This window comes from Nansenia antarctica, assembly GCF_963989245.1.
Source record: "Nansenia antarctica genome assembly, chromosome: 6".
NCBI classification, from domain to species: Eukaryota; Metazoa; Chordata; class Actinopteri; order Argentiniformes; family Microstomatidae; genus Nansenia; species Nansenia antarctica.
Window position 1 is genome coordinate 43,133,243 of NC_137676.1, and position 70,000 is coordinate 43,203,242.

General features: G+C 42.4%; 2 protein-coding genes across 4 annotated transcripts; one reads left to right on the forward strand and one right to left on the reverse strand.

The window, feature by feature from the left end:
- Window positions 1–5,081: 5,081 nt before the first annotated feature.
- Window positions 5,082–39,502, forward strand: ptpn11b (protein tyrosine phosphatase non-receptor type 11b). Of its 3 annotated transcripts, XM_080535002.1 has the most exons (16): window positions 5,082–5,205; window positions 19,348–19,470; window positions 24,451–24,645; window positions 25,914–26,106; window positions 26,480–26,599; window positions 26,766–26,879; window positions 27,603–27,699; window positions 28,055–28,134; window positions 28,354–28,509; window positions 28,962–29,093; window positions 33,207–33,361; window positions 33,582–33,649; window positions 33,829–33,980; window positions 34,297–34,397; window positions 34,699–34,823; window positions 35,307–39,502. In XM_080535002.1, exons 1-15 carry the CDS (start codon window positions 5,192–5,194, stop codon window positions 34,784–34,786), a joined length of 1,788 nt encoding a protein of 595 aa, XP_080391128.1. In that variant the 5' UTR covers window positions 5,082–5,191; the 3' UTR covers window positions 34,787–34,823; window positions 35,307–39,502. The 3 variants fall into 3 exon arrangements, with proteins under 3 accessions (XP_080391128.1, XP_080391126.1, XP_080391127.1); XM_080535000.1 differs by lacking the exon at window positions 5,082–5,205 and having other exon boundaries at window positions 19,292–19,470; XM_080535001.1 differs by lacking the exon at window positions 5,082–5,205 and having other exon boundaries at window positions 19,292–19,470; window positions 26,483–26,599.
- Window positions 39,503–40,282: 780 nt separating this feature from the next.
- Window positions 40,283–40,981, reverse strand: rnf223 (ring finger protein 223; the record flags this gene model as incomplete). Its single annotated transcript, XM_080534512.1, has 1 exon — window positions 40,283–40,981. One exon carries the CDS (start codon window positions 40,979–40,981, stop codon window positions 40,283–40,285), a length of 699 nt encoding a protein of 232 aa, XP_080390638.1.
- Window positions 40,982–70,000: the final 29,019 nt, after the last annotated feature.

Sequence of the window (70,000 nt, forward strand, 5' to 3'; positions counted from 1 at the left end):
ATTGAACCCTGAAACTTTCAGTCCTGGAATGTTCAGTCATCATTGAAATTCTTCTAACTTCAAAACTTGAAGTCCATTTCAAATTTGTATGAAAACTAGGCGATATCCTTGCATTGAATGAGAATTATCTCTTGCTGTTGAAAAAGGGATAATGTGAAAATATGTGACATTTGAACTTTGAACAGCAGCAAATTGAAAAAGAAAATATTATAGCAAATGCAAGTAGATGTAATCATGCATGGGTTTGTCAAGATGAATTCTGTAACATTCGAAAAACTGATGCAATGCAAAAGTTTTCTTCTGCTGAACTACAGTAGCCTAAGCTGCAATGACTGACTTAAAAACACTTTGTTTTGATATATAGGATACTTGGCAATATTATAAAACAGTACATGCTTGTTCGTGGTTGAGTATCAATGGTATTGTAATCATTTTGTTTAAGTTCTTTATTATTTTCCCTCCTAAAACAAAACACCACCATTTTGTACAGCCCTGCCATTTTTAAGTGTAAATTTAGCAATGTGTAACTGTGGAGGTTATGTTTTTAGTACTATACACTGGAACCAAGTCTGAATTGTCTATTCACTACACATATAATGATGCTTATGTCAATGGGGAGGGATTGGGGAGGGGAAGAACATTTAAGGATATGGCTTGGCTATAATCGAGTGTAACCCGAGACCAGGAATCCTTTTTTGTGTGTGTACATGAGATATACCAGTACTGCACACCATGCAGCCAATGAACAGTTTCAAATGACCACGGTTTCCATGTTGTCATTTGACTGTTGAATTGGAATGATGAAAAGGGCATCTCTGTGTGCTTAGATAAGCACTCTGAAGATATATTCCATGGGCTCGACAGTAAAACAGACACAATCTATTGTTGGGGTGAAAGCTGTCTATGAATTGCCTTAAAACAGGTCTCCGCACACCGGTGGCAGAGTTGTCATCCATACTGTTCTGTGCTCTTACTTTAACCAGTATATTAGCCTCATCCCCATAAATGTAAATTAATACATAATAATGATAATTATATTAATAATGCTCATACAAAATCCCAGATGGGGCCTCAAAAACGACTCCTCTCTGGCTTTTTACAGATATGCTATTTACTGTTTTGAATCTATTTTCTGTTCCTTATTTATGTCTTCATGTGGATTATCCGCCTGGCCTCTGTAAACTACTGTTTGATTGAAAACCTCCTGAAAGGGGCAGTGCACCGAGTAAGTGTGGCATGACCTGACCATTACTAACTTTATTACCTTTGTCTTGTGTTCCTACCACCATGAAATAAAGTGTCAAAGAAATAGACCTGACTCTGTCACCTGTCTCGGTAGAATTCATCACCTCTCTTACAAACTCACAAAGGCCTTTGTGGAATGGGACTAAGGACTATTTTTTCAAAAGCAAGGCATAACAACATAACACCAACCAATATAAGTAATAGGCCTACATAATGTATCCGTGCTCACTGTATGCCGATAACCACATCTACTTCATTCAAGCATATTAACATATTAGACTTTTCTCACGATACTTTGATATAGGTATTCCTGGACAGTTGAGGAACTGTAATGCCCTTATTGAACTGTGGTTTGAAACCAAAGTGGAATTACCTGTGCATATACTGTATCTACAGTAATTGGCAAGCACATGCCATTAAGAAGAGCTTGCCAATGCTCATTCCAACATACTTACAGGCTCTAATAAAAAACATGTACATACTGTATTCTCCCTGGTTCAAAGACCCCTAATATTAAGTGTGAATCAATGTGTGTTAAAAAAGAGGGGTTTATCGACAGGCTGACAGCGTACTGCTGTGCTTATGATTCTGTGTTAAATTTTAATGAGCTTTGCAAGAAGCACCAGCATGAAAAGCCCCCAGCCAGATAGCCAGCTTTAAGCATATTTCAAGATGTGTTATTTTTAAACACGGCAGGGAATACAGTTAATACAAAGGTCAAGCTGGATTTATGAATTATGCAACAATGCCAGGCCTTCTCCAAATGAAATGTCATCAGATCTCCCGAGCAGAGGGTTGCCAGTAGAAGACTTGAGAAAGGCCCCATCTCATCATCAATGAGCTTTTCTCATGACAACTTCAAAATACAAAACTCAGTCAAATGTGAAATAATGATGAAATGATCCAAGCATTGGATGAGAGAACCCTTTTCTCTGGGGTCTTTATGCCCCTAGTCGTAATAAAGGCTCTTTTTCTGTCCATAACAAGGCCTCAGCTGTCCTGCTATATCAGACTCAATGTGAGTCCTCTTTGTTTCTCTTCCTGGGAGTTTTATTTTGGACCACAGAACTCGCTAGTCTCCGGGCTGAAAGGGCATAGGTCAGTTTGGAACCAATCACCTCAGGGGAGAGAGGACAGAAGCAGCATCATGTCTCTGTGTTTTACTCTAGCTCTAGGGTGCTGATGTGTGCTACTGAACTCAGTATGCAGAGTTGCCCTTCATCCTATGGGCTCTCCTTTTAGAGGTTGTGTCCCAGTTGTCTCTCATGCACTAGTTATAATTTGCATACCGTGTCTCCCTTACTCTCATGACCACTGATTTGACTTTACGTGACCTTGAAAGAAATAAGAGGCCATTTATTCAGTCCTATTATGTTATGGACAGCTGTATCAGATGTAAGAAATGGTAGAATCTGGCAATATTGTCGCCGTCAATAATAATAGCACTAGTTTGCTGTGCGACTTGAAAAACAAGATACTTGTTTCATTGCAGGAATTTTATTTTGAAACAGTGTGGACTGTTATTATCAGCCTCAGCAGCATCATTAGACTACTCACCACACTGGGTTGGTACACCAATGTAGGCAGCAAAAAAGTAAAAAGTGAACATACTTTTAGATGTTAGAAGCAATGTGAGAAACTAAGCTTTGTCCTGGCTTGTAGTTACTGTGGCTGCAGTGTCAGGTTTTATCTCTAGCACCTGTTAAGTTAGCTACTGCGGCCACCACAGCGAAATTCAGTTTGAAGTTCCAGACAACAACATCATCCCTAATAATAATATAACCACTCTGACAATAGCTGTTATGTTTCTGCATGTGTGCACAATTGGAAGAAGCAGCCGCCAGAGACAGAAAGGGGGAATATCTGTGAGTCCATTCCCATAGACCACCCTGACCAGTAACAACATGTTTGTATACACACCACCGACTATCGGGTAGGACTCTCCATTTTAGAAAGCGCTTTTCGGGACCATTCCCTGATACCGATTAAACATAGTCATACAACCATTAGGAAGCTTTTTAGAAAGTTTGATTGTTACATATTTCACCTTTAAGATCTATTTTTTTTATCCTTTTTTCTAAATAGTCACTGGAATTGTGAATTTAAAAGTAGTTTAAAAATGTTGTATCTTCCTTGGGAGGCATGCCTCCACACCCCCCAAGCAAAATGTGTGCCTCATGTCCAGCTGACTCCAACACCCTTGCCTGCCACACACGCACACACACACACACACACACACACGCACGCACACACACACACACACACACACACACACACACACACACTTGTACAATTTTCACACTCTTTTACCTCTCATTCTCATTCCCCATCACACCTACTCTGTCAATAGTCAATAGCAGGCATCCATACAAATACCTATGTGTAGGAAATAGCTTGGCATATTTATGAGGGAGAGGAGGCAGCTTCAGAGTACTTTCCTTAGTGTACAGTAGTCCACTCATTTCAACAATACATCCTCATATCCACATATAATCCTGTAATTCTTCATGATGTACTAGAATGAACTGTTCTTAATGGCTCACAATCGTTGACTACACAAGCTACTCTCAAATGATCTATTTTGCCTTTTATCTAAAAAGAAAAAGAACATTAACATCGTTCACCTTTGAATCCCATGGAACATTATGAATATACCTCCCACTGAGTTGAGTTACTGACACAATAAGAGCGTTTGTCTTTGCACTGCAGCAGTCGAACAGGTCAAACTGTATCAGTGCAAACCAAATCCATAGATGAAAGCCTGTGGCCTCAGACAATTGCATAACCCCCCCCCCCCCCCCCAGCAGATTAACCTCCGCTGATAAGCACAGGCTGGTGACGTCAATGCAGCCATGGAAGCGCTCAAATGCGTCTCTCTCTCCCGCTCTCCCTCTCATTGAGCTTTCGCTCTGTTTACTGTCTCTTACTGACTCTTTCTCTCGCCATCTCTGCTTCCCTCTGCCTCTCTTTTACTTTATTGGTATTTTATCCTTTCCTTAAATTCCCTCTTTTTCTCTCTTGCTCTTTCTTTCTTGCTCTCTCTCTCTCTCTCTCTCTCTCTCTCTCTCTCTCTCTCTCTCTCTCTCTCTCTCTCTCTCTCTCTCTCTCTCTCTCTCTCTCTCTCTACCATTCTGTCTCTCTCTGTCACTGCATTTCCCCCTCACCTCTCAACCTATGATGTGATAAAAGATGTACATAGATCTATCAGTATCTTCCTATGCTAGACAACAGCAGAGCAAACATTGCAATTTAATTATTGCATTGTTGCTAGAAATAACACTTAGCAAAATATGCGAGTTGAGAGCTGGGAGTATTTAAATAAGAATTGCCATCACATTGATTTGCAGCATAGTAGCCTATAACACGTTTCACTTGAGTGTAGTAGCCCTGATAACTATTATACTGTATATCATATTATGCGCACGCACACACACACACACACACACACACACACACACACACACACACACACACACACACACGCACACGCACGCACGCACGCACGCACACACACACACACACACACACACACACACACACACACACGCACACACGCACGCACACACACACACACACACACACACACACACACACACACACACACACACACACACACACACACACACACACACACGCACACACACAGAGGGAGCTGGATATTCTGAATATAATTACAACAAATATACAGAGACATAGGCTACATAGCTACTGATGAATAACATGAAGTGAGCCACAGCGGCCCGTGGTAGAATGCATATCCCTTTGGAGGCGGGCTATCCGGCGATGATGAGATGTCTCTGGAGTGAAACATTGTTCAACAAACGCCCTCCCTCCCTCCCGAGTGCACGCTCCAACAGCGACACGGCGAAGGCGCAGGGGAAGGCTGGCTCACTTTATTTGACTTTCCCTTCTCATTCGAGGACACTTGACAGCCTTCTAGACTGCTATGACGTCTCGCAGGTGAGTCGGAGTTGATTGAAAACGATGTCATTAACCTGAAACAGACGATACTTTCGCCCTCGTAACGAGCGTTTTTAGAAAAGCCGTCTGCCTCTTTTCAGGACGTGCGGCGCTTAGAGTTGTTGGACTTACGATCAGAAGGGCTCCGTGCCTCGGTTCCTCTTCTGCACTTTAAAAAGAAGCACGAAGCCCATGATTGTAATTGTTTCTTAGCAGGTTTTTTCGCTTTATCGGCAACCATCTGTATGTACGCTGAGGAAGCCTGATGTGTCCGTTTTGTCGCTGAATTCATTTGCAAGGAAACTAATGTCATTACATTTGTATATACTTTTTTTCCCACGATAAGATCATTTGTCTACCCGGCAAAACAACTTGTTGTCGTTTGTCAACTGAAAAATGCGACAATTAAGCTATTTTATGTGGGGAGGGGAAACATTTTGCGCGGTTTCTCTCTCTCCCTCTCTGCAAGTGAATGAGAGGTATCGAGGCGCACGGTTTGGCATATCATGTGTATCCATTTGTGTTCTTTATTGAAGCATTTGTTATCTTGGAGGTGTAAATAGGTGTGCAACCAGAAGTTTTGGGGAGTACATTTTGGGGAGTATATTGATCAATTCACTGCATTTTTTAAACAGTAGGCCTATCGGCTTATTCTATGATTTATACTCTGACTTGATGACATTGATAAATTCAAGAACAATTCAATCAATATCACAGTCAGCGTGTTTAAAAACTCCCAAGTCCATTTAATGATTTGTAGACCTACACCTGACCAGTAATGGAGTATGTTGGACGGTTATTTGAAGGCAGGATTATGCAGAAGGATCTCGTTGTTGACACAGGTGGCTGTTGATACACTGTACTTCTGTAGAGTGGTGTTGGTCAGACTTGCTTGATATTCATTAAATATTAGCTGGGTCATTTTTTAAATACGGTGCCATTTGGACTTCATAACTTGTGAAAAATAAATGGTTGATTTATCTATATTTTAATGTTCTATTATATAAAGGACATATCTAGCTTGCTGAAAAACATAGTGGTCGAGCTCAGGCACCTAACTTGTATTTTATTTAGAATACCCTCTGTAGTTGAATAGGGCGAGTGTCTCCAGAACAGAGTGGACACATAACAGGGTGGACACTAACAGGGTGGACATTTTGAGTTAAAGTTAGCCTTTAGCCTGCCTGTGTTAGCATAATGCCTAGAATGACCATGAATACTTGATGAGGAATCTAATTTGCACTAAATACTTCAATTTAATTTGATTGATCTCCTCAATATTTAGGCATAACAGGGTGGACACGTTATGGTCAACCACATTAAACTCACTGGATAAAAACATAAAAATGGTAAAAGAGGTAGAAAATCACACAGCTTACAACATTTGAAATCTCCTCCACTGATGTGATGTCACCTCATGAGAGTGATGTGATTGAGAAATATGGTTTTCTTTTAAAAGGGACATTAACACAGCATAACAGGGTGGACAGTGATCGGAGGGACAAGCATACAACCTTAATTTTTGGTACAAAATAAAAAATTATTGGATAAAAACTATATTTGATTTCAATAGATATTGATCAGGAAAATGAAATAATAATAACATATTTGGAAATGTATATGTTTTTAATAGTTATTTTTGGGATTGAAGTTGAATGAACAACACTGGGGACATCCCAAATCCCATGCAAAATCCCATTTACATCTTTAACCAAAGCTTTTAAAATGTAGAAAACAACAACTTAGAAGCCCATATCATTGTATTCATAATAAATAACAATTGACTATACATGAAAAACCTAATGGATTTGTCCAAATTTAGACAAAATACAACATGATTTGTACTGGGGACGGAAAAGGCACCGTATAAAAAAATGACCCAGCTGCACAGAATACTGTGAAGAATGTATTAAAATGTATGACAGCTCAACCTACAGTATAAGCAACCTTTCATCAAATACATTCACAACTTCCAATAGGCCCCCAATTCAATCAATAACAGATAGCTAAAGTGTTCCCATGACATTGTTTTTATTACATCAATCCACACATTCATTTTTGCCATAGAAGAATAATCATTTCTATTTTGTTTATCCTGGAAACCATATCTGTGATCTTTTGGAGGGGGGAATTGGGGCCTTTGACTTGACTGTTTTGTGACAATATTCCCACAAATGTACCACAACAGTCAATAGCCTGACACAAAACAAACACCTGAATTTGCTTGATCATTTCTTTCCATATCTGTGCAGGATAGTAATAACATAACTTTGGTTAACTAAATCCATTAGGATACATAGACAAATATATAGTAGCTAGTGCTTTACCCTTATACACCATTTGTTGTATGCAATCATATCCACCAAACCAGAAGATGAATTAGTAGATTTTAGATTGAAAGAAATGAATTCTAATCAAATGCAACGAAGACCAATGTTATTAACTGCCATTGGAATCAAGCTACATTTATGATACCTACAATATGTTATGTGAAACTCTCCTTATACTGTATTTGTACTGTATAGGCTACTGCATTTATATCAGATTTTTAAATCTTTGCAGGTGTGGTATAAGGTCAAGTTCGGCAGCTGTGGAGGTCAGTGTGCTTGTGTAAATGAATAAACACAAAATCCAACACACAATCCAATTCAAAAGACATTATCTAATCTAGAATGCATTTGGAACAAACATTTATAGCTTGAATAATGTAGTCAAGCATTTGACCTTTTGAAGCATAAAGTGCAATGATTATAAAGAACGAGGCATCTCTATTTTGGTTTGATATAGATGAAGGTATACAGAAGGACACTTTGACATTGGTTTACTAAAAAGTGTTGACTTGAGCAATCATTTCCAGTGTTCCGCAGAATCTGTCGACAGAGTTGTTTATGATTTAAAGAATATTGACTCAAAATACACCCTGTCAGCAATCTACAGGTTTATAGTTTACATACTGTAGACACCCCTGTATGGGCACACTGAACAACACCACCATATCAAAGTTCACTTTCTCAAAAACTGGATGACTGCTTTACTGTATGTGTGTCTAAGAGGTAGAGATGTGAGAAAAAGGAATGGTTGTTGGATAACGATAGTTTAGTTTTGCAATGCAATAATTATCAGAAAACAGAAAAGCATTTATTTATGCTCTCTCAGAAAGAAGTGTTGTAATTCATCCATGTCAGTTGGCAAAAAATATAGCTTTCCACCAGTAATACTGCCTAACGGTTTAGCCTTTGTGCATCAAAGCAACTTGTGAAATAGACATTTTGGCTTGTGGGAACTAGGTGGATATCTATTATAAAGCCGTTTGATCAGAACAAGCATTTGTCGCGAGGCGTTCAAAGCCATGATGTCACGGTTAAATCACCTGTGATGATATTCATGCGCCACAGTAGATTAGTTTATCACGTTTACCCATGACAATGTTTGTAGTTTTGGGAATTATATTTCTCAGTGCAGGGCAGAAACCACCACACAATCTATAACAAATTAAATACTTTTCGATTATGAAAACGATTATGTTTTCTTGTCACAATCTTTTATTCATTGTGTAACAGTTAACGGTATAAAAGCAACAATAAAATAATACAGATTGGGCATTATTGCTTAAATCTGTCCTTAAATGTAATGTTCTAAGCTTTGTGTCAAGTTTTCATAATGGACAATTGATAATTTCATTAACAGCTAGTGATAGGATATGAATATTGTGATCATAATGATTTATTTTTTCAGACAGGGCACAGCAGGGTCCCCAGATCAGCTAGCCTTAAGGGCAACTGACATTAAAGTTATCTATTGAAAGCAATCAAGGCCACATTCTTTCAGGCAGAGAGCAACTGAGCTAGTTGGTGGGGCCGCCCTGTCTAAGTACCCTAATGGCTGAGGAAACACTATTAGTATAGTTGCAGTTGGTTTGTGAGTGTTTGTTTCCATCCTGTGTCACTGGCACAGTCATGTATTCTGTCTGTGGTGCACTACTTCCTGCTCCTGAGACTCACACGAGAACTGACACATCCAGCACAACAATAGCCTGGGTGCCATCTTGCTACTGATATTATAATTTGGCACTCCAACCAATTTGAGTCACAGTGTTGTTGTTGTTGTTGTTGTTGTTGTTGTTTTTACAAAAGTTTGGCTGTTAGTGTGTTCACATGAATCACAAGGGCAGGTAAACTATCAGTGGTAGTGAATAGGTTCATGTCACTCTAGCAGGCATTACCGTATGGTATGTCATTGTACTGATCCATCGAGGCCACATACTTTGTTAGAAAGTGTTCCACCGTTGGAAAGCTCCTCTGGTCCTTTTGTTTATGGAACAAGTCCTGTCTTTCAACTAGCCGGTTGAAAGCAGTTAGTCATTTTGGGTCGATAAGAAGTCAGGAAAACAACAGCCAATGTGGAGAAATAAGATAGCCCTCCTGAAATTTCCAGGAATTCACAAGAAAGGTGTTATGGCCAAAGTTGAGCTGTACTATAATTACCACCAATGCAATCAAATGCTTTCATCTTCCTCCCTGCTGTGTTTGATTCAGGCTTTTCTAAAAACCTGTTTGACAAATACAGCACTCTGAAAACTAGCACTTTGACAGTTTGTATGTGATGGAAATATAGCCCCCCCCCCTCCCCTACACACACACACACACACACACACACACACACACACACACACACACACACACACACACACACACACACACACACACACCAACCATCTAGTTTATTCTGAATGTGACTTGAAGTAAGACAAATGTTTTTGTTATTAAGATATGATTCATGAGGTGTTGCTATTCAAAGCCTTGGAGTTTCCACCAGGTGCATGTAGACAAATAGAAAAAGGTTTAGATCAGAGAAAAAATATGTTTGTGACGGGCTAATGACTAAAGCCAGGCACTGCGATTTCATCCAAGAATACTGTAGGCCACGAACCAGATTCTCACGACAAAATGTACATAGCGGTTGTAAACACGGATCATCTGTGGTGAACTTAACGCCTTTACTTGCATGGTGTGAGTTGGTGAATGACAAGAAGAGAGGACATTCATGGTGTCGTGGCTCCTTTCGACTTGTGTAGTGTGAGAGGTGCTATAGGGCGACACAAGAAAGTAAACTAATGGGAACCTGGGATGCTGTAATGGCAATGGCAACACGCACATTGCGTTTGGGACCATATTAAAAAATTGGCGTATGAGATACTCTCATCGGTTGGAATAACCAACCATCAGTTTTTCAAGTACCTGCTGTGGTGTATTCTTTGTCCTCTGTATAACATGGCATAGATGTAGGCACTGTGGAGCTGCTATTTGCTTATTATGGTTATTATGGTTCAGGCATTGAGGATTTTTAGCAATGTAAAGAATCTGTGTTGTTGCTGGCCTTTGACATTAAAGGTTCAGTTTGTGATATTTGAGGTGGTGGATTGGCTCTCAAAATTATGAGACTGTATGATAGGCTAATTAGTTTACAATAAACCATCAATGGCGCAAAGACTCAGGACCCCACTCTTCTCCTTCACTGCTCAGTTTAACCTGTGTTAGCCCCATGTAACCAGAGTAGCGGCTCTCTTTTGACACTGTACATACCCTGTGCTAGCTTGCTCATGCAAGTTATGTGGCTTGTCCATTAAACTAGAAAAGCACGATTTTTGCCATTTTGTTATATCAGTTGCCACAATCAGGAAGAAAAGCTAGTCATCCTCTAGAAATAGAGGGACTTGTCCATAATATTTTGCACATTATACCATAAGCCTATGTGCAAACCGAAAATGCTAGCCGCTACACTAGCTGGCTAGTGCTACAAAGTGATGTGGAAAATCCAGTCACTGAGGGTGGGTTTCCACAGCATGTAAATACCCCAGGATCATCAACTGTTCTAAAAATACCCGCAACATTACCAAAATCCACACCCCAGGGCTGGTCTGTGATCCGATATAGCCCTAACAGGGGCTTTCATGCTGCGTTGGGGGCACTAAGTATATCACCTTTTTGTCACTGGGCCTAGCCAGGGCTTTAAATAGCCAGGCTGTATTGAACTTGAGACATTATGTAAGAGGATCGAGTCGGCGTGCTGGATGCACGTGGGGCCTCTGTTTCCCCTGTCCAAGTTAGCGAGTGCTGCCTAAGTGCTGCGCTGCGCTGAGCTCTGTCTTTGTTTTCTCTATCTCTGTCTCCTCTTTCCTTCTGGTTATTCTCTCTCTCTCTCTCTCTCTCTCTCTGTCTGTCTCTCTCTGTCTGTCTCTCTCTCTCTCTCTCTCTCTCTCTCTGTCTCTCTCTCTCTCTCTCTCTCTCTGTCTGTCTGTGTTAGCTACATGTTCTATTCTCCCCCCTCCCTCTCTAGCCAGCCAGCCCTGATACGGGGAAGTGAAGTCCCTGGTAGTTGTCAAAGGGAAGCCTATTCTTGGAAAGCCCCGAGTCACTCCTCCAGTCATGTTCTGGGAGAATATAGAGAGATGAGGGTGATATTTGTAGCCTTAAGGACACCACAGAGAGGGCACTTGAAGTCGTTCTATATAGTAGCTCTGTTGAAGTCATACAGTTGTCTAAATGTATTTGTGTTAATAATATTTTGGAGAGCAAATCTGAAAATAAATGTTCCCATTTTGGTGGTGCCTGTTTCCAAAAGCGATTTCTCAATGAGAGATGGGGCAAGTGTGGACATTAACAGTTAATCATTCAAGTCTGCTCACTGAAAGAGAGAAAGGGCAAACACACTTGCTCAGACTTACATAATAACAAGCTCAGTCGTGCAGTAATTCTGCTACAAAATGTCATTATTTTTCCTTTGAAATTCTGGATAGAACTGCTCCCATTGTTCAGACTATAATACATTGATCTATTGTATGAATCTATCGTGAATGATACAGTAGGCTGTTGAGGAGCCTGCAGACCTGAGGACCTTGAGGGTGAACTTGTTAACCATTAGAGTCCTCTTGGCCGACTGAATAGGACCCCTGGGAGTGGATAAGGCTTAACTAGGGGCTTACAGGGGAAACTCTTGAGAAGCTGGCCTCATGGTTTCATGTCTGGGCACAGGCTACAAGTGGCTTTCTTGGGAAAGTTGTCCAGTTTCCTAAGTGTGGCCTAATAGTGATTATTGTAGACGGACTATCTACTTCATGTTTTGTATACTGTAAGTTATGTCAAAAGGGAATATCAAATCAAATCAAATATTTTTGCTCTCAAAATGATTGATTTGGTCCATTTCCTCCTGGTTGAGTATAGGGTTGAGTATAGTGTCTTAAAATGCAGTTGCAGCACTCGCATGATTGTTATTCAGCCTAATCTTAAGTAATCATACGGTAATATTGTGGTGCACTAACAAACTGAAGGTCAGCCTAATGATAGGGCTTTGGTGAATCTAAATGGTCACTCAGAGCATGTGTTATTGCATGGCATAGCTGACTAGATCTAGATCATTTAGATATGAAGAATCCCTTTCGCTCTCCGTTTCATTTGATCTTTCAGAATAAAACAGAGTTTGCAAAGATAAGAGCGACTGTACCATCATGCTGAATTAGCTGGATTGGTCATTTAACTATAGCCAGCTATATAGATAACTGTATCCAGCATTGGTATTACCTCACAACTAGTAGCAACAGATGTTGCATAAAACAAGCTACCAGTAACCACACCCTGACATGAATTGGAATAGCCCTAAAAGAGCAAACAACAAACTAAATCAAGCACACCTCAAATACTCTCAAGTATTTCTCAGTGTATTCGATCCATATCTAATGGGCTTCTCCTTGGAATTGAATTGGCCACCGCTGCCAGTCAGTGTGCTAGACAAGCCACTCTCCATTCCAGGCATGGAAGAAAAGAGTTGCACAGCAGCAGGAGTCTTGTGTTGGCGTGGCGATGCTACGTCAGGTTGGTCTCTTCCAGAGGGGATGGTCTGATAGCTGCTGCTCAGAGGCTGATAGGCACGCCTGGCTGGCTCACACTATCAGGACAGAGTTTGTGCTCATCCAAATCCCAGATTAAACACCCCCGCCTTTCTCGCTCCAACCTGGCCCCAGCAGCAAGCAGCACTACTACAAGTCCCTGCCCTCCCCCTCCTCCCTCTCTCCCTCCCCCTCCTCTCCTTCCTCCTTCCCTCCTTGCCTTGTGTAACTGTGCCGGGGAGCCGGATTACTAAACTCTGAGGCAACTGAACCAAGGGGGGCCCTGACAAGCTCCGACCAGAATGGTGAGGTAGGACAAAAGAAATCTCCATTCAACGTCCTTGTAATTATTGGCATATCTTAATCCCAACCCATATGCATTTCATATATGAATCCAATGATTATATTATAGTTGCTGTTTGAAAAGTGCATACTACTGTTGTTAGTATGATCTTTGGACTTAATAAGCATGTTGTAGAGAACATTTATGTTGGGATATCCTGTGGGATTGACCCAGCTGAATGGCTGAGTGTTTGGGGATAGACCTCAGCAGTGTGGTGACCCAGGTCAGGATTAGTGCAGTAATTGGTGAGCGTGCTCTTTGTTCAACTGGGCGTCAGGGGTTGAAGATAGGGGGGGGGGAGCCTGCAGACTAGAGCCCGAAACTGAAAGTACGAGTGACTGCTCTCCCTTGCCCTTTGACCTGCAATGCAGCAAAGCTATTAAGCTTGGGTTAGAGTTGACCGTTTAGTGAGATTCCATTTACACAGAAGAAGAACACATATGAACATGTATTGTGCTCTCCATTCATAAAAAGAGTGGTATGATGTATTTCGAAAGGTTGACCGAAGGTTTTGTTGTTTTTATAGGGTCACAGATGTTGTCTGATTGCTGCTTGACCAGATTCAGAGACAGCCGTTGTTTCAATCTAAATTAACATGAGTGACAGCAGCACTGATTTAGTGGGGATTAGCAACGTATGGCATTATTTTCCTCTGATACATGTTATACCATGTCACAGTCAAAAAAATATTAAAAACACACACCCATAACTAATCTGTCATCTAGTCAACACAATAAAACCCACCAGGGATTAATCACTTGCAATGTGTCATTAGAACACTGTTACAATAAGTAATACTGTTTGTTATCTTGTTCTTCTTCCACATGCATGCAATATAGGTTTACTTTCTGCACTGTTTAGACACTTATTGTAGGAGAATTAAAAAAATGTGTTGAATGTTACAGCAAATTCAGTTACTGTATGAACAGGACCATGGTACTATAGCTTATATTCCTGCCTTCATGGCTGGACTGCTTTATGGAATAGAATGACATATATAAGAAATCATGAAAGAAACATGTGGCTATATCAGACTGTGAATGTATTGTGTGCTCTTCAGAGTGCATTCAGTTTAAGCATGGATTAACACCAAACACACAGATCTACTGTAAGAATGGTCCACCTTGATTGACGCAGCTAACAGCTTTTGATGGCTTTTTTATGTTCTATCGTCATACAGTGCATACTGATATTCTGTTGTAGTTTTATGTTCTATCGTCATACTCTACATACTGATATTCTGTTGTAGTTTTATGTTCTATCGTCATACAGTGCATACTGATATTCTGTTGTAGTTTTATGTTCTATCGTCATACAGTGCATACTGATATTCTGTTGTAGTTTTATGTTCTATCGTCATACAGTGCATACTGATATTCTGTTGTAGTTTTATGTTCTATCGTCATACAGTGCATACTGATATTCTGTTGTAGTTTTATGTTCTATCGTCATACAGTGCATACTGATATTCTGTTGTAGTTGTTTCCCCTGAGGTAATAGTATGCTGTTTATGCGCTCACGAAAATGTTTTACGGTTTTCGTTTGAACCTTGACAGACATGTTAAAATTCCACACAGAGAATGGGATCCATACTAAATGCCTGGTATAGACAGGACATTGTGCTTAAACGTAAACAACGGTTAAGTATAAAAAACAGAAAAGTAGACATATTACGTTGACAGTCAGTGTGCAATATCTTTTAAAGTAAGATATTGTTGTCATCATCCTAAAGTAATGACACATGCAATCCTACAGGTACTGTAATTAGTCAATGAGTTTGTGTCAGGTGGTTAATTCAGTGACCTTTTCTCTACAGTCTGTCAGACACACAAAAAAAATCTTTCTGCAAACAATCCTTTCATTGCTGTGTATCCCACATCCACTCCATTGTTAATACGAGGCTGGTCCTTTGATGAGGCTTGTAAATTCCCCCCCTCCCTCCTCCCTCCTCTGCCATGTATTTGTGTCTAATCCCTTGGTGAATGCCAGTTGTAATCGGTTACGATTTGTTTGAAAAGTTCTCTCTGTAATCTGCCTCCCGGGGCGGAATGAAAAAGCGTGGTGCCCAGGGTGGATAAGGGGGTCAGGTGCAATCTGGGCCAGTGGCGGTCCCCAGATGTCAGCCTGGCTCTCATATGGCTTTGCCCCAACCCCCACTGACCGGCTCCACTATGTCACTGTTCTCACGTGAATCTGCTTTGTGAATGACAAGCTTCAGCTGTCTGATTCATGGGATCTAAGACTCATCATCATCATCATCATCATAGAAAAAGCCTGTGATGACAACAACTGCTGTTGTTCAGACTGCGGACTCTGCTTACTCATTTGACATTTTAGGGACTATCAAAGGGTCCACATGAATTCAATAAGACTAACTTGGATTTTGGGGTAAATTACAAAGAGTAAATGATGATTTTGAATTCAATGTATGAAATCAGCCGATTTTGATAGGGCTTTTGGCCTTATTTTATGAGGACAGCACAACATTTCTCTAAAAGCCTTAAACTAAGTGATCTATTTCGGTCTCTGGGCATGTTTTTTTTTTTTCCTAAATATGAAAATACCTAAACATTTACAACTGTGAGCGAGGTAGGATATCATTCCCTCCAGGATTTCACAATGTTTTTGTCGATATCTGCAGCCAAACATTTAGCAAATGTTTTTTTTAAATAGTAATTTCACTTAAAGCAATAAAAAGTAATCAGTCTATTCTAATAAGATTGATGAATTTCTCTAGTGATTGAGCACTACGCATGGAATACTAAACAACTTGAACTTGCTCCCACTGTCGTCTAAAACATTGGGAAATATTATATTTTTGTAGACAAATTAGATCCATGTTTGTCTGCCTGTCAGTCATCCTCCATCAGCTTCACATGTGAATACGCTGACAGGTGACAACTTTGTTGATGTACTGTATATCATTGTTGATGTGTGGTTTTATTGTACCAGATAATGCGCTAACAATGCGGTAATTGGTAAAAATTACAAGCCCTTTTTTGATTTTACCCTTTTATACAGTAAAAGTGCTGTTATTGGTTAAAATAGGCAAGGTAGGCGCGATTGGATGGTGTAGCTCACTAAGGCGCATGTCACGTAATCGCAGGGTCTCTTGTTTGAATCCGGCAATCAACATATCCTGCATGTCTCTCTCTCTCACCCTTCCTTCCTGTAAATTTCTACTGTCTCTATCTTAATAAAGCAGAAATGCCCTAAAAAGCAAGGTATGGTGGATTTTGTATTGCGTTATGCAATCTCAAAATCCCCAAATCCTGGAGATCCTGGGATATGATCTGGCAGATCATAATATAATTATTTTTGTACCCTTTATTGTGATGTTCACTGAGTTTATGGCTGTTAATAATCCTTTGTGAAGTCTGGGGGAAGGAAAGGGATGATTTTGCTATGAGAAATGCATGTGTCCTGCTGTGACTCACCTATTCTGAGTCAACAAGAAGATTTTCCTATTCTAGTTGAATCACTGACATTTACATTTACATTTCATGCCAGATATGGTGTATCATAACTAAAAGAATTCACCACAGTGGACTTTTCAGTCAGTTTCCGGGACATAGATTAAGCCTAGTCCTAAACTAAAAGGCATCTTCAATGGGAAATTCCATAAAGTGTCATTTTACATATTAGGGTTACTAAATTATTAATGGAACAGGTGTATTATGCAAACAGTTGGAAAAAAAGGAATATACTCTTGAACATAAAGCAGTAAAATAGAGTACAGTTGTACAGTATAGTCTGATACAAGTATGCTCAGTAGAAAAAGACACTTCGCCAATGTTTTACCTCATTGTTGTCCAAATCACCTTAAGAATGTGTCGAGCATGTGAAAACAGCTTCCAAATGTGTTCTGTAAATCAAAAACTAGGTATCGCTAGTTTGAGGGGTTTACCCTGAGTGATGTATATAATAATAATAACAATAATAATAATAATAATAATAACAATAATAATAATAATAATAATAGTTTAATTGCCATGCAATCAACTTGTCAGAACCGCCGAGCTGCCGACCTTACGATCATTAGACGCCGGCTCTACCTATCACCTGGGGGTAATCAAGTTTTTTGACAATTACAAGGATCTTTAGAGAGGAGTACGGTTATCGTTTCCGAATTAGTTACTGCCTGGTTTGTTTACTTCCATAAGAACCCTGCTAGCATATGCTTCTTGTGTTTACTAATGTGCACCTTAGCTTATGCTATGTTCATTTGATTCTCTGGAATGTGAAGTCATGACTCTGGCATGAATGCATTCGGGTGCTTTTGAAGTGGGAACAACTCTGCAACTCTCGCAAATTTCGTTTGCAATCCATAATAAACATTAACAAACTACAACATACATTATACATACAAAGTCATTGTTAACAATGTTGAAATTGTACAATAATAAGATGAATGCTTTTACTGTTGAAATGTGTGTCTTTTTTCTGACGACAAGGTGAAAGGTTACAGTGGATACTGGATAGGTATAGGTATCATCAGACTGGCCCGAGTGTCCCACTTGAGGTTCTAACTTGGAGGGTTGCTCTAGTGGTTATTTCCCACTCAGGAACTTGTATCTCAGAGTTTCCTACAACTGCCAAACACACCATTATACGCGCCTCCTTGGTTGGCTGGAAGGCACAAAGTAGTACTTACAGCAGCATATCATGTATTTGACTCCCTCCGTGACATGATCCAAATGTTTTTGATAAATTCTGAACACACTCTTAACAACACAATGACACTAACTTTGCCAATGTGCAATCGTTTTTTTGCATAACTTAATTGTAATGGGCACAATCAACATTAGCAGCTGTTTTAGTGTCAATGTAGACGTTGTTTATTTTAGTCAGTGCAAATATGTTTACAGTTTTGTGCATTAACAAGCCCTTTAAAACCTAGTCAGTCTGTGATTCTGTAATCTATTGGCCATAGCAACTGTTTTGTATAGAACGCTAACCCTAATCCTAACCCCTAGTCTCTAATAGGTCATAGATTAACCACACAGTAGTTTGAGGTTTTAACCCCTTGAACCTGCTGTAATATGAGCTCCAAATGTAAACAGCTGACTGACACCCATTCAATGTCAGGTTTCTTTCTTACTGTTAAAATAATCTTATACCCTCACAATTGTCATTAGCATAGAATGAGAAAACACATTAAACTCAGTGTGGCACCATACATAACCGCAAAGCAGTTGTCGCGCAGTGATATCTCTAACCTGAGACCAAGAAGTATTGTAGCCCATCGCCCAACCATGCCTAGGTTTTGGTAGGGTAATGGTTATGACACTGCTTCATGAGTATGCTGTCATGTTACATTTGCATTTCAGCAAATCACTGCAGTGACTCTAAATATGTATCTAATTTTACAGTGTTGATAAACGTTTGATTATGTTCAGATTTTAAATGTCTTTGTTCTTGATAAAATGCCAGTTAAAATTCACTATGGATGGGACTATCCTAGGGGTTTAGACATCAATGTGGTTACCAATTCACTGTTGTGTGGTTTACAAGTAAACTCAAAGGGATAAATATTAGCCTTTCCCTCTGCTTTGTTATGTAACTCAGGAAGTCTTCATTTGCCCGTGGTCTAAAGTACTGTAAACCTTCATGTCCTGCTTTCCAAAGGTTTAACTCAGACTGTTATTGTTTATCTACTGTAACCAAATGTTGTTTAGACACAGATTTGCACGTTTGCATTCATAAAGTGCTTTACTCTGACATGATGATAATGCACATTGATGATGACATGATGATAAGGACATGTTTAGAATTGAATATAAGGTAAATGAGAGAATTTGCAGTTTCAAAGAGATTTCAAAGACTGATAAAATTACTGTCTAGCAGTGAATGTTTGGCGCTCAAAAATGTTAACATGGTTCATCTCTCTCTCCCTCTCCCATCCCGTCCGATCAAGGTGGTTCCACCCCAACATCACCGGCATCGAGGCAGAGCAGCTCCTCTTGACGCGGGGGGTCCACGGCAGTTTCCTAGCCCGGCCAAGCAAGAGCAACCCCGGCGATTTTACTCTCTCCGTCAGGTGGGCTTCCACTCTCTCTAGTCTGCATCCCCACCTAGCCTGTTAGCGCATTAGCCATTTGCGGTCCATGGCATTCCCACTGGTGCAAAGTTCAGCGTTAAGTGCAAACAAAGCTTGGGGGGACGTATTGTCTCCTTCGGGCTGGTTAAGCTAAACAGTTAACAGAGCGCATGAGTCAAGCCGCATGTCCTGTGTGTGCAGTTGGCCAAGCCGAAACGATTAAGATAATCACTCCTCAGTTCTAGCGAGAGAGCAAGCATTTTGCCTCTGGGTGAACGGTTTGGAGCTTGTGAGACCAAGCTTGAAATATGGTTTCTTTGTACGTAATTCTCGAGAGTTTCTAGGAAATGGAGAATGTTTGAGATAGAGAAAAAAAGAGAACTTGGTTTTCATGAGAATCCACTTATGCCACAACGGTCCTTCGAGGAACTCGACCTCTTTTGACCCCTGTATGAAATCAGTTGAACCCCTGTCCCATGACATTACTTTTTGCAAGTTAACAAGCATCATTCTGAGTTACAGAGGGGAAATGCAGAGTTGAGCCAAACAGGCCTCTCTGGTAGCCCCAGTGGGTGTGGAGAGAGAATGTGGGGCTCAGACTCTGCCTTGGCAACGGAAGCTTTTAAGAGGCTCATCAGGCGGACAAGCTCTGGAAAAGACCCAACCTTGTTCTTTAGCTCTCAGCTCTTTAGCAGTAGTTGGCCTGGGGAGGGAGAGAGAGAGAGAGGGAGAGAGAGAGAGGGAGAGAGAGAGAGAGAGAGAGAGAGAGAGAGAGAGAGAGAGAGAGAGAGAGAGAGAGAGAGAGAGAGAGAGAGAGAGAGAGAGAGAGAGAGAGAGAGAGAGAGAGAGAGAGAGAGAGAGAGAGAGAGAGAGAGAGAGAGAGAGAGAGAGAGAGAGAGAGAGAGAGAGAGAGAGAGAGAGAGAGAGAGAGAGAGAGAGAGAGAGAGAGAGAGAGAGAGAGAAGCAGGCAGTAGCTCTTAATAACATTAAGGCTCAAGGTCTAACCCAGCTGCCTGTGGCTTTGTGGTAAGGTTGTGTGTGTTTGAGAGTGAGAAGAGTCTGTGTTTGTATGTGTGTGTTCTTCAGACCACAGTCGCTGTGTCAAGGCTAGACCACAGACTACCACTCCCCCACCCCTGTGGTCTGTCTGATTTATGCCCCCCCCCCCCCCTCTTCATGGTACAGTCAGGTCAGTTGGCCATGTGCTGGCTTGCATACCCTCTCCACAGGCCACTAGAGAGGGGTCACTTTGGACTGGGCTGGTGTGGGGAAGAGGGGGAGGGGAGAATAGCTAGAGTTGTATCTTCAACTACCACACCAACATTGATGCAGAAGATTATATTTTCATAACAAAGTTTGACAAAGTTAGACATATTGTAGTTGTATATTTTTCCACCAATGAGGAGTAATGCATGAACTAATTTAGTCTTTTTTGTCTGTCTTGTGTTTTGTCTGCCCTTTAACTGTAATGCTTTACTTGCTTCCTCTGAAATGAATATTGTGTTCAGATCCTCTCACCCTGTCGGGGTCCAGTGAGACCCAAGCTAACACTTGTCTCACTCACACACACACACACGCACACACACACACACACACACACACACACACACACACACACACACTGCCATATCAGAGGAGAGAAGGAGATGAGAGGATTATTACCAAGTCATTAGGAGAGTATCCTCTTACCAGCACGTTATTAGATGAGGGGGGCTCTCTTCTCTCGTCATAATGGACACCCTGGGACTCCCCAGGCTGTGTTATCTTGTTCTCCCTGCCTTTCCCCCTCCGCTTATCTCCCCCTTTCCCTTCTTTCCTGGCCCGAGCTTGGGTGGAGGGGGAGGGGTGGGGAAAGGGGTTAGCTTTGCTGACAAAAGTAGTGAGTATTATTGCGGTGGGGTACATCTCTACAAATTGAAACATCACAACAGTTTGAGTATCTAAAATGTGTAGCTCTATGTTGACATTCTGGATAGGACAAGCTTGAGGGATGATTGTGGTAGCCCACAAAATCTACCATAAATCAGAACCTGGGTAGTGGTGTATTGTGTAATGAATGATTGTTGTATTTCTTTGTCCTCATGTTCATGCCCATTTGTCATAGACTATATACCCTGAGGAGGATTTTTAAGAGAGTTTTAGCTGGGAGTGTGGATGGATTTTTCCACCCTATTATGTAATATGTGATTGCCTAGGTTCACTTAGACATATTTCCATTGTAACCCCAGGCTGTATATAGATTTACCCAATGGATTAAATGCATTGGGCAGATAGACATTGTGGCTGAATGTTGATCAACCTCAAGTGGGATGAATACAATAGAATAGAAAGATGTTTCACTTAAACAAGAGGCCATATTGCATCAGCATGTTGAGTTTGAATTTGTATTGTTTTATTTGTTCTACCTTTATTTTACCAGGAAGTCCCACTGATTCTGTCCAAGAACCTATGTTACAAGGGAGACTTAGTCAAGATAGCAGCTCTAGTAAATGTAGTAGTGTTTGTATCACATTATTTTGGTGATTAGGCTACATGAATCCACATGTTCTAGCAGTGCAGGATTAATGACTGTACTTAGTTAAATTGGATATATATGGAAATCCTGGATATTTTCTGTCGACCATTAACTTTGATGTCGAAGTTGGCAGTGGCCGAGGACGTAAAGGAGAGGGAGTAAATGTTGTCATTTGTGTGTGTTTCTTCTCAGTTCCCTCTCTCTAGCTACAGAAAGGCAGGGAAAATCAATGTGGAACTCATATTGCTCCAGGGATAAAAACAACAGATAAAAAAAATTAGTGTAGCACTGTCCTTGAGTTAGGAGGGCTTTAGACTGATACAGTAGCACAGCTCCCTGTGTGTGTGTGTGTGTGTGTGTGTGTGTGTGTGTGTGTGTGTTTGTGTGTGTGTGTCTGTCTGTCTGTCTGTGTGTGTGTCTGTGTGTGTGTGTGTGTGTCTGTGTGTGTCTGTGTGTGTGTCTGTGTGTCTGGTTTGTAGAATAGAACAATGGAGGACTTTCTTCTGTTGGCTTCATGGCCTGATATACAGTGTGCCCAAAACTCATTGACACATCTTTATCTAACTTAACAAACATTTTCCAGAGGATCTAATCTAGTACAACTTCAACATTTTCTCTAAAGAATATTTAATCTACTGTTCTACCGCAATATCTGCGAGAGTGAAATCCAACTGGATGTTATCGGCTTGTTGCAATTGTTGTCTTTAATTGTGTTAAAGTCCCACAAACAACCCTAGGCAGGGCATTGATGATGCAGCCGCCATGGGCCATTAGCAGGCACAGACAAGAGGCATACTCCTGCTCCGCTGATACATAAATAACACAATTACAGAGATGGAGAGAGAGAAAGAGAGAGTGAACACATTCAGCCTTTATGAGGGGGGAGGATAGAGAGTGAGAGAGATCAAACCTAGAGATTCGATACCATAATATGCAGTGCTGTCACAATTTGTGACGACTAGAGCTAGATTGCTATGATATTTGTTACTGTGTGTGTATGTGTGTGTGGGTGGGGAGTTTGTGGTTGGCTGCATGAGCAAAAAAATCTTCTATATGTGTAGGAGTATTTACGATACACAAAGCCTGTCTGTGGGTTGCCTCAGCCTGTCTGTGACATTTTCACTGGAAATGGAAAAATGGAAAGAGAAAGGAAACAGTTAACTGTTCAATCAGGCCTCATTCTTGACTTGTTTCCATGCTGATAAGATTTTTTTCAGTTAGAATGCTCTGTGGTGGCGTGCGTGCATACGTGGACGTTTTTGTGTGCTTCCAGTAAAGTAGCAGCAAATGTTTTATGACATAACTTGCGTCTGTTTTCCCTAGCCACGTGCACATAGTCGAAACCCCCTCTTTCAAATACTCGCTCAGAATAAAATCTCTTCTTAAATCCTTACTATAAAATCCATAGGGTATTAAACTGCAATAATCTTGTCTGATAAGGTTTTCATAAGAACACATGAGGGCACGTGTCTTATTTCCACATAGATTTGATGAACAGACAGTTTCTTGTTTAGAAATGGTGAGGTTAGATTTTCATTGTACCGTACTACTGACCGCATCAACTTTTTAATTTCATTAGTGTTTTTTGGGTTTCATGAGGGTTCTGAAGTTGCTCTGCTGAAAGTCCTATGGCAACTCAAAACAGCCATGAACCCCTAATGCCTATTTCAATAGAAACTTTTACCCCATAATAAATAATAAAAGGCCTCATTTTGTGCATAAACAATGGTGCTACTCTCAAGAGTTCTTCTCTCAATACTTACGGGGCGGCTGTGGCGCAGGAGGTAGAGCTGCCGTCTAATGATCGCAAGGTTCGAGCCCCGGCTGGCCACATGTCGAATTGTTCTTGGGCAAGACACTGAACCCCAAATTGCTCCCAGTGAGCGGGCCGGCGCCTTGCATGGTAGCTTGCCGCCATTGGTGTGTGAATGTGTGTGTGAATGGGTGAATAAGAGGCCGTTGTAAAGCGCTTTGGATAAAGGCGCTATATAAGTGCAGTCCATTTACCATTTACCATTACTTATAAACCCCATTTATTTCAGAACCATTGTGTGATTTGAAAATAGCAAGATAGTATTATGCAGAATATAACACATACCGGTAACTGGTGCATTTCAAAGCCTTTGTGGAATGACTGCATGCCGCAGGATGTGCTTTTTACATAAGGCTATATTTTTAACATATTTTATGTTAGGTCAGGCCTATATTTTACAATCAATCTAAACAGTGTGCACTGTGAGTAACACTGACACCAACCTCGCTTCCTGTGTGGGCGTGTGTGTGTGTGTGTGTGGGCGTGTGTGTGTGTGTGTGTGTGTGTGTGTGTGTGTGTGTGTGTGTGTGTGTGTGTGTGTGTGTGTGTGTGTGTGTGTGTATGTGTGTGTGTATGTGTGTATGTGTATGTGTATGTGTATGTGTATGTGTGTGTGTGTGTGTGTGTCTGTGTGTCTGTGTGTCTGTGTCAGGCGGAATGATGAGGTCACCCACATTAAGATCCAGAACTCAGGGGACTACTATGACCTGTACGGTGGGGAGAAGTTTGCTACACTGGCAGAGCTGGTGCAGTACTACACAGAGCAGCTAGACCTCCTCCGAGAGAGGAACGGAGATGTCATTGAGCTCAAGTACCCGCTCAACTGCAAGGACCCCACCTCCGAGAGGTACACACACACACACACACACACACACGCGCACACACACACACGCACACAAACCTAATGCATTGGGGAATGTTATTATATACACACCTGCACAAACACAACAGACAAGGTAATAAAGCACATATGCACACACATCCTGTGTTGTTAAAATAAATGCTGTTATCTCCCTGCACATACAGTATATCACTTTCGATTGAGTTCCAAGAACAGCTTGTGATCTATGTCGAGCTGGGATTCTGTGGCTTCTCTATGCAACATGCTCTTAGATCTCTCACACCGTAGCCTCCCACACTCAGATATGTGAAGGCTTCACACTTAGGGAAACATGCACACACACACACATACATACACACTGATATTCCAATTTCTATGTAAACAACATCATCAAATGTGAAAGCTCTCTACAGTGCACACTCAAACAAATGTGTGGTGGCCTGGGAAAACCCTTCACATGGTGGCATTTTGACATTTTCATTTTTTATATTTCCATAAATTAGAAGTTCTCAGCTATTCATAACTGGTTGAATGACTGAGATAGCCCTTTATTTTAAAAAGTTATGAGCATTTTAATGTATCATGTCAAAAAAAGTGAAAGGTGAGAAATGCTGCCCCCATGCTGCCCCCGACCCCTTTCTCCTCCGGGTCGGGGGAGGAGCCTATGCAGATCGGCCGGTCTCGTTTGTCTGCTTGTGATGCGGTGTTAGTCTGCTCGCCTCGTCTGTATGCGAGGGACAGATCCATTTGTGTGTCTTCTAGTTAAGATTTTATTACTTTATGCTTATTGTGAGCATCAGTAAACTGGCAATAACACAGGTGGAAGTATCGTCTCTCCTTTCGCTCATGTGTGCGTGCGTTGCTTAACTGAGAATGAGACACGTTCAACGTGACGTTGTTTCGCTAGAAAACTACCCACCACAAAAACATAAAAATAAGTACTTTCTCTTTTGTTTTCTTAAAATGTTTATTCACCATAATGTAGTATGGAGTTCAAAGTACTAGAATACCACATAATATCAAAATCGCCGAAATAGGACATTTCCATCTATTTTTGCTCTTTGCCACAAACGAACGCCAGCGACATCCGACGGGTTTTCCCAGGCCACCACACAAATGTACATTTATGTAAATATCTTCACCATGTCATGCCTTTGGAGTCTCTGCTTCTTTAGCCACATCTACTGTATGTAGTTGTAGACATTTTGGTTTGTATCATCATACGCATTTCATGGTACCAGCCATTCCACTCCACCCGCCTCTACCCACTCCAGGTGGTACCATGGGCACCTCTCTGGGCGTGATGCGGAGAAGCTGCTCACAGACAAGGGCAAACCAGGCAGCTTCCTGGTGCGGGAGAGCCAGAGCAAGCCGGGCGACTTTGTGCTCTCCGTCCTCACCAACGAGGAGAAGCACGAGAACGTGGACCGCAAGACCAAGGTCACCCACGTCATGATCCGCTACCAGGTGAGACCAGCTAGGCTACACAGATCACATCATATGTGGGGCCCAAGCAATGTTCAGAACACATTTACAAGCTATTCATAACAGCTTCATAAACAATGCATCAGCCTAAGCCTTTTGTAGATTGTAGCATTGTAATGGTAAGGCATCTATCAGTAGTCTTGGTTAATCGGAGAGATTTTGAAGCAGGGCAAGCAGGCTAATAGTGTTAGCAGGTTACTGTTACAGGCTATCTGTAGAAAGTTTAAAGGACTTGAGGCTAGGCTAGCTGGCCAGTTGGGCTTTCAGGCTAGAAGGTCTAGCAGGGATAGCAAGAAGGGCTGGCAGGTTACTAGGGTTAGCAGGTAGTGCTAACCAAGTTGATGTGTGGTCCCAGCAGGATGGGAAGTATGACGTGGGTGGAGGTGAGAGGTTTGACACGTTGGCTGACCTGGTGGAGCACTACAAGAAGAACCCCATGGTGGAGAAGAGTGGAATCGTAGTGCACCTCAAGCAGGTGAGATACGGTGCCAGTGCAAAACTATATTTGACATGGAGACAGAATATAGAGGATCTAGGTCAGCAGCAGTTCAACATTAACTTTGATAAAACATGAAGTGTTGTACACGGAATTATGGCTAATCCATGCTAATCCATAATCATCTTCCCCATGCCAATGGAAGCCCTTCAATGCTACCAGGATAAATGCAGCCAACATTGAGAACAGGGTACGAGAACTAAACAAGGTGGCGGACAGCTCAGAGAAGCCCAAACAAGGATTCTGGGAAGAGTTTGAGGTATGTTTTCCCCCAAAAAAGAGAAAGAAAGAAAGAAGAAGAAACTGTCAACTGTCAAGAATCAGTGTACAAATGTTCATCTAGATTAGATCATATTTTGTACTGGCCAAATTCAGTTCAGACAGAAGAATTGGGAAACTTGGAGATATTGTCTTATCACATGCAAACCTGTTATAGTGGAACTTCAGACTTTATCAAGACGTGATTATCAAGTCTTAGCCACAGATACAACCTGTTTCATATTCCAGGTTTTGTCTCATAATGACCTCTTGAGCTTTACAGTATGTGGCAAGAGTGTTTTTCCCTCAGCCTCCTCTGGGGGGCAGCAGATAGGTATAGTGGACCAGGTGTGTTCAACTATGGCTGCAGTCTGATTCTCTGCCCAGAACCCGTCAAAAAGTGTACAGTAGTGCACTCCCCCTCATGGGATGGACTGGTGGAAGAAGTAGATGGAAAATCACCCCTGTTGTATGTGACCAAGCACAGCCAAAGTAGCCTAAAGCCAATATGAGCTCCAAACTGAATCATGTCATGATTTTCTTTCTTTTTTTCTTTTATCATACCAATCCCCTTTGTGTCGTACTTAACCCATCCCACAGCTTTTCTGTGGTTCATGTCAGGATTCTCACTCTCTCTGACTTGACTGTATCTCTTCTCTCTCTTTCCTCCTGTCTTCTTCTGATTTCTGTCATTCACTCGTTCTTTTCCCCTTTGTTTCACCAGGTGCTACAGCAGCAGGAGTGTAAGCTCCTCTACCCCAGGAAAGAAGGGCAGAGAGCGGAGAACAAGAGTAAAAACAGATACAAGAACATCCTCCCTTGTGAGTAAGATATCAACCTGCATTTCCTCTTAAAAAACCTCATGACAATGACTAACTAGCCAGAGTTGTGTAACAGAAGTCACAAACCCAGTATATGAAGCTCCAACACTGGAAAACAGAAAAGATGTTCAATTGGTATCTATCGTTCATTTTGAATCATCATTTGAAAGAGCACGACACCTTTATCATGGGAGAATACCCACTTACAGATACAGTATACAGTACAAATCACTTCAATAATATCTCCAGAGAACAACATTTTACTGAAGATTGACTGATAGGCCTTAAATAGAAAGCTACTGTATGTACTGGCTTATGGCATGTGTGACTGGCAACATTGTCTCTATGTTTTCAGTCGACACCACACGCGTGGAGATCAGAGAAGCAGATCCAGATGTGCCTGGCTCCGACTACATCAATGCCAACTATATCAGAGTGAGTTAGCAATGCAATATTGCTACAATAGCTACACCGGTTGTCTATATCCTCCTCACATATACAACATAATGAGAATGCGGGCCATCAAGGACTGACATGTTTATGTACATCCAAACTCATTGCAAACTCATCTCAGTCTTGAAAACACAGGATGATTCTTTCAATATCTCTGCAAGGTCATATGTTCCACACAATCTGTCTCTCTCTCCTATCCAGAGTGTGCATGAAGAGGACCGTCATGTAGAGGAAGGCAAAGTCTTCATCGCCACGCAGGGCTGCCTCCAGAACACCGTCATTGACTTCTGGAAGATGGTGTATCAGGAGAACACGCATGTCATCGTCATGACCACCAAGGAGATGGAGAGAGGACGGGTAGGCTCTCACACTGTTATGGTGTGTGTTCCCGTTCTTCATGTTCATAGATTATTTACCGGTTACATTTACCGGTGCATTATGTTTTCCATCAGAACTGGAGGCTTACAGTGTATTGTTTAGGGTTTGATATGTTGAGTTAACTAACCGCCATCCTTTGCAGTAGGTGAAACATGGTCGCCATTTTGTGCCAGAATACTTGCATTTTATGGTTCCCCACCCAGGTAGCCATTTTGTGCCAGAGTGCTCACCACACCATGGCAATAAGAGATAAGAGGTGAGGAAGGGTATTAGCTGGTTCTAAGGGTGGGGGGTGGGCAGCTTGGGGGCTCGGAGGGGGCTGACAAGGATAGTATGACAGCCAAGCTGACCGTAAAGCTGCTTGAGCAAAGCTGGTCTTTCTAGAAGATTATCTAATGCTCCACTTTTTCTGTCTCCTTTTCTCACACCAGAATAAGTGTGTGCGATACTGGCCGGACCTCAACGCCACTAAGGAGTTTGGGAACGTGAGTGTGAAGAATGTGGAGGAGCGTCCGGCTCAGGACTACATCCTGAGAGAGCTGGAGGTCACACGTTTGGACAGGGTAAGACAGGCTATTCAAGGTAGAAGTTGCCTCACTTCACCACAGATCCGAATCCTAACATCAACCGAATATGAAAATATCTGATCCTGTATCAATGAGCCATATTGTGAAAAAGCACCCAAAGAAACCAGACTGTCTGGAACAGCCCTTTGCCCTGACTATGGGTCAGGCTCCACATCTAGTAGTGGTGGTCTAGTGGATAGTGAGTTGGACTTGTGATCGGAAGGTTGTGAGTTCAAATCACGCCTGAAGCCACACCACTACTAGTGTGCCCTTGGGTAAGGCACTTAGCCCTCAGTTACTCCAGGGGGAATGTCCCTGTAATTCGTAATTGTAAGTCGCTTTGGATAAAAGCGTCTGCTAAATGGCAAAATTAATTAATTTAAATTACATTTAATTATTGTATAGGCCTCCTAAAGAGAAGAAGCCCATGTTTTTCCTCTAGCCTGGCTGATAAACCATACTAGTTAGCCATTGCTAGATAGAGTTGAGAGGATTCTAGTAACAAGATTGTTACGTTGGGTGAAATAGCCATGTGTACATTTGTTTAGCCTGTAATTATCAGCACTCAGCACTCACTGTGGATGGTTTATATTTGAACGACACTTTAAAGGGTCATATTATGTTATTTTGCAACAAGTTAATGTAGGTCTGTTTTGGGATCCCAAAACCCCCCCCCAAAAAAATCTGAAAATACCACTCCTTTTCTCGACAGCCTGTTTTTGTGTCACTTTAAATCCAAATGAGCTTCCTTTCCCCACGCCCCACTCCCGAGGTAGGTTAGATAATGTCCTGTGGTGCTCAAGAAGAGAGGCCAGAGGAATGCCTCTTTCTTTGCATAAAGCCTGGTACACACTTAAAGATAATCTGGCCGATTTTGGCCCGATTTCCCCCCTTCAGACCAAGGACAGCAAACGCCTGAGGTGTGACGTGGAATGGAATGTAGCCAATCAAGAAGCGAGCTGACTGACGCGTCTTCTTCTTTTCGTTCTTCTGCACTTTATTTGCCTCGTACAGGTCAGTCAGGGTACTACTACCCTGATCACGCGAGATTTCTTGCTTGGGGGACGAGACTCTAGACTGTCGTAGGACAGATCTTTATGTATGTGGTGTGCTGTATTTGGAATATCTGAGATATTGATTTTTAATCTTCATGTGTGGGGTCTCTCTCAGATAAAAAAATCTGTCAAGAACTGTGTTCCAGGCTTGTGTTCCAGGCATCTAACGGTACCTAGCTATCTAACCCAGTTTACTTGTATTGCCTATTTGTAAGAGCAGAACAAAGGAAACAAATGACCAAACTGTGCTAAATCGATAGCGATGGAGAGCGCAGATAAATACGTTAAACATTCAAATACTCCCCCGTAACCCCGTCAACAATTCATAAAAAAAAACATTGTTAACTTTGGATTGGGTGGGCAAGACGCACATTTATAAGCTAAACCTTACCACCCTTACCACCCGCATAATTACTTTGAAAACAGGTTGCTTACCGTAAGTGTGTTCTCCATGCTGCCTGGAAGTAGTAACACGTTTTCAAACACGTTTGATATTCATTCAGCCCTCCCGTTGTCATTTCTTTATATTAGCAACTTTATAGCCTATGATGAACTCATTTTCTGATGAACTCATGAACTGTTTACTAGACCTCAGCCAATATATTGTTGCGGATTTCCCTTGACAAGTCAACTTTAGAATGGCCGCTATTGTGAAACAATTCTCTGGTAGTTTTTGCCTGCTGAAGGGACAGCCATACGCCTACATGAAAACAACAACTATTATCTACCAATACATTACTTGCTAAATCGATGTTGGGAGAGGAAAACTACAGACTGACCAATCTTGCGCTGCAAGTTTGTGTCGAAGTGAAACGATCTTTGGAACCAGAGGAACTAAAATGGAACTAAATGATGACACAAAATAGATATTTAACAATATATACATACAGTGTATATCACTGTCAATCAATTAAAACATGTAATCAAGTTAATCACAATATTAGGCTGTGATTAATCATGATTCATCTCAAGTTTAAAATACTAGTATTTACTTGGGGGGAGATAAAACGAAAACATGTGTGGTGTTGGAATAAAGAAATGCATGACAAACTGGTTAGATGAATCAGAGTTTTTAAAACTTTATTATAACATCTCAGCTTAGTTTTGATGATCTCTGAATAAGAATGACATTTCTTAATTTGAGTAAAAAAAGTCTCAGGGATGCTTGGCTATGCACAACGTCCATAATGAATTGCAGACTTAATTAGCAGACAACCACATAAAGAACAGTTACAAAGTAATGTCTGAAAAAAAGTGAATGTAAACAGCTTGCCTGTTTGAAAGTAACCCTAACCTGGTGAAAAGTACTGTTGATAGCTTGCAGGAAGGCAATAACGAGGGCATTCAGATTCAGATTCAGATTCAGATAACGTTTATTGCCATTATGCATACACATATAGGAATTTGCTTCGGCATTACAGTAAGTGCGTTTATACTTTTTTCACGTGTATACAAAAACAATGGTACAAGGTAGACCCCCCTACGAAGGAGCAGTGGTTGGGCGTTGTGGAAGAGATATTTACCATGGAGCGATTCACATTTAGATTAAGGGTGCAGGAAGTAAGGTTTGAAAGGAAATGGGAGAAGTGGATAGATTACAGAGGGGAGAGAGTTGACACCACTAGCCTTGAGGTTTGAATCGGAAGAATAAAAGAGTTGCAATGTAATGAAAGAACCCATATGCTGTTTTTATTTATTTTTTCATTTACTTTTCCCCCTTTTTTAATGTATTTGTCCATTGCTTCATTGTGTCTTTGTATAAAGGAAACATTTTAATTTAAAAAATCATTTAATTAACAAATAATAAAATTAACAACAAAAAAACAGCTTGCCTGTAAATTGTTTGCAAAGTAACATCTCACCCAAATGATTGTTACAGTGAGTATGCCTATTTAAGAAACTATAATGTATTTTAAGAGACAAAGTGAACAGCCCCTTTTTACATTCTTAGTTGAATAACATTACTTGAAACAGTGTGAACTTGTTGTTGACATGACTTCAGTCAATCAGTTCATAAAATCAACGTTTCTTTTAACCAGTTGCTCAGGCAGACTAGGTTGTTGACATGTCCAGATGACAGAGCCGACCTCTTCTTCTGCCAACGAAAACAGTCTCTCACATGGCCTCTATGCTGGCACTGGGCTCTACCTGTCTAGAGTTTTGTCTGTGGACAGTGTCTCATCATCTGACTCTGACCCCATCAGTAGGAGGGCCATCTTCTTCTTTGGTGGTGGCCCACTTTGTTTTGCTTTCTCCACTGCCCATAAGCTAGTTACTTTAGCTAGCTAAAGATATTGGCCCCCCAAATCATTTTACAACTTGTTTAGCTATTATGTTACGATGTTTCTGTCGAACCCCGCAGTGAAGGTATCTAAGCGACGTAATGTAGCTAGCATACAGAAGTGAGGATAAAACGTCAGATCAGATATATAAACAGGTTATTTTGATAAACTGGACACATTTTGGGAATATATATGGTTACTTTCTCACCTGAAAACATATTAAAATAACATGTTAAGACATGTTAAGAGCCAAAATTACAGCTTTTAGCCAATGGAGGTTTAAAAATCCCCGCTGCCGGCCGGTGCGAAATGCATTCTGGGATTGCAGGTCTGTTGTGTATAATGGAGAAGAGTTTCAGAAAATACGGTACGGGTAAGATACAAATGCGTCCGGTACCGTCCCGGTCTGGTCAATGGAGAAGCGCCATCTGATAGGGGGCGGTATCATTCTAATGAGACCTGTCTGTGACGTAACAAACTGAGGCAAATATGAATGGTTTGTTGAATCGTATGTTTTCCGAAATATGCAGCCCACAAAAAACTGACCGAATTGCTTTATTTCACAGTTTCTGTGTTAGAGATTTGATGAGTTAGATTATGGATGAAAGGGTCTACTAAATGACAGACCATACTATTACCATATCCTCTTAATGGCACAAGTTGCCAAGATGCATCATTCAAAGTATTGTAGTGGCTTTGTCTTTTGTCTATGTATGACAACTCATAGCCACCATGTCTTTCTCATTGTGGACCATACTCCCGCCCACCTCTAGGGGGAGCATGTACGTTACATCTCGCACTACCAGTACCTGAGCTGGCCTGACCACGGCGTGCCCAACGAGCCCGGTGGCGTGCTCAGCTTCCTGGAGCAGGTCAACCGCACGCAGAGTGCCATTCCTGACACGGGGCCCATCGTGGTCCACTGCAGGTAAACACCATGACCAACAAATATACTTCAAGGGAAGTTTCACCCATATTTCATATGTCTATTGATTTAGTCAACACAAGTGTGACCAAAAAGGGTCATGTGCGCTTTTGGATATTTGCAAGCTCCTAGTTGTAGGACTGCAGTGAGAATAGCTCAATGGATCTATACTATGTTCTTGATGATGATGATGATGATGATGATGATTCTGTGATCTTCCCAGTGCAGGAATCGGGAGGACAGGCACTATCATTGTCATTGACATTCTCATTGACATCATCAACAGACAAGGTATGAGAATAGTACAGAAACCTTCCACAGTCCCATCCGAACATACTGTATCTCTGATATTCACTTTGAAATTGTGCTGGATATCCATGTAGAGATTAGGATTTGAGGAAACTTTGTGTAACCTTTTTCCCTTTGTGTGTGCGGTTGTGGGTGTGTTCATGTATGTTTTTTCATATTAGGATTAGACTGTGACATCGACATCCCTAAAACTATCCAGAGCGTTCGGCAGCAGCGGTCAGGCATGGTGCAGACTGAGGCCCAGTATAAGTTTATCTACATGGCTGTCCAGCAGTATATTGACACAGCACAGAAGAGACTTGAGGAGGAGCAGGTAGCCACCAACTATTAAGTGTAGTAGTACAGTAGTACCAACTGTAATATTGCAGTACATTACATTGCACAACTCTAGCCTGTCTGAAACCCTAATGCGAGGTAAACTTGTCTTACTGCTTGGTAAAACCCTAGCATTTTATTCAAAGGAATCGGCTAAGTAAGTTTACAAACTGCATTTATGTCTTGTTAAATAGCTTGGTAGTAATATTAACTCAGTAATATGTACTCTCTCGCAAATATCAAAGATTGTTATTAAATATAGATGTTGAACCACTTCCTATTCAAGCTCTAATAAACCTTCTTTCACTTTGCAGAGGAATAAAACAAAGGAGACGGAGTACTCCAATATCAAATACCCCCAGATGACCAACTCCAGGTCAAAACCCAACATGGTATCCTCGCGCTCCTCCTCTGTGTGAGTTCCCCTGGAAAATACACATAGAGTACAGTACAGTACAAAATGCATATAATAACTGGTTTACTCTCACTTAAGGCATACTATTCCTACAGTATATACAGCATGCACTCTGAGCAAAGGGCCTATTTTGCAATGAATAATGGATGGTTATTGAATTTGACCAATATTCTTTGAGAGAGGCATAGAAATAACTATCCTCTGTCTTCTTTCAAACATTATAGACAGTAGTTGTCAGAATGAACATGAAATATACAACAGCTGTCTGTGTCTGTGTGTGTCTGTGTCTGTGTCTGTGCAGGATGACGAATGACGAGTCATCTGGTGTATACGAGAACTTGAACATCAAGAACCCAAAGACATCTGGGAGCAGTAACACCAGGAGGTGAAGTCCTATCGTGGACCTGTGCCTCTCTCTGCCTCTCTGTAAGTACTCATACTTTCCATACTTTCATTCTTTTTTTTCTTTGTTTAGGATAGAGGATAGGTTATTCCTTTTCTTTCTCTTTTTATTTCATTTAGGAACTGATTCAAGTACTACATGATAGGGTTGCATATGCTTTCAACACAAGACACTGAGCTAACTGTCCTAGCTCCCACTCGTCTGTCAATTGATTCAAACATTTTCAAGATGAGTAAATGCATTATCTCCAGAAGTGGGAGTGATATCATGCTCATTTGGACAGGGGTGAAAAGGTTTGGTTCGTCATAGGGTCAAATTAACTTGTGAAAATGACTCCACCATGTGACTACCTATGTGTCTTCTCTATATGGATGAGATGGATGAGTATGGATGACTAAATGCATTAGACATACAGACAAGTGTAGAATTGATAGAGTGATAACTGCTGGTTATCGCGTGTACACATTTTCTGTTTATTTACCTAGGTTCCCTTACATTTGCTTCAGTTTCAGCAGAGGTGGTGCTTCGGCTTTAGCGCCTGACCCACGGGGGCGGCCTGTGGAGTTGTAGTCCCAGACCCCTAGGCGGTGGACCCCACCTGGGGTGAAGGTGGTGGTACTGACCCCCTCCTGCCCCCCTTCCATCTGTTGCCCTGCTGGTTGTCTGTCTGTCTGGAGCCTCTCCCGACCTCCATGGAAAGAGAGGGTACAGCGCAGGGCCCCTCTCCCCTTCTCTCTATACCCCCACCCTGTTCTCTCACTCTCTGACCTCTACAAGACTCCAAGTCTCTACAGCTCTCCTGCCTACCAACAAAGTGCCTCTTCTACAAGTGTGTCTGGAACATCCTCTCTCCTCTCTCCACCCTAACATTGTTACTGCTCACCTCCTCCCACAAATGTTCTTTGCTTTTTTCTGTAGTCTCTTAGACGGAAAAGACACAAGAAACAAACAATAGTTTACTCTTGTGCAATATAATTAAAGAAGAATAACCTTGAATGGGGTGTACGGGGCACAAAAGGATGAAGCTAAGCTGTTTCTCTACATGCTGCCAGAGACTTCTCTATTCTTGCTCTCCCTTTTTCTTTGCTGGCTGTCATCTACTTGAACCAAAGAATTTTGCTATGTTCTCTCTCACTGGCTGCAGTCATTACTGCAGCGTTGAGTGATGGAGGCAGCAAGGTGATCTGCTACCACATGAGGCACTAGTGCGGACAAGCAAACAACGGACACAACCTTCGCCAGTCGCTACATAAAATGTTTCATTTCGAAAGTCAAGAGGAGAGTCTGTGTATTCCCAATGGCCATTTGATGATGGTTTGGGTGGAAAAGTCAAAAGTGGCCATTTTCTGTTTTTTTATGGGGTCATATTTCCTCCCTTGTTTTACAAAAACCTGTTTGTACCCATGTATCGCACGACTGTCTCTTGTGCCAATACAAGATGTGCTTATAACTTGTCAAGCAGGACACCATGTTGGCTCTTGGCCTGTGGTTTCTGGGGCCCAGGTGTTGTTCCAGTGTGCTGTGGCCCCTGAGAAATGGCCCCACCTGGGCAGCAGTTTCCTACCTCCAGGGCTTTGTCTATTTACATCGTTTTAATCTTTGTTCTCCAGTAGATTTTATGTTCTTTGTGATTATTGGTGTGATTTTGTAAAGTACAGGACATGGACATATTTTAGTGTTTTTGGAAGATTTAAAAAGCAGTGGCTCATTACCTACTAGAGGAAAGAAATATCAATGAAAAAGCTAAATGTGACAGGGCCTGGTGAAAGGTGGACCAAGTCGGCACGGCCATTTTTCAGTTTTTTACTGATTATGAAAGTGCAGATTGTCAGCTTTCAAATGATGATACATTGAAAATAGTTGAAGAAGATATGCTTATTTGAATGTTAGTATACCTCAGTTCAATTAGCGGAGAAAATCTCCCTGAACCAAAACAAACACACTGGTTTCAGACTGTGCTCTATCGCGCTAGCTAGCTGGCTAACAACAAAGAACATCGCTCTAGATAACTGCTCTGCATGTTTAGCACATAACAACATACTGATGTACTGATGACTCACAGAATGTGTTACGGCAGACGAGTGCTGTGAATCACCAATCGCAAACAAGCCTAGTTTGCTAACGAATTATAAGTATTTAGTGATACTAAAACTGTTGTTTTTATATTGAGTGGGCTCTTCAACACATAAACTTTCTTAATATGACAAAAAAACTAAAAAACAACAACAACAACAACCTTTTTCGTGATTTGTGTGAATTCACAGTTGCCGACTTGGTACATCTTTCTCCAGCCCCTGTCACAAAATTTAATGTTCTGCCCTGCACGGCAAATCCTCATTTACAAGCATGAAATGACAATAGTTTAAAGTCAACATTGAACAATAAAATAGTTCGGTAATAGGTCATAAGAGAGTAGGAGTTCCTGCTAGCCTCTGTGAAGGCCATCCTCTTAATCAAAAGGCATAATGTGGTTGAACATCTGCCGGCTGATGGAGAGATAGAGGACAGGATAGAAGAGGAGAGGAGAGAGGGGGAGTGTCAGGATACTAGCCAGCCTCACTGACGTGTTCTGCCATCGTTCAAGTCTTTGGCCAAACATTACCAGGGCCAGATGGCCTATAGCCCAAGATTAAAGAATAGATTTGTCTCCAAAAAGTAATCTACAAGATGGCTATAATCCAGGCTTGACGATCATGCATGTAAGCATTAGCCGGACAGACGTCATGCATTATGTATCAAAAAGTCATGTACGTAATTAATGTAGCCTGGGGCAATGATGTCACCTGTTTGAGCAACCCGGTTTCATGGCTAGGCTACAAAGGAGCTTGGTTGTGTCCTCTGCTGGCTGAGTAGGGATGTATCCTACTTGTAGGGACATATTGTCCAGGCTTTTTAACTAGGCCTAGGTAGCACATCTGAGGGGAGGTGTTTGCTAAATTGTTCATTGCAAGTCAAAACATCACTGTAGTGAAAGTATGTTGTGATTTTCCTTTTTTTCCCCTTTGGCTGTTATTAGAGAGCACTGGTGAGAGTCTTGTATGTGTTCTAGGTTATGTTTTGCTGCAGGTTGGTTATTGATATTTGTACAAGATTCTGAAATGACTGGAGATGAAATGCTATGTCACAGGGAGCTATAGGAATTTTGAGATAAGGTGCTGTGCTATTCTGAGGTGAACACTGAATCTGTATGTGAAAATATCTCTTTCTAACCACCCTCCAAACCCCAAGTAAATCCTGTCCAATTAATGAAAAGTGACATGTTTGTTATTGTTTCTCTTAATTATGTTGCGCTGTTAATGATGATACATTTTTTTATTGTATTTCACTTTGCCTCTATGGGTCAAAACTTTTATGATGTGGTGAAACATTGACACTTCAATACTTGAAAATCTGTTTGAAACTGCTGAATCCTTAGCCGTGGGCTTGTGATATTGCGGCTGTCGGGATGTCCATTGGCTTTTAAAGAGTGTTTTGGTAGTGTGCTAGAAGTATGACATCAGTGTTGTAAGTTTTCTTTTCATTTACTGAGGTGTTCAAATTGTAAATGTTCAATTGTTTTATCCATTGATGCATTTTGTATTGTGTATTATTATTATTATTATTATTATTATTATTATTATTATTATTACTATTACTATTATTATTGGTGTTATTACACCATTGATAATCATAATTGAATGCTAAGCTAAACTGATGTACATGGAAGTATATAATAATTATATCACATTTTATTTCTGCTTGTCTCCTTAAATTTACTTGAATATGTTGACAGTTGTTTGTATCCTTCCTCTGTTGGCAATATGCCTGATGTGAGTAGTGGTATACTGACTGTTCCTGGGTCAGATGATGTGAGTAGTGGTATACTGACTGTTCCTGGGTCAGATGAAGAGTGTTTCGCACTGGCTCAGCCCAAACGCCTTCTGTCCAGGCTAATACTGCTGATGCAATGACACTGTCAGAAATGACAGCAAAATGATTCAATATTGAATAGTTTAATAAACTTTATGATGAAAATATATAATATATAATATTATCTCAGTTAATTATTTTGCCTCTGTGCAGTAATTTTTGTATGCTTAAGTCTATTTTTTTACATCATATTTTATTAGTTCTTTGCCTCTGTATTCCTCCCCATGTTTCCTTTTGCTCCTGTGCCCTGCAATGTGTCATATGAAAAAGTTCATGTCTATCAACTGTCAACCTTTCAGGAGGAAGTAATAAGGAATTTTTAGGAGGTAATTAGACCAAGGGGAAACAAGGGTAAGGAAAGTAATTCCAAAGTAGCTGCTTATCAACCTCATATATCAACTCTGGGGTAGGCCAAATGGAAAGTCCCAGACCTCACCTGTTTTCATTGTACTCACCTAACCCATAACGTAATTTCACACCAACAAAGCCACACAGGAGAGACCACTCCCTACATTGGAGGGTTTATGATTTCACTGAACCATTTTACAAGGACTTGTTGTTAGTCATATAGTGGAGAAAATTGTCACTGGTGTGTGCTGTGCCCCCAACAGGAAGTTCCTATGGCTAACCCTCTTAGTCATTTCATTTTTAATCGATTTCATTGAGATGACCATTATGCAAAACCTTTCATCCAAGTTTTTCAGAAAGAAGGACCCTGACCATGTTACATTTTTATTGCTATTTTGTAAACAAAATATATATTTTTTCAAAAGTACAATCAAATGTACATTATATACAGTAATACTAGATTTATGTTTCGGCAATAAACATGATTTTCTAATCAGGTTGTTAAGTCATACGTTTTTCACAAAGCATTGGCAAAGACAGGTAACAGGTTTCTACACACTAGTTTCATTGTCTTTGAAACTATACCATCAGTAGGCTACTACTTTGGTTGGATACACAATGATGCTTCCAATGTCTTGTAAAACATGAGTCAGATATATAACCTGACATGAGTCAGATATTTGATTGCATGGAAAAATAATCACCTATCCTGTTGTACTGTGGTGAACAGTTCATACTGTACATTGTAGATTTTGTGTCCAAATATGAGAACATATTTCATTCACATATTGTATCTTACAGCAACATATCAACTTTAAAACAATAGCAGTTGGTCAAAGTGCAGGGATTGGAGTTCATGTATGTATGAATATCATTTGTAACGTTCTTGTCAGACTGTGACGCTGAGCGAGCCATTATCAGATACTAACAATTTTATGGAATGTGCAGTCTCTCACATTTGGGTTCCTCATTCTTTCAAACAGTACTAGTGGTACACAGTTTGGTCCAAACTGTGAGCGCTTATTTAATCATCACGCTTGCTTCACTTATCTCTGGGATTGCAGCCATCTCATAGCTAAAGTGAGTGTACTATGCATGTGGATGGGTGGGGTGGGTGTACAGACTTGGAGCTGGAGGACATGGTGCGTACTTGTTCTCACTCTGGGGACTGGACGTTTGGTAGCTGTGGGATCTGTGGTGGACCCATGTCTTTTTTAGAAGAAGCTCACTTTGGGACATGTTGTACCATGGTAAAGGGGGTAGCAGCTGTGGTGGTGGTAGAGCCATGTATGGAGCTGTCGCCTCTGGCCACACAGCGCATGTTGCCCGTGGCCACGATGCATTGCAGAGGCCACAGCACAATGATCACCAGCAGCACCATCAGCACGATGAAGAGCAGCAGCCGCTTCCAGTCCGTCAGACGCGCCAGTAAGCCCATGTTGCGAGGCCGTGTTTGGGCCGGAATTTCGGCCGTCTTGCTGGACCCGATGTCGATGCAAATGCAGAAGGGAGAGGTGGTGCTGGAGGAGCTGGAGGCCCCTAAAGGACCATTGTAGCATAACTTCTCCCCTTCCAGCCACACTGGCTCCTCACGCTGCTGGTGGCTGGGCAGCTTGCACAGCATCTCACGGCTGGTGGCCAGAGCTGGGGGCCCCTCTTCAGGCAGGAGGGTGGGGTGGCGGCAGAAGGGGCAGGGGATCTTGCTGTAGTTGGCCCCCTCCTGGTCCTTCAGTGAGACGGCCATGAGGCGGGACAGGCATTCCAGGCAGAAGGTGTGGGTGCACTCCAACAGCTTGGGCGTCCTGAAGACATTGTCGTAAGTGTTGTAGCAGATGGAACACTCGGGCTGGCCACCGCTGAAGGCCACCATTTTGTCCAGGTCGCCCAACACCTGAGTGTGCCACACCTGAGGGGTATATGCCATCTTGAAGGTGTTGTGCCCACTTGCTTTTTCCTCTCCCTTTTTTTCTTTATAGTTTACTCTCTTTGTCCTTGGTGTGGATTATCTGGGAGAGATACAGAATACAGATTATCTTTAATAACTGATTCAGATGGTGTTTCGCCTGTTCTATTACTAGCACTGTCAAATCTATTTTTAGCATCACGCATACGTGAACATAATCCCAACAAGTTAACAGGATTTAATTTTCTCAGTGCGTAATTTAATTCAACGGCATACTATATAATTGTACCATCAAGGTTAGGCTTTAAATGCAAGAACAGGAGCAATGTCATTTAGTAAATAACATAAATAACGATGAATATCATACACACGGAGGTTTTTTTCTTCTTTTTCTTTTTCTAAACAATATCATACAAGAGTAACATCATTGGACGTCCTCCACACTGTACTCTCTCTGCTATACTGTACATGACACTGACTGACTTGAATTCAGTTTGATCATCGATTAGCGCACACAGTGTCAAGCCCAGTCCTTGGGCACCTTTTTGCATCACCATCTGTTGAAAGCATGTTTCTGATGAGTGAACAGTTATTTGGGACTCTGGGGCAGTACCAGCGGCACACACACAGGCCGCTTTGTTAGTCCTGGTTGTCATACACGTCAGCATGGGCGCCCTTCATACAGACCTCTCTCTACCCAGTCACTCTGAAAGTCACCCAGGTGCCAGTCTGACAACGTTATATCACCACTGATACTGTAGTACAGATAACAGCTCTGTAGCTCTTAGCTCTGTATGTTACAGGAACATTTTAATAGGAAGTGGTTTATCATAGACCTGTTGGTAAGGGATAAAAGACGAGTTGTGGAGCTTCTGTATGGAGTTGAATTTACATGATTGAGACCTGTGTCCCCCTGATGGAGGATAAGCCATATGTGATGTCCAGCTATGATAGAGGTGTGTGTGTGTGTGTGTGTGTGTGTGTGTGTGTGTATGTGTGTGTGTGTGTTGGGGGGTCAGGGGTAGTTAGGTTGCAGGTGTTCCCCTCACCATGCCCTGAGGGGCAGCCCTACCCCTCTGTCTCTGTCCAGCCCCAGCGCTGCCGGCTGCACAATGTGCCTGCTTGTTCTCGCTTTCATCGCTCCATCTACCCTTGGCATTCCTGCAGGGCCAGGCACTGCCCAGGCTCTCTCTCTCTCTCTCTCTCTCTCTCGTCAATGACTGCCCAGGCTCTCTCTCTCTCTCTCTGCAGGGCCAGGCACTGCCCAGGCTCTCTCTCTCTCTCTCTCTCTCTCTCTCTCGTCAATGACAGCAAGTACAGGTTCAAAAGAAGTCTAGGGGGACCCCTGTCATTGACTGTTTTGGCTCCAACTATCGCTAAGTACATAGCAACTAGTCTGATGTCGGAAATATTATCAACAGTAAAGTGGACACAGAGAATATTGCCTTGGGCTATCTTGGGTTTTACCACTAACCTTTAGCTAATTACTTACCCTGATGTCAACAGCACTGTCATTAGTTTGCCCTGCGACATCTACACTCTACAACAAACCAAAATCCACCCAAAATCACACAGGTGAGGATATCGGTGAAATTAAAGGAATTACTCTTTACAAATAATCTATATGCAAATGTAATGCCATGCTATAACAGTAATATGAATTTTCATATGAATGATATATATTTCGGCCTCATAAAGAGTTTATGATGGTTTCATTAAAAGTTTAAAGTGGTGATTTCTTTCAATTGGAACATAATATCTGTGTGGTCCCCGTCTGACCTGATTATCAGCCAATTCAGCATGAGTCTTTATTCAGCCTTGCCCTGCTCTCTGAAGTTTGAACCTTTCCTCTCCCATTGCTATCTGTATGACTATCTGCCAAGCAGAAGCATGTTTTGCCCAACTTTGTCCAACTGACATGATTTTCGGTCTCCCTAAAAAAAAACATGACCCAAAAATCCTAAAATCCATGTCTACGCTTGTTTAAATTCCTTCTTTTTGTAAGATAAGTTGTACTGTAACTTGATTTGAAGTGTATGAAGTACAACCATTGTGTACAGTAGCCTACAGTCTATGAAGTGAAGCTTAAGCCAGCTTAGAAATGTATTTACTTTGTACTTTTTCATAGGATTCCCATGTGGTTTGTGTGTTCTTCAGTGTGTTATTGTAGGTCACCTGTTGTATACCGGTATTCAGTTAAACTGCTATTGTCTCCGATTGCAGCCCTACCAGTTCTCCATTTGAAAAGTAAACGAAACATGACACGAGGAAACATGAGATGAGGTACTGCATACAGTTCAGCTGAATATTAGTTATTCTCTAATATTGAGCCAAATTAGTTACTCTCTAATATTGACCCAAATAGTAGCACAGTATCTGTGTCACAATACAAAACTTAGCACACATTAGCTCAACAAATATTCTGCTCTTACCTGTATGGTGAGGATTCTGCCAGATGACCAAGTCTTTCCCACTTTCTCTGTGTCTTTCTGTAGTGAATTATCTCTTGTTCAGGCAACTCCTTTGTTGATGGAAATGCATCTTTCTACCAGGTTGACTGCCTGTTGGGTCACCCCGGAGGGGTGAGCTGAGTAGGTTACTCTGCAGTGTTCTCTGGGCACCAGCTTTTTAGTACTAAGATAGCTACCATATGCTTAAGATTCAAGGGAGGTCAAACTGCAGGTGTGGAGTTCATAGCCCTGACCTGAATGTTAGCATTTGCATTAGCATGTGGTTGTTATCTGTCTGTGTCCTCTGGCCGTTCTCACCTGCCTTGCTCTGACGACTCCCCTTTCAGCACTCTATGGAAATGACACTGATAGGCAGGGGGAACAATAACATGGCCTTGAGGGAGTGTCTGAGATGGGTGGGAGTAGAAAGGGGAAGGGAGGGAGAGGAGGAGGGAGAAAGAGGAGGGGACAAGAGCAATAGTGTGAACACACACATTCTTGCTCTCTACCTTCCCCTCTACTTCAACCCAACTCTCCATCGCTATCTATCTGTCTCTCCACCCACAGTACATATGTAAACTCAAATCAAACAAGAAGTTGCTAACTGTTCTTACCCGTATTAAAGGTACCTAAGGAGGAGGGCTCAGGTAGGGGTGTTGCCACTCACCCTAACTTATCTAAGGGCCTCCACATCTACAGTGGAGCCTCAGACAAAAGTAAATAGATAAATTGGGCAAAAAACTAAAACAAAACATTTACAATGCATTAACAAAGACAATCTGATCACTGCTAACAATTTGATACAAGGACATTTTGTTTAAACTGCAACAAAGTTTCCTTGCTGCTTCTATCCACATCCCAACCCTAACCTTGTATTGTCTCTGTTGTTCTGCTAGTTAAGCTGCCTTATTGACACTTGTATCAAGAGCTACATTTTGCAGGTCCAGGTCTCCAGACCTTCTCCCCTTAACTGTGAACAGGAATTAATATCTGGTCACAATCATAATTATCAATCGCAAATTCATACAAAACCAAATGTTCTACTGTGTCACTGTTGCCATGTCTGTCTTATGGGTAACTCTATTAAAAATGCTGTTGCTGTTAAGATTATTGCCATGTAAATAGGCTGACTTATTCAAAAGCGCTTTACAATGGCCTCTCATTCACACGCACATTGACGGCAAGCTACCATGCAAGGCGCCGGCCCGCTCATTGGGAGCAATTTGGGGTTAAGTGTCTTGCCCAAGGACACTTCGACACGTGGCCAGCCGGGGCTCGAACCGCCGATCTGCCAACCTTGCGAACATTAGACGCCGACTCTACCTCCTGCGCCACAGCCGCCATGTTTTTACGCAAACTCCTCTACCTTCCTCCTAAGTTCCTGAAAGCTTGAGACGTTTTGAGACGTTAACTCTATTTTGTTTTCGAGTTTTAGTCTGTTGTTATTGTACACATTCTAGTTCTGGTTTGGAGACTGGTCTTCTCCCTTTTGGATAGTCTGTGTTTTGTTCCTGTTTGTGCCTGCAATACTTCAGTGAAGTTCCCTTTTGTTTTGATACCGCATCTGCTCGTTTGCCTTCCACATTACGCACCACACCTAGCTCTGCTCATTCCACTAGAAAGCCTAACAGCTCTCCTATCAAAATGTGTAGTGTAAATGTTCCCAAAAGCAGCTACAGGGTAGCTTACAGTTGCCATTACATTTCTGACAGTAGATGTAAAAAGAAATGACAGTAGTGTTGTAAACTTTGGTCATTTTTATATGTTTGTGTATGAGGCGTGAGTCGATGTGTAGACATTGTAATGTTGGCCATTGCCAGATTATCCTAGCTTCTACATCTGCATTGTAAGTCTGTATATTCTAAGGAAGAGCACTGGCCAAAGAATGGGGTAGACAAGCCATTAACACAACACATGTGTCAATCAGTTAAGCCATGTAAATCAGCACTGCTTTCTAGAGTAGCTGAAGAATTACCACTGTGCAGGTTCAAACTAAATACAATATTGAATCTGTCTCCGGGAGACATTGGTTTCACTGTTGTGGTGACAACTGAGTGCCTTGGTGTCTCACTCTGAGCTGATGTATAAGTGGTTGTCTGGTGCACTGGGGCTACTGGGAACCTTACTGTAGCCCTGTATGTCCTATCAACAGATAAACTTTCCCACTGTCTGTGTTGGTCTATCTCAAAAAGTGTGTTCAGACCTCTTATTGCATGTTTCCAACACGTAATCATAAGCTGTCTGCACTTTAGCTAAAGCTCCAGATGTGTCCTCTAAGGCTGTTTGTGTGGCAGCAATGATTTCATTTTGCCCAGAAACTTCCTTCATTAGCTGTAACTGAACTTGAACTGAGCTTGCTGTTCAAACTGATCCTTTAGTACACTATTCTCCTTTTCTAGTGTAAATATTCTTGCCTTGAACTTTTTGTGCGAAACAAGAAGTGCTTTAATGCTGTGGCCACTTATTCTTTAACATTTACTGGTTTACTGTTGAACTGAGACACTGCTGTGGTAAAGAAGAAAGCCCATGCTTATCAATATAGGCTACTGCCCCAATAATATTGTGAAACCAATGGCACACTGAAATCTAATGAAAAACTGAAACTGTCTCCCTTTCTAAAAAAAACAAAAAACTTTCTTTAAAAAAAACTAAAGAAAATGACAAAACTGTTCCCAACCGTTGTCCATTGAATTACTTCAGGAAACCAAAGCAGCAATGTTAGCAATCCCTTGTAACCGTATTCCGATTACTTTAGGAACAATACACACATCTACCCCCTCTGCCCCTGACCTTGGGCTCAAAAGTCCTGAACCAAATACTAAAGAAAAAAAGATGTATATCCAGTAGGATATATAGTACAAGTACACACTCCAATACTTCAGAATCAATCCAGTTACTTTGGGATTTATACTATCTCTCCTATCCTAACTACTTTAAGGTAAAACTATAAAAACATAATAAATTTACTTTAGGATTGGAAACTATTTGTCAAAACAGACAAAAAAGCTGCTATGCCTTTGCAGAACTACACATCTCTTCCTCAGTTAGGAACAGTAGACCAATATACTGTTGCTTTTGAATCTTCTCTTCTGATTCCAGTTCTTTGAATCCCAACTCAAAAGTGTTCTTTATGTTTTACTGAGAGGAATGTCCATATAACTCGGATGGCTGGTAATTTGTAAGAAAATAAAGGGCAGTAACAACGTCTGTGTAAGGAATCTTTTACTATTATCAGGCAGCAGAGCGAGTCCATACTCTGGGTCCAGCCGTGCGATCTGAGCCAAGAACTGAGTTTACCAGTGTTGTGTTTTACCCTTTGGTCTATCACTCAGTCTGAAGCAGTCTACACAGCATTAACATCTTCATGTCATGCCAACTTGTATGTTAATTAGATTAGTAGTTGTTGTCACACCTAACTTGATCACTCACCATCACTGGGTGTGGTGAAAAACAGTTCCAAATAGAACTGATTAGCATGTCTCCTAACAGTCTAAATCTTACACATACATAGTGAAAACATCTTTAGAATGCATCATCATTATGGACATTGATTTTTATAATGCATCAGGATAATGTGTTATCATAAGAATAAGAAGAACTTATACTTCTGATGTTGTATGAAAGTGTGTAGCAAGTGTTAGAACGCACGATGTGCATAAGGCATTATAAGTACACTTATATAAGACATTAAATGTCTATGACTCATAAATATTACCACGCTTACGTGGGTACTCTACCAAATGTATGTTTAATTATACAAAAACTGGATGGAATGCAATGGTACACAACAGCAATTATTTTATGTTAGTGCATTGGGATCATACAAACTATTACCTCTTCACATATCCATTGACTGTGGTGAAAAGACAATAAGAACAAATTAAATCCATCCTGAAAAAGCAGTTTGAATTCATTGGAGTGGGATGGGGGGGGGGGGGGGGGGGGATATTACCTCCGCTTTGTGTACCATCTTTGTTTGATTACACTTCTTAGTTTATGGTGGCATCGTTTAGGCCATAAGCAATACCGTGGCTTAGCGATAACAGCTGTCAGACCCAGCCTGTTATTTAGTAACTACAACACAAATACTGTGGTATCATATCAGCAAAGTAATTTATTGGACGCTTTGGTGTGGGGGTTAGGAGGAAGGGAGAGGTACGGTAACCAGTGTGACTGGCTTGACAGGAGTGACTGAACAAATGTAATGATAAGCAATGGGGCACAACAACTTGCTGTTTATTTCCATTGTAGTGGAAGCTAGGACAGGCACGTGAGTCTCCATGTCTCCATGGTTGTTGGCTTGACTCTGAGTCTGTTGGGGCATTTGCTTATACAAGTATGAAATAGGGAAGAAGCAGTTTGTTTCCATACAGTAACTCAGGATACCCTGGGGCTTCAGGGTCACAAGTCATAATTGTATTACCAATCTAAAGTATGTTGTACTCTACACAGATTGTCTTGTAACTTCATGTTATGGTATTTTCTGTGTGATTTTCCAGGAACTATCTTGAATTTCCTTGCATCAATGTCCATAAGTGCTTTTCTGGTATCAGTTGTGACAATTCAAATAATCTGGCATCAAATACAACAAATTACAGAAAAAGTAATCATTGATAAATCAAACCATTCATGAATATTTCTATGTATGCTGGTCTTAACCTGGAATGCACAGGTTATTGCTCAGTCAATATGCAGGGTTTATTCATATCACTTAGCGGTGTAAAGGGAGGAATTTGAAGATGTATTATGTCACGCTAAACTACTTAACACAAAAAGCACCAGGGTTCCTTTTTTATGCAGTATGGAATTTCTTTGAATTAGGGGATGTGGAGAAGAAATCATACACCTTAGGGCCGTTCTACATCCATCATTAACCTTAGCCAACTGTCTATAACCCTGTTACCCCCCACGGTCCTGCCTCAATGCCTCAGTCAGCACACACAATGAATAGATTAATCTGTTTCAGTAAAAACAAAACTAATAAGCCACTCACTGAATCATGAGCACCTGACAAGGGCAGCCATGGATACAATGTATCTCGATTTCTAATAAGTATTTTAGCTTTAAAACCAAATCTGACATTATTACAACTCCAAAAAGGGACTGGACAAACATCTTGGCAACTTGGCAACACAATTGTATGAAATAATTGTATTTTAAGCATGTAATGCTCCTTTACTTGCAACCAGTTAAAATGTAGAACAGTTGACTCAACCAATGAGCAAAGAATTGTCTGAGGATTTGAGAACCAAAATGGTGTTAAAGCATGGATAATCTCAAGGCTACAAGTCCATTTCCAGAGATCTTAATGTTCCTGCATCCACTGTGCGCTCAGCCCGCAAGACTCCACTACTGAAAAAGATACATGTTGAAGCTTGTTTAAGGTTTGCCAAACAACATTTGGACAAGCCAGTAAACATGTACTCTGGTCAGAAAATGTAACTTTTGCGCTGTCACAACACACCACGTTTGGAGGAGAAATGGCACTGCACATCACCTGAATAACACTATACCAACAGTGAAGTTTGAAGGTGGAAGTATCATGGTGTGGGGCTGTTTCTCCTCTCATGGTACTGGCAGACTTCATATCAGTAAGGAACAATGAATGGAGCCATGTACAGAGAGATTCTAATCACCCGCAATCTTCAAGATTAAAGACAATCTGTGTAGAGGAATGGGCCAAAATCACACCTGAATACTGCGGGTGATTAGTTACTTCATACAGAAAGCGCCTGGAAGCTGTCATTACAAACAAAGGCTTCCCCATTAAGTATTGAATTAATTTCAGTTAGTGTGTTCAATATTTTTTTCATGTTTCATTCCACTTTAATGGACTTAAATGTTTAGATTGTCTGGATTGTTTGATATGGATTGTTTGATTGTTAATAACAAAGTCTGGTGCAAATTTCACTTGAATAGGCTCATTGGAAATACATTTACTGGACAACATGTTGATGTGTTCAATACTTATTTCCCCCACTGTAGCTCATGTATGAACGGCGAAAATCACTGCTGGACCTGGGTTGGGATTCCATGTAATTTACAGGGTACTATGTTTGAAAGGGGCTTTAGTCATCCCCAGAATCACTAAAAGGACAGAGGGTAGCAGGTCTTTTTCTAACAGAGCACAGCCAACCCACTACCAACCCATGTTAGAACTGTCCTACTCCTGACTATTATTAGTCTTTTTCCAAATAATTATTTTAAAAAAACATGGGCATGTACAAGGGTATGTTTTTATCTTACGTGTATAGTTCTATCTGTTATAAGTGTGTTACTTATGACCCTGGTGAAATTTGCCATAAACCATAATAAACTTAAGATGGAAAGTCAAAGTTGGTGTGTGATCTATATTGTATGAGGTGCTGCTTGCCAGGTCAAAAACAAGGACTCTCATGGAAGATTGGTTTACAAGGGCCAACAACAGTATACAGCCTTCTCTGAACGGAATTAGGTCAAACTCATATCTTTATGGTTGTCAACTGGGCAACAGTCACGTTAATAACCTTTGTCCCTCTTCTGGGTATGACTCCACTCCCTGTGACAGGTTGCCAGGCCAATACGCGAAGGAAGGAGGAAGTGGCTTCTCACAGTTCCAATTAACAGCTATACAGAAGGGGTATGCCAAATTATTCTTTATTGGGCTCATATATCATATTGCCATAATTTGCTATATATTTTTGATACAATAAGGAGTTAGCAAATACTGGACATTGATGTTCCTTAAGATTGTCCAACCAATTTCCACATATTGGAGTTGTTCTGCAATTGTTGTTTCTGGAACTATCTATACTGCCTTGCTCTATTGGTGAGGACTAAAGTTTTTTAGTTTCTTTATTTCTGTCATGCCCTCCACTTCCACCTAGTCTGTGCCAGTACCTCTCTCTCTCCTGTCTGTCTGTGTGTGTATGTGGACCAGGCTCCAGCAATCTGTCTCGTCATCTTCGCCACCTGTCCGGTTTTCACACCTGTGGTTCATCACCTCATCTACTCGCAGTATTTAAACTCCGGCTTCCCATTCACTCAGATCGTTGTTTGTCGTTACAAGTCAGTCTCGCTCGCGGACGCTTAGCCACACTTCTTGTTTATTCTGTGTATTTTTGTCTTACCCGTTCTCTCTATGCTACAGGAACACTTCCCGGTTTCTGCCTACCCTGTCCTGCCTACTTGCCCTGTCTGCCTGTCTACCAGTCTGTTTGGGTTGAAATTATCTTTAACAAAGCAAAACCGGTGCTGGTTGGTACTATCTACAGACCTCCTGATCAGAATGATTTCTATGATATTCTTGAGGGGTGCTTGGATGACGTTGACTGTGTGGAAAAGATTCTTATTGGGGATTTGAACACGGACATGCTCAGAAATGAAGCATCCGTTTTCAAATCCTTCACTAGGTTTTCTGAATTGCACGGTCTCCGTCAACAAATTACCAAACCCACTAGGGTGTGTATTTCTACTCAAACCACCATAGATCTCATTCTAACATCGGATGAGTCCAAAATCTCCAAGAGTGGGGTTATTGTATGTGGGCTAAGTGATCATTACATGATCTTTTGCACTCGTAAAAAACATAAACCCAAGGCTGGCGGTCATAAAACTGTAACCACTAGATCCCTTAAATCCTATTCTAGTGAGGCCTTAAACCATAAACTGGAGAATCAAGACTGGTTAGATGAACTAAAATGCACACAGGTTGAAGAGGCATGGCTAGGTTTCAAAACCAAATTCCTAAATATTATTGACAGTATAGCCCCCATGAGAACCACCAGGGTTAAAGCCCGATCGGAACCATGGATGAATTCGGACATTCTAAATGCTATGAAAGTCAGAGACCTAAAATGCTCTGAAGTTCAAAAATTCAAATCAAAATTAGTGAAACACTTAAACGAAGATCACAAAACCCACTTTGAGAAAATTAAAAAACAATGCAACAAACTATGCAATCAGGTAATTACCATGACCAAATCTGCTAAGAAAGAATACCTCGATAACAAAATCGAAGAAAACTTAAACAAACCACGTGACCTTTGGAAGCTACTTAATAGCCAACTAGGTTGCAGTCAAAAACTCAAAACCAGGTCTACAAACATCAGCATAAAATCTGGAGATTCTCTCCTTACAAACAAGCTGGATGTGGCTAAGTGCTTAAACACTTTCTTTACAACAATAGCCACTAAATTAGTTAACAATCTACCACCCCACTCAGGGCGTTATGGTGTAGAGCACATCCGTGCGTTCTACAATAAACTGGGTGTACGCAAAGATGATTTTAAACTCTCCATGGTGTCAAACGATGAGGTGTTTAAAAAGCTGGGCGCTCTACACTCAGAAAAGGCCACGGGCCATGACAATATTCCAGCCAGATTTCTAAAAGACTCAGCTGCCTCCATTACCCCAATCATCACCCACATAATAAACCTCTCCATCAAACAGGGACACGTCCCCCTTGACTTTAAAATAGCAAGGGTAACCCCACTGTATAAAAAAGGAAGCAAATTAGACCCAGGCAACTACCGACCTGTTTCTATTCTTAATTCCATCTCGAAACTTATGGAAAAAATAGTTTATGAACAGGTTGATAGGTACCTTAGCGAAAAAAATCTGATGTATGAATTTCAATCAGGATTCAGAACATCCCATTCCACTGACACATGCCTTCTCTATTTGAACGACCACATCAACCATGAGGTGGACTCGGGCAAGTACTGCGGCATGGTCATGCTGGACCTCCAGAAGGCCTTCGACACAGTAGATCACCACATATTGTTAGATAAACTGAAAGCAATTGGGTTCGATAGAACATCGGTGAGCTGGATGCAATCCTACTTAGAGGGGAGGGAACAGGTGGTTAGTGTGAACGGAACACTGTCCCCCCCCCTCCCAGTGACCTGCGGCGTTCCACAAGGAAGCATATTGGGACCTTTACTGTTCCTAATATATGTGAATGACATGTCATCAGCATGTGATTGCAATTTGTTCCTGTTCGCGGATGACTCGGCTCTGCTGGTCTCTGACAGGGACATATTGCAGGTGGAAAAAGCGCTAAGCACTGAACTGAGTAGAATCTGCATCTGGCTAGCTGACAATAAACTATCAATACACCTAGGTAAAACTGAAACCATCCTATACGGATCCCCATCTAAACTCAGAAAGGCTGAACATTTTAAAATAAAAGTGGGTAACATTAATATCACAAGAAAAGAGGATATTACATACCTGGGCTCCATCTTAGAGGCAAATCTTTCCGGAGATAAAATGGCAGCAAAAGTAATCAAAAAAGTGAACCATAGAACTAGATTCTTGTACAGGATATCCTCACTTGTCAGTAAAAACACACTGAGGACCCTATCAGGAGCTCTCATTCAATGTCACTTCGACTATGCCGTAACATCATGGTACTATAGAACCACAAAGGCCCATAAAACAAGACTCCAGACAGCCCAAAATAAACTGGTTAGGCTTCTGCTAGGCCTCAACCCTAGGACACATCTAACCGCTGCTCATTTTTTGAGCCTTGATTGGCTACGAGTAGTTGACAGAGTGCAGCAGCTTGCACTGGGCCTGGTCTTCAAGATATGCTACACCACAAAGACACCCAAGTACCTGTCAACATACTTCCAAAAAGTGAACAACGTCCACACATACAACACCAGAGGAAGCTCCACGAACCACGTTCAACCGCGTTGCACCACAAACAAGGGGTTAAACTCGTTTGCAAACTATGCAGTAAAAATGTGGAACGCCCTTCCTATAATCTTAAAGGAGTGCAAAACACTGCCCACCTTCAAAACCACTCTCAAAAAACATTTACAGGAGGCTGCAATCCGTAACTGGACCCTCTAAATCAAAAATCAGATTAAAAGACCCAAACTACCCACTGTACATACTTTGTGTTTTGTCCCCCGCCCCCACCGGTGGTGTATGTCCCCACCTGTCCTACCCGCTGTACATACCTTATGTTTTGTTGTATTGTTCTTCCCATGATGGATGTATGTTTATCTTGTAGATAGTAATAGTTATTTGTCTGTATTATCTTGTAGATAGTACTAGTTTTTTTTGTCTGTCTTACATGTAACGATGAATTGAGAATCAAGGACCCCAATTGAAATAAGCCAGTGGCTTTCTTGGGTTTTTATCCTGTTAGTTGACCTTGTATGTAATATGTACTTTCATGTACCTACTTCTGCAAATCTTCTAATAAAGTTTTCAATCAATCAATCAAGTCCTGCCTGCCTGTCTACCAGTCCTGCCGGCCCTGCCCTGATACTCTACCCCGCTTGCCATTCCACCCTGATTCTTTTATATACGTGTCCTGACTCTAGGTTCTACACTTAGGTTCCTTAGCTCTGACTAGGGCTGGGTTCAAAAAATCGATTTCCCGATTCTGAATCGATCTTCATTAAATGAGCGATTATCGATTCATAAATCCCGAGATCGATCTTTTTATTTTATTTTTTATTTTTTTGCTTGCAGCTTCAACCCGCAACGAGATCTCGTGGCCAGATCTCGCGCTACAAGAATTTATCATATCTCACGCAACGTGAGGTCTCAACACTAAAATCTAAAAACATGGCGATGGCAGGGACACTCAAGTCACCACCAGGCTTAAAGTCAGATGTCTGGGATTTAAAACATGTGACGATAGAGATGAGCTGGACAAAAGCAAAGTCATATGTAAATAAAAAGTACATTCATGTAACTGCTTTGGAGTCAATTCATTGATATGTTTAACAATGCTACATGTTATAGGGTTCCTTGAACCATTTATAGCATTAGTTCGGAGAATCTCTTTCATATTCAAGCAAAAAATGTATATTGTAACTAGATCGAATCGGAATCGAATCGAATCGGGAATCGAATCGGGAGCTGTGAATCGGAATCGAATCGTTTTGGGAAATCAGTGGCGATACCCAGCCCTAGCTCTGACCGTAACAATTTTGGCCTTTTTCTCTGGGGTTTGAATTGTGATCACACCTTATTGTAACCTAACAGTTGTATTCTGCTTATTTCCACAAGTTACAGCCAAGTAATCACAGTGCATGTTTGCGAGGTATTGTACAGTAGGCTTTTGGGAAATGTACTTTAGCTGTCTACTGGATCTAGATTCCTGAACCACTACTTAGGGAATTAACTGGCCTATATATATTAACACAATTACACTGCAACTATTACAGCACACCAATCCTACATACATTTATAAGACACTTGTCACTTTCATTTGCCTGATCATTTATATTCATATTATGATTAAGTGATATTACAGTTTCACAGACAAGGCAATTCTAAATAGAATATCAAATTGATTATAATGAGCCTACAAGTCCTTATGATGACATCACCCTCCTGCTGTCTCCATGGTAAAACACTGGTGTGATGACCTCACTATTTCTTAAGGCCCATTGATTTTGTTAGCAGCCATTCAACGGGAGTCAGTTCTGAGAAGAGGAATCCTCTGCATGAGCATCAGACTTCAACATCACTTCACGTCACCTGGGGCATGACTTGACTAAATACACTTTGATCCTTAGATCCAGGAGGGTTGTCTGTTCTGTTGTCCCTCTTGTCTGTTCTGATCGTTTAACCTCAGGCAACAACAACTGTTCAACAAAATTATTCATTACTAGGCATTGCTTTAGGCTGGGTAACAAGTCGATTGAATCCAAGTGTAACAGTGGGGAACTAAATTCAGTTTGCTTTTAGCTACATACAGTATGGTAACTTCTAACAAGGGACCTAGGCAAAAACGCAATTAAGGGCACAATAGGTTTTGCAGGTAAAAGGTGTTACGATGAGATCTGTTTCCTGTTCCTTTTGTGTGAGCGCCCCAATTCCCTTCTCCTCTGTTAAAGGCCATAGGACTGTACTGTACTGGACGGACATGTATTATGACGCTGTTGACAAAAAACTACTAGTCATATTTAAACTTATACCCTGCTAGTCGGTTAAACTAGTTATACACATTCTATATCCAAAACAACATGAATTCCTGCTGCATACTGTCATTCTAATATGACAAATATACATTTCACATTCATTTTCCATTCAGGTTTCACATTCATTTGCATAAATACATTACCTCATTTGTAGATTTCATTAATTATGGTACTGATTAACTTGGATGTAGCGACATGGGAACTTGCAAACTTGTTAGGGACCAGCACATACTTCTTATGTAACAAATGTCATGTCGATAGGACTTAGTAGTTTGTTTTTCCACAAAATTCAAAATAGCGGAAAAATATTTGGGTTATGGCCTCTCAAATTTCAGAAAAATCTATGTGTTGCTATAGCGCCCCCTTTTGGAATTGTGGCGTTACCAATATTTGTGCGAATCATGGCAGTTTTCGTGAAAACAGAACATGGCTGAATAACTAACAGTTACAATAGGGCTACGTGCTTGCCCTAATAAATCCCAATTTATACTTCTGCGTCGAATTTACGCGCGCCTAAGAAGCAAAAATTATTCCCCAACTCATTACCCCAGCACAGAATGCCTAAAACCACCCTCACAAGGTTTTTTAAGTTCCAATTGATTACACAGTTTATAACAGTTATTGACATAATCATTGTCTGCATATACGGTAATATGTGGGCTAAAATTATCCGTACTGCACTGTTTGTATGTAAATAATTAGGTACCAAATGAACCAGTTGAAGGAGAGATCTTTAGGAAAGAGTTCGGGTGGGACTGATAAATAGAGATTAAAAAAAACTGGTTAGTTTTGTGTTATCCATACAGGTGAATGCAAAACACATCATGTGTTCTCAGATCTCAGAGGACACCAGGAAGAGGTTAGTGAGAGCACACCAGTCTGCGGAAGGCTATATAAGATTTGAGCTCCATCAGTCCATTGTGAGGCAAATCATTTACAAATGGAGAGCATTTAACATGACAGCAACTCAGCCTAGAAGTGGACAGTGGACACCCTTCCAAAATATCCCCAAGAAAAATAAAAACCAGGTAAAAACCAACCCAAACATAATATTTAGAGATTTGCAGAACTCCCTTACTGCATCTCAGGTAACTGCATGCTTCAATAATAATAAGAACACAATAAAACTGGCATTCGTGGGAGGGTTGCTAGGAAGAAGCCTCTGCTGTCAAAAAAGAACCAAACTGCCCTTCTTAACTTTGCCGGAGACATGCCTGAAGGTTTCTGGAAGTCCATTCTCTAGACAGATGAGTCCAAAATTGACCTTTTTGGTCACAATCAAATCCACTATGTTTGGCGAAAACCCAACACTGCCTACCACCAAAAGAACCATATCTCAACAGTAAAGCATGGTGGTGGGATGATCTGGGACTGCTTTTCCTCCTCTGGACCTGGCCGACTCCACATCATTAAGGGAACTATGAATTTTGAGGTATACCAGGAGATTTTTTAACAGAACTTAATGTTTGTCGTTAGCAACAATATCTCAAAACAGATGTCAGAGAGTGATTAGTGGCTATACGAGATGTTTACTAGTTATCGCTGCTAATGGAGGTGCCACAAGCTATTGACTGAAGAGGTTCACTTATTTTTGCACCTGCACTAATTTCTTTATAATTTAGTTTTTCTACTACATGCATGATTCCCTCTAAACCAACATATGGAATTGATAAATATAAACCTGGTTCTGATTCATGGTAAAAAACTAAAAAGATATATAATTGCACAAGGGGTTCACATACTTTCAAGCATCACTGTATGTTGTGGCCTGCCATTGTGAAACTGGACTCTTCCTGAAGCTACGCTACTACTTGTTGAAAATATATGATAATATAATAATATACAACATAACCATTTGAAGTTCCGTAGACTTTAAAGTAGAACCACTTAAAGTTCTTTAGACTATCAAATAGAGCAATCTAAGGTTCTTAAAACATAAAAAAGGTAGTTGTATACCATCATTTGAAAATGGCACAACATGGTTCTATTTAAAATAATTGAGTGAATCCTCTATGGTTCTTACATTTTTAGAGGTGCCCTAAATGTTGTATCAAAGTATTGAAGCTTTTTTGTTCCATGTAGAACTCTTAGTTCTAAGAGTGTAGATTTTTTGGATGCAAGGTAAGAAGGGAGAAGATCGCCCCTTGCATTACTGTATGTGTCGTGGCAGGTCAAACATAAAAGCAAGGGGCCTACGAGAACAGATTATTCTTAATTAATTATTTTAGATAGATAAAAACAAAAACATCTTAAGATGTGGCCTACAATGGCACTTAACATAGGTTTCACAACCTGCACCATCTCATAATCATTCATAAATAACCTGCACCATCTCATTCATAAATAATTCCCCACTCCATCTTTTTTTGTAGTTACACCAGGCGATCAGATAGATAACCCCCTAACTGCACACAAACACATACAGGTGCTGGTCATATAATTAGAATATCATCAAAAAGTTGATTTATTTCAGTAATTCCATTTAAAAAGTGAAACCTGTATAATGTATACATTCATTCCACATAGACTGATATATTTCAAGTGTTTATTGCTTTTAATTTGGATGATTATTACTGACAACTAATGAAAACCCCAAATTTAGTATCTCAGAAAATTAGAATATTGTGAAAAGGTTCAATATTGAAGACCCCTGGTGCCACACTCTAATCAGCTAATTAACTAAAAACACCTGCAAACGCCTTTAAATTGTCCCTCAGTCCAGTTCTGTAGGCTACACAATCATGGGGAAGACTGCTGACCTGACAGTTGTCCAAAAGACAACCATTGACACCTTGCACAAGGAGGGCAAGACACAAAAGGTAATTGCTAAAGAGGCTGGCTGTTCACAGAGCTCTGTGTCCAAGCAAATTAATAGAGAGGCGAAGGGCAGGAAAAGATGTGGTAGAAAACAGTGTACAAGCAATAGGGATAACCGCACCCTGGAGAGGATTGTGAAACAAAGCCGATTCAAAAATGTGGGGGAGATTCACAAAGAGTGGACTGCAGCTGGAGTCAGTGCTTCAAGAACCACCACACACAGACGTATGCAAGACATGGGTTTCAGCTGTCGCATTCCTTGTGTCAAGCCACTCTTGAACAAGAGACAGCGTCAGAAGCGTCTCGCCTGGGCTAAAGACAAAAAGGACTGGACTGCTGCTGAGTGGTCCAAAGTTATGTTCTCTGATGAAAGTACATTTTGCATTTCCAAGTTGCTTGAAGTCCAGTGTAAAGTTTCCACCGTCAGTGATGGTTTGGGGTGCCATGTCATCTGCTGGTGTTGGTCCACTGTGTTTTCTGAGGTCCAGGGTCAACGCAGCCGTCTACCAAGAAGTTTTAGAGCACTTCATGCTTCCTGCTGCTGACCAACTTTATGGAGATGCAGATTTCATTTTCCAACAGGACTTGGCACCTGCACACAGTGCCAAAGATACCAGTACCTGGTTTAAGGACCATGGTATCCCTGTTCTTAATTGGCCAGCAAACTCGCCTGACCTTAGCCCTATGGGGTATTGTGAAGAGGAAGATGCGATGCGCCAGACCCAACAATGCAGAAGAGCTGAAGGCCACTATCAGAGCAACCTGGGCTCTCATAACACCTGAGCAGTGCCACAGACTGATGGACTCCATGCCACGCCGCATTGCTGCAGTAATTCAGGCATAAGGAGCCCCAACTAAGTATTGAGTGCTGTACATGCATATACTTTCCATGTTCATACTTTTCAGTTGGCCAACATTTTTAAAAAAAACTTGTTTTGTATTGGTCTTAAGTATTATTCAAATTTTCTGAGATACTGAATTTGGGGTTTTCATTAGTTGTCAGTAATAATCATCAAAATTAAAAGCAATAAACACATATCAGTCTGTGTGGAATGAATGTATACATTATACAAGTTTCACTTTTTGAATGGAATTACTGAAATAAATCAACTTTTTGATGATATTCTAATTATATGACCAGCACCTGTGTGTGTGTGTGTGTGTGTGTGTGTGTGTGTGTGTGTGTGTGTGTGTGTGTGTGCGTGTGCGTGTGCGTGTGCGTGTGTGTGTGTGTGTGTGTTGTGTACTGTACTCTCAGGACCACCCTCCAAGCTCATCAATAAACAAAAAATCACCCGAAACACAAGCCTTCAGCTCTGCCACTCGCAGACTCTGGAACTCTCTCCCATTTTACATTGAGTAGTCTGACACGGAGTAGCAATACTCCTTTTCTAAACGATAAGAGTAGCAATAGTCTGAATCGTATACGGGTAGCAATACCTTGTGTGAGAGACGTACGAGTAGCAATACCTTTCTGTAAGTCATTGCTAGCGGGTAGATAGCAATATCCCCCCACTGGTCCCCCCACTTTTTCGTCTGGCAGCTGAACAAGCTAGCTAGCAAATTAGCAGGTCTGCTAGCATCTAGCCTATAACCCACTAGCCAGAAATGGCTAACGTTGAGACTAATAAACCCAGTACAGCTGGGGCTAGCCAGAAGCCGTGCCCACGTGGCAAGAAAATGGCTAGCTGGGATACTCACTCCAAGTGTGTGGCATGCCTGGGACTCTCCCACACCCAGGCTGCCTTGACTTCGATGAATGTATCCACTGTGCTGCGTTCCCCACTAAACTTCTCTGCCGACGGCTATACCGCCAGGTTAACCTGTCCGGAAAAGATCCGCTCCTGTGTGGGGCAGCCAAAACGCTGCCGTCACAGAATAACACGGAGGTGTCTTCAGCCATACCTGGGCCGAGCTTGGCGGACTTACTTCCATCAAACCCTGACATCGGTTTCCCGGTGCTGGATGACGAGGGAGATGATACCTTACCACTGCTCACTACATCCCAGAGAGAGATGCGTACAACGATGAGGAAGAGTCGCCTAACTCAGACCTGATGTTGCCGACCGATGATGAGGAATCCAATTTCCCCATCGGTAGTCGCGGCTGCAAAGCCCTCCACGCCTGGCAGAGGTAACCAACCCTCCGCTCAGTCTCTCCTGGAGCTTAACATGCAAGACACGTGCAAGTGAACGGCTAACAGGCTAAATATCCCATGGCCCGTCGCTCGAGCCGAAGCTGCCAAGTCCAGCTTTGATGGCAAGAGACTGTAGACAGCGACAAAGACGGGGAAACAAGGATATGACTGTTAACCCAGATAATGCCATGTTTGATGAAATGTGCGTTATAACAGATCACATCCTTTGTCTCCACAAGATGGCCATCCAAGCTACGGGTAGATCCATGGGCCTCATGGTTCTCACGCTGGCTCAGACTCACCAACCTGTCGGCCAAGGAGAAGGAGGAAATCCTTAACACTCCTATTGTCCCCCAGAGTCTCTTCGGTGCAGCAGTCACCTCCATGCAATGAGATGTGAGAAGAAAAAGAGAGATGATGAGGTGTTGAAACTGTGCCTCCCAAGGAAAGCGGCCAGCCCCAAGCCATGACATTTCCACTCCCATGCTTCACAGTTGGTATGAGGTTCTATATCGTGGAGCTCCGCCCCATAGGGGAGCTCTGCTCCTATTGGTTTACCCGCTACCTAAAGTAGCCAATGACTGAATTTTTCAATGCCTGCGCCCGCCTGGGGTGCTATATAAAGGGGTGTACTTCGCTACCTCATTCTCCCAAAAAGTTCAGCACGGGTTTATATCTGAAGACTGAGAAGGACGACTACTAAGACTGGAGAACCCGCCAGACTTTTCCCTTCAAGATATGGATCGTCCGCCGCCTATGGAGAAGTTCCTCCGGGACGCCTGCCGCTGCGACTTCCGAGCAGCGGAGGAGACTTTCCCTTCAGCGATGGATCGTCCGCCGCCGACCACGAAGAAGTTCCTCCGGGACACCTGCCGCTGCGATTTCCTAGCAGCGGAGGACAAGCACGACTTCTGCCACGTCTGCCTCGGCCCCGAACATGCCGAGGCGGCGTTGGTCGCCTCCCCCAGCTGCCTCCCCTTCCACCTCCTTTCCGTCGCGGAAAGGCGAAAGGGGATGGCCTGGATCAAGGAGAGCGTTTTCCCCTGGCGGGCGCTATCTCGGGGATGCTATCCGACTCGAATAGCTCTGCCGATGATGCGTCCGGACAGGCCCCAGAGCGGCGTTCTGGGCAGGCACCTCCCCAAGTAGCAGTGGCGGGCGGTGCATTTCACACCTAGGCCTTCAGTGATGTCCGACACAGTCCTACCTGAATTATTCTACCTCTTAATTAGGGTTGGGTACCGAAAATCGGTACCGGTAGGTACCGGTTACTTTACATTCGGTATGTACCCGTACCGAATCGCAAAGGAGATTTCGGTACCTCATTTCGGTACTTTACTGGTGACTCGTGACGTCACATCGCCTGTTAAATTTCCACTCAGTGAAAGCAGCGAGTACGGAAGGATAACGAGAAGGTTGCTAATAGCAACTTCCGCTAGCGGGTTGGAATAACGCGACGCTCGACTTATGGGTGCGTTCCGTAAACTCGTTCTGGAATTCTGATCACCACTCGTGGAATGCCTTCTGTCCAATCAAATGACTTGCTCCCCTTATGACGTCGGGCCCAGTGTGCGCTGCAACGCTCTCAGAGCGAGTTTACGAACGCAAGCCTTTGATTGGACAGTGCACTCCAGGATTCGACGTGTCTGTTGATGACGTAGTGCGGATGTGTGGCTGCGTCTCTGCCAGGTGGACAACATGATCGGGGATCTCCTGATATTCGGGTACTGTGTCAGATCATGTATATATCATGTAGATATATCCTTATCCTACTACTGTGTCTGAAAAATCGTCATGTCATCATGGACCAGAGAGGGGGAGGGGAGTAGTAGTAGCTGAGCGGCAACAGAGTTTGGATTTTGACGAGGTGGAGGGCTCCAGTTCATCAGAGTTATATTTCCTCTTGGTCTTCTTGGTTCCGGGGGCTATGCAGGCCTCTTCACTAGATCCCTTTTCTAAGAATATTCTGATGTCCTTTAGGGGCTGCCGAACAAGTGTGTACTCGTATTCGACATCAGTACCAACGATAGGCACCCCCAGCTTAATGGAGTCCCCAAGGCTCAGGAGTTTTATTTTCATTTATTTTAATTTGAGTGTATATTTAACTAATATATATTGTGCCTCAGCAATACAAAAGTGAAAAGCTGTTTAATGTTGTCGACCGTATATATATATATATATACAGTATATACTGTATATATGTCATTTTAAAAAATCAAAAGTACCGAATTAAGTACCGTTTTGGTACCGGTACCGTTTTGAAAGTATCGGTTAGGTACCGGTACCGGATAAAACCCAAACGGTACCCAACCCTACTCTTAATACCATCATTATGACGCCATGGCTCTAGAAACTAGACAGAAACACAGTATAACCGGGCGTTGCATCACCTTAACATAATCAGACAAGTACAACAGAGTTATATTAATATTTCCGAAGCATTTTTAATCAATAAATCCGCATTTACAATGAAGAGTGTGATCTTTAAGATCGCTTCGCTTGGATACTGTCAAAACTTTTAAATAAAAGGCACTTTTATCGTCAAGAAACGTGACAAAACAATTCAACAAGTCTCCTTGAGTACTTTTACTGCACAGCTGATTCACGTGCGCCACCCACGTAATCTCCACATCTCTTGCAACCTGCAACAGACGCATCAAACATTTATTTTATAAGCCTATATTTGTCATTTTAATTACCTATATATTAATTCGTTAATATTGAAACGAAAATAAAATGAATTTTAATTACCTATATATTAATTCGTTAATATTGAAACGAAAATAAAATGAAATAACGAAATAAAATGACAAAAATATATACAAATAAAATAAAAAATAAAATGCTTTGTACTCACCAAAACAACTTCATTTGAAAACAAAATCCATCCTCCTTTCTTTCCTCAGGAATACTTCAATTACTCTGTTGTACAGTCTGTTGAGCTGTAAATCCACTCGAGTGTCCCCAAAGGTGTTCAAAAGCACCGTTGCTTGTAAGTGCCCAGCCGTGCTTTGGTGTCTCGTTGCTCCCTTGGTTAGACAACTCAAGTTTGCAAAACCAGTGTGGCTCCAAACACCCGATCGATCTGTTGCAAATAGCAGGCATTGCCAGCAGTACAATTTGCAGTGCCTTTCGGAGCCTGTGAGCCAGGGGTACCGCTCGTAGTTAGCGATCTGAAAGTGCCGGACAAACCCTTTTCCCCGCTGAGAAAGGCTCGCAAGAGTCGGGGTTGGCCGTTCTCTGATAATGTCTATCTTTTCCTGGAAAGTTCTTCTAGAAAATGGCGTTGTTTTAAGATCTGCCACCACATCTGCCTCTTCTCCCCCTTCCGCCATTGTAGCTGATTGCAGACGGTATAAAGATACGCAAATTACCTTGCTACGCATCTCAATAGTGCGTATCCAATCAAAAGACGTGCTGGGTGCTGACATCAGATTGAGCCTTCCAGCAGGCGCCGTTGTTGATTTTGCTCGCATCTACGTAGGTTTACTAGGAACGCCACAGGTTTTCTCGTTCCAACGTAAAGTTACAGGTCGAATTCGCGGCACCGTCTGTTGTGAAGGCGGGCAGATTTGGGAGCCCCCTAGCAACACATTTTGATTGGATAAAAGCTCTAACATAAAGGCCAGCCCTCCAAATCTCAATTGGAGACTGGAAGCAGCGCAACCAAGAGGAAAGCTATGAAATGAAGAGAATAGACTATGGGGAATCATTAATACATATTTGTGTAAAAAATATATTAAATAAAATGTATATTCTGATGATGTTTAGGCCAGCAGAGAAGGCCTTGCTGGCCCTGACGGCACACCACTGCCAAGTAGGGATGGTCCCGCCCGCTCAGCCGGCCCGGACACCACGCCGCCCTCACCCAGCTGAGTGGTCGGTGCCGGTGTCAGAATCAGAAAGCTCTGATGAGCTCGGTGCGCAGGCGGCGGCGAATAACATCGCCGTGTTTAACGCCGCCATTGCGAAGATCACCACAGACCGACCCAACGGTCTGTCTGCAGCGGAGGCGGAGTTTCTGAGCAAACTCAGTGCCGCGACGACACGAGGCGTTATTACATCAAAAACCCCTCCATGTCTATCAAGACCTGGCCCCGCTCATGAGCGTGCGGCCGGTTCTTTGATTATCAGGCATAATAAACCTGCGTCAATAAAGAGCATTGTTACACATAACAAACACTCTTTACAGACGGTAAGTCAGACGGTAAATCCCTAAGGAGGATTTCCCATGGTATCTACCGGAGCGGAGACCCACCTGCCTTGTCAGAGTGTGGTCGAATCGCTACCGGTTAGAAACGAAGCGGAGACTAGCCCAGCTTACCGGCGTGTGGCCAGCTCTCTGCCTAGCGGACTTACCCCTATCACGACACGAGGCGGTATTTACATCAAAAACCCCTCCATGTCTATTCAAGACCTGGCCCAGCTCATGAGCGTGCGGCCGGTGCTTTAATTATCAGGCATAATAAACCTGCGTCAATAAAGAGCATTGTTTCGCATAACAAACACTCTTTACAGACGGTAAGTCAGACGGTAAATCCCTAAGGAGGATTTTCCATGGTATCTACCGGAGCGGAGACCCACCTGCCTTGTCAGAGTGTGGTCGAATCGCTACCAGTTAGAAACGAAGCGGAGACTAGCCCAGCTTACCGGCGTGTGGCCAGCTCTCTGCCTAGCAGACTTACCCCTATCACGACACGAGGCGGTATTTACATCAAAAACCCCTCCATGTCTATTCAAGACCTGGCCCAGCTCATGAGCGTGCGGCCGGTTCTTTGATTATCAGGCATAATAAACCTGCGTCAATAAAGAGCATTGTTACACATAACAAACACTCTTTACAGACGGTAAGTCAGACGGTAAATCCCTAAGGAGGATTTTCCATGGTATCTACCGGAGCGGAGACCCACCTGCCTTGTCAGAGTGTGATCGAATCGCTACCAGTTAGAAACGAAGCGGAGACTAGCCCAGCTTACCGGCGTGTGGCCAGCTCTCTGCCTAGCGGACTTACCCCTATCACGACACGAGGCGTTATTTACATCAAAAACCCCTCCATGTCTATCAAGACCTGGCCCAGCTCATGAGCGTGCGGCCGGTTCTTTGATTATCAGGCATAATAAACCTGCGTCAATAAAGAGCATTGTTACACATAACAACCACTCTTTACAGACGGCAGCCCATCCCTTTTCGAAATGACCCCACCTTGGGCTGTGCCATCTCCTCGGTGGGCAGCGGCGGCTGGGGTCATACAGAAATTCAAGCTTTTTCTGTCGACTGCACCACAACAGACGGCCCAGCCGCTGTCGTTGCTTTATGCAGAATGACTAGAAGGGACAGGTATTCTGTCGGGCTGGCTTGACAGGACATTGAGGAGGGGATATGCACTACAGTTCATTCAGCCTCCTCCGCCCTTCAGGGGCGTGAGAGAGACTGTTTTTTGTCCTGCCCGATAAAGACACGTGCGCTCCGGGAGGAGATTACGAATCTCCTAACAAAGGGCGCAGTGACATTGGTTCCGAGGGACCAGTGGGACATGAGATGGTACTCCCCGTATTTCCTTGTCCCAAAGAATTCGGGAGACATGAGACCCATACTAGATTTCAGGGTCCTCAACGAGAGAGTGGCGAAACGCCCCTTTCGTAGATACCTGAGGGTCGCGTATTTCGTGTGCCAATCACAGAGTGGCACAGGAAATTCCTACGTTTTGTTTTCCAAGGGAAGGTTTACGAGTACACGCGCCTGCCCTTCGGGTACGCGCTTGCTCCTCGTTTTTTCTCCAAATGCGTGCAGACAGCACTCGAACCACTGAGGCGTAACGAGATACGCATAATATGCGGATCTCGACGACCTACTGGTCTTGGCCCAATGCCCAAATCGAGCCATTCGGGACGCAACCTCACTGGTGCAGCGCCTCACTCAGCTGGGGTTAGCTGTAAACTGGACAGAGAGTGCTCCGTGGCCGGCTCAACAGTTTTCCTATCTAGGCATTCAGTTGGATACTGCCGAGATGAGGGCCAGTTTATCGGCACCACGGAGAGCGACACTGACGTCAGCTCCCTGGGTGTGTCGAGTGACAAATACAATCACCGCTCTGTCAAGGATGTCCTTACTAGGACTGAGGTCTGCAGCCCATGTAGTGGTCCCCTTAGGCCTGTTACACATGCGCAGACTGCAGAGGCGGTTCGCACGACTGCGACGGGTTCCAGTGAGAACGCCGTCGCAAGTTGATTGTAATACAGAGATCGGTCAAAACCGACCTGAGCTACTGGAGAGACCCGCGCGTCATCGCGCGCGGAGTCGCCTGAGTTCGCTGAAAGCTCTCCACATTCCAGGTCTGCTCAACGAAGGAGCAGATCTGTTATCACGGGGAGGCCCGAGGGACGACGACTGGAGGTTAGCACCCTCCATTGTGTCGCTGATTTGGGCACGGTTCGGGCAAGCAGAAGTGGTTCTGTTTGCGTCACGGACGAATGCGCAGTGTCGCCTTTGGTTCTTCCTGCGCGAACAGGACAACCCGCCATTGGGAGTCGATACATTCGCACACCACCCATGGCCGAGGGTCCTGTTATACGCGTTCCCACCCCTGACATCTATCCTCCCACTGTTGGCACGAGTGAGGTCAGAGAGGCTAGAGTTAATTCTTGTAGCCCCGGACCGTCCCGGAGCCCCGTGGTTTCCGGAACTGATGGAGATGTTGGTAGAGGGCCCATGGCCCATACCTCATCGACAAGATGCACTCTCTCAAGCCAGAGGCTTGGTGAGGGGGCCGCCTATGATGGGGGGCCCCCTCATGGCCTGGTTACTGAGAGGGATTTGTTAGAACGCAGGGGTCTGACAGACGCGGTCATTCAGACCATTCAGAGTGCGCGCGCGCAATCCACTGCAAAGGGATATGCGGCGCGCTGGCGAGTGTTTACACAGTGTGAGGGACAGGACGTTGACCCAGTCTGCTGTCGGGTCGAAACGTTCTTGTGCTTCTTACAGTCGCTGTTTGACAAGGGATTGGCGGCGAGAACTATTAAAGTTTACGCGGCTGCCATCTCAGCTTGTCATGAGGGTTTTGCGACAACGACACTGTTCAGTCATTCGCTGGTTAAGCGTTTTTTGACTGGAGTGTGTAGGCTTAGACGCCCTCATAGGACTCTAATGCCAAAATGGGACCTGTCGATTGTGCTAGAGGCGCTGTGCGTGCCCCATTCGAACCCATTGACACTGTGTCGTTGCGTTTATTGTCTCAAGACGAGTCAGCTCCTCGCCTTGACTACGGCTAAGCGAGTGAGTGATTTATGTGCTCTCTCGACACGGGCAGATTGTTTGATCATATCTGATGACAAAACAAAAGCTGTGTTACGCCCTAACCCGGTTTTTATCCCTAAGGTTAATCGTGGGTTTAGGGTTCAGAGCTGTGCTCTGAGCGCCTTTTTTCCTCCTCCTCACGACGGAGAGAGGGAGAGGCGTTTACATTGTCTATGTCCGGTGCGCGCGTTGGCACAATATGTGAAGCGCACGGCAGGACTGAGATCTTCTCCCCAGCTTCTGATCTGCTACGGCGGACAGAAAGCCGGGGCACCACTCTCGAAGCAGAGGCTGTCCCATTGGATTTGCGAGGCTATTAGCCTCGCATACGAATCGAAGGGGCAGCCCGTGCCGACTGGCATTCGGGCTCATTCCACCAGGGGCATGGCCACATCAGTGGCCATTCTCAGGGGAGTGGGAGTGGAGGAGATATGTGAGGCGGCGTCTTGGTCGTCGCCATCACTTTTTGTACGGTATTACTTGAAAGATATTCTTCCTCATCCTTTTCTCATTCTGTCCTCAGTTTTGCTGATGACTGATGTAGTGGGAAGGCACTTGGATTACCCTGGTCATGGGGATTCTATTCAAGTGTTGTCAGGATGAATACGGATGTGCCTGGGGAGGGGACCCTCCTCCAGGACATGTTCCGTTAGATCAACAACCCTACGTGCTCACGTAAGGGTTAGATCAGTGATATTTCTTCCGCATCCTTTTCTCATTCTGTCTTCAGTTTTGCTGATGACTGATGTAGTGGGGAAAGCACTTGGATCACCCTGGTTGGGGATTCTATTCAAGTGCTGTCAGGATGATTACGGATGTGCCTGGGGAGGGGACCCTCCTCCAGGACATGTTCCGTTAGATCTATAACCCTACGTGCTCACGTAAGGGTTAGGTCAGTGATATTCTTCCTCAATCCTTTCTCATTCTGTCCTCAGTTTTGCTGATGACTGATGTTGTGGGAAGGGCACTTGGATTACCCTGGTCATGGGGATTCTATTCAAGTGCTGTCAGGATGAATACGGATGTGCCTGGGGAGAGGACCCTCCTCCAGGACATGTCTGTTAGATCAACAACCCAACGTAAGGGTTAGGTAAGTGATATTTCTTCCTCATCTTTTTCTCACTCTGTCCTCAGTTTGCTGAGGACTGATGTAGTGGGGATGGCACTTGGATTACCCTGGTTGGGGATGCTATTCAAGTGCTGTCAGGATGATTACGGATGTGCCTGGGGAGGGGACCCTCCTCCAGGACATGTTCCGTTAGATCTACAACCCTGCGTGCTCACGTAAGGGCTAGATCAGTGGAGCAGACTCGTGTGGGTTGGGCCAACTTTTTAAGGTTGTCTTGAACCAACATCAGTGGTCAGCTCCGGGTGCCGCTGAGATTGTTTTACGGATTAATAGTCTCAGTGGGGGTACATTTGGCCTCGTTCGCTCCGCCTAAACCAATAGGAGCAGAGCTCCCCTATGGGGCGGAGCTCCACGATATAGAACGATAGTTATGGAGATAGACTCCAGTTCTATGAGTGGAGCGGAGCCCCATAGGGCTGCTGGCCCACTTCGACTCGTTCAAACCCGGCTGTTTTTGTATGTTTGGGAGAATGAGGTAGCGAAGTACACCCCTTTATATAGCACCCCAGGCGGGCGCAGGCATTGAAAAATTCAGTCATTGGCTACTTTAGGTAGCGGGTAAACCAATAGGAGCAGAGCTCCCCTATGGGGCTCCGCTCCACTCATAGAACTGGAGTCTATCTCCATAACTATCGTTCTTGTGCTCAAATGCTGTCTTTGGTTTGCGGTAGGGGTGGGCATCAATGATCGACGATCGATAAGGATCTTGGTCGATCACAAAATATTTTGCTCGATAATCATTAATAAATGTTTTTTTTAAAAATAAGGACACTAACGTTTTCAGTCATCCTCCTATTTGTGAGTAACTGTTTTTTTATGGTGAGTTACGTTTTCTATATTTTTATTTATAACGTAAAATGTGTTTAAGTTAAACAATTTAGGCTACTCACTGCCTTGTTTAAGAGGATTGTTAAATGACTGTAGTGTCTAGTTTGAATGTGAATGAATGAATGTGTGCAATAGCAACACAAATAACGTTTTTCCCCCAAGGAAAACATGCTTGTTATTTCTTTTCTTTTTTTTATGAAAAAAAAGCTTATCAATTAATCGATAATTGACCGTTAATTCTTGCGATTATCGAAAAAGAAATTTTGATCGTTTGCCCAGAACATGTCTTCTTTTACTGTGCCTAAATAATTCAACTTTGGATTAATCTATCTGAAGCACTTGCTTGTTCAGAAGTCCTGATCTTTCTCTAGGCTGGCAAACGTCTTGCTCTGATGGACAGAAAGGATTTCCTTCTTGCACACCTCCCATGAGAATCAAACTTGTGCAGTCTCT

Excerpts from the sequence above, each read along its gene's own strand:
- ptpn11b (XM_080535000.1), top strand. The coding sequence starts at position 19,298 with ATGTTAACATGGTTCATCTCTCTCTCCCTCTCCCATCCCGTCCGATCA. Across the intron at positions 24,646-25,913 it reads AAGGACCCCACCTCCGAGAG|GTGGTACCATGGGCACCTCT; the intron begins GTACACACACAC and ends TACCCACTCCAG. Across the intron at positions 27,700-28,054 it reads ATACAAGAACATCCTCCCTT|TCGACACCACACGCGTGGAG; the intron begins GTGAGTAAGATA and ends CTATGTTTTCAG.